The 71,917-nt window shown below is 45.3% G+C and overlaps 2 long non-coding RNA genes across 3 annotated transcripts; one reads left to right on the top strand and one right to left on the bottom strand.

The window, feature by feature from the left end:
- Window positions 1-25,440: 25,440 nt before the first annotated feature.
- On the bottom strand, window positions 25,441-32,707 carry LOC149123679 (uncharacterized). Its single transcript, XR_016213877.1, has 3 exons — window positions 31,918-32,707; window positions 30,639-31,198; window positions 25,441-25,724 (listed from the first exon to the last, which is right to left on the bottom strand). It is a non-coding gene; the product is annotated as an uncharacterized LOC149123679 (long non-coding RNA).
- Window positions 31,006-65,052, top strand: LOC149123678 (uncharacterized). Of its 2 annotated transcripts, none has more exons than XR_016213876.1 (3): window positions 31,006-31,103; window positions 47,192-47,317; window positions 63,923-65,052. It is a non-coding gene; the product is annotated as an uncharacterized LOC149123678 (long non-coding RNA). The 2 variants fall into 2 exon arrangements; XR_016213875.1 differs by lacking the exon at window positions 31,006-31,103 and adding an exon at window positions 31,195-31,417.
- The last annotated feature ends 6,865 nt before the right edge of the window (window positions 65,053-71,917 follow it).

Raw genomic sequence — 71,917 nt, 5'->3', positions numbered from 1 at the left:
AAAGATTATTTTATTTACTTGAAAGGCAGATTTACGGGGTGGGATGGGGAGAGCAAACTATCAATCTTCCATCTACTACTTTAATCCCCAATGGCTATAGTGGTTTGGCTTGGGCCAGGAACTCCATCAGGGTCTTCCATGTGGGTGGCAAAGACCCAGCCACTCAGTCTGTCTTCTGCTGCTTTCCTGGCACATTAGCAGGAAGCAGGATTGGAAGTGGAGCAGCTGGGACTTGAACCAGTGCCCATGTGGGATGCCAGTGTCACAGGCAGCCACTTAAACTGCTGTGCATGACACTGGCCCCAGAGGCTAAACTTCTGTAATTTATCTGTGTAAATGCTAAAGTCATTAATTCAGTTATATTCAAGTAGATGCTCAATAAATATGAGGACACTTTAGAAAGTTTGTAGAAAATGGGATTAAAACATATGCTTATTTTGCTGCAAAAATGTTTGAAATCCAGGCATTATTTAATTTTTTTTAAGATTTGATTATTTGAAAGGCAGAGTTACAGAGAGACAGAGGCAGAGAGAAAGAAATCTTCCATCTGCTGGTTCACTCCCCAGATGGCTGCAATAGGTGGGGCTGGGCCAATCCCAAGCCAGGAGGCCAGGAACTTCTTCCGGGTCTCCCACATGTGCAGGGGCCCAAGCACTTGGGCTGTCTTCTACTGCTTTCCCAGCCATAGCAGAGAGCTGGATTGGAAGTCAAGCATGGGCTGGCACTGTGGTGTAGTGGGTAAGGCCACCGCCTGCAGTGCCGGCATCCCATATGAGTTCTGGTTCGAGTCCTGGCTGCTCCACTTCCACTCCAGCTCTCTGCTATGGCCTGGGAAAGCAGTAGAAGATGGCCCAAGTCCTTGGGCTCTCCACCCGGGTGGGAGACCTGGAAGAAGCTCCTGGCTCCTGGCTTCGGATCGGCACAGCTCTGGCCGTTGCAGCCAACTGGGAGTGAACCAGCAGATGGAAGACCTCTCTCTCTCTCTCTCTACCTCTCCTCTTTCTGTGTAACTCTTTCAAATAAATAAATAAATCTTAAAAAAAAAAAGAAGTGGAGCAGCCTGGTCTCAAATTGGCACCCATATGGGATGCCAGCAGTGTAGGCTTTACCTACTACACCATAGCTCTGGCTCCCAAGGATAGTTTTTTTTATAATATACATTGCTGTATACTTTTTAAAAATTTTATTTAAGTTATACAAGTTTTATATATTTTATATATACAGATTTAGGAATATAAGTGGGACTTCTTCCCTACCCTCTCTCCCATCCACACTCCAACATTTCCTTCTCCTCCCACTTGGATTCCCATTCTTAATTGTTACAATGATCTATTTTCAGTATTAAAGCTCCCTTATACATAATGAATGAATGTATACAGTGTTTTTCTACAAGAGTATACAAATTACAATATTGTTGGGCTGATGCTGTGGCATATCGGGTAAAGCTGCCGCCTACAGTGCCGGCTTCCCATATGGCCTCTGGTTCTAGTCCCAGCTGCTCTGCTTCTGATCCAGCTCTCTGCTATGCCTGGGAAAGCAGTAGAAGATGGCCCAAGTGCTTGGGCCCCTGCACCCGTGTGGGAGACCTGGAAGAAGCTCCTGGCTCCTGGCTTTGGATCAGCCCAGCTCCTGCTGTTGCGGCCACTTGGGAAATGAACCAGAAGATGGAAGACTTCTCTCTCTCTTTCTGCCTCTGCCTCTCTGTAACTCTGTCTGTCTTTTTAAAACAAAAAAAAAATTTTTTTTTTGACAGACAGAGTGGACAGTGAGAGAGACAGAGAGAAAGGTCTTCCTTTTTCCGTTGGTTCACCCCCCAATGGCTACTGCGGCCAGCGTGCTGAGGCTGGCGCACCATGCTGATCCGAAGCCAGGAGCCAGGTGCTTCTCCTGGTCTCCCATGCAGGTGCAGGACCCGAGGACCTGGGCCATCCTCCACTGCACTCCTGGGCCACAGCAGAGAGCTGGCCTGGAAGAGGGACACCGGGACAGAATCTGGCGCCCTGACCGGGACTAGACCCGGTGTGCCAGTGCCGCCGGCGGAGGATTAGCCTAGTGAGTCATGGCGCTGGCCATCTTTTTCAAATAAATAAAAAAAAATAAAATTTATAATATTGTATGCAATAGTTGAATGATCCAACTCAGCACTTGGGTGTCTAAAAAATAGGAAGCACACAGTCCACATCTCTCAGAGTTTGCTACGTCATCTCAACCTGTTCTCCAACTGCTGAGTGCTGGAGCCGATCCTTTCTGCTTGCCTTCTGTCGAGTTGGTGTCCCTCCAGAAGGATCAACACACGGCCTTCTCTCACCCCCTCTTGGCTCCCATTTGTTTACCCGTCCAATCAATTTTATCATCGTTTCTTCATTTGGAGATAGAACTAGTAAGTCAAGTCCTATTGTTTATTTTCTTATTTTTTTTTTTTTCACTGTAGTTCTCATTCAGAGCTCTGCCAGGCACTCCCCTTGAGTCGGGGAGGGGCACAGTCTATGTCATCTTGACCTAAAAGAGCTCTGTTGGGGCAAGGCGTCATTAATTTCTAATGGCTTTTCCAACTACAGAGAGAGATCACCATTGATTACATGGTGGGGCAAGGTGTGAAGTCAAAGTTGGGTGCAGGAAAAAATGTATATTTTAATACTTATTTTAATTGGTTCACAATACATAGCAGGGGTACTTAAAACTCACCCAAGAGAAGTGTACTTTGGAGAACCAACATAGAATAGAAAAAAGGACCCAGATAAGGTACAATTTTGTGTCAGTCTGGTAATTGTGACTTGGGGTGATTTTTTAGGATTATAGCTGGAAGGCGTTTTGCCAAATTTCTGAATCAACCTCCTGACACTGCAGATAAGAAGAATGAGGCCACTGAGAGTTCTGAGACAGAAAGTTCCCCAATTCTTTTGAGGCACCTCCCTCTGGGAAGACTTAGGTGAATTACGAATCATGATGGCCACAGAAGTCTAGAATTACCCAGAAAGCGGTGGAGAAGCCACAGCCGACTGGCTGTTCTTTGCGTTGGCTCCCACTGCTGGGCTTGAGCCACACTTCCAAGGAGCTAAGGGGACAGCTTTCTTGAGATGTGTTCTCAAAGAATCGTCACGTTTTCAGGGTTCTCCCTACACAGGTGGTACCCAGATCTCTCTGCCTCTCAATTAATTTTTTTTAACTTTTATTTAATGAATATAAATTTCCAAAGTACAACTTATGGATTACAATGGCTTCCCCCCCATAACGTCCCTCCTGTGGGGAGCAACTGGGAGCAACTCGGACTAGACTAAGTTACTGGAATTAAGACTTATTCTATGCATCTGCTTTCCCACAATATGGCGCTGAGAAGGGAAACAGCTTCTACACAGCTGCCTCCAGTTCAACCAATAAACTGTGGGACCTGCTCCTGATTGGAGGAGAGCAGCGTACTCAGCGTGTGGGTAGCAGAGTTGGGATTGGCGGAGGAGGACTATAAAGGAGGAGAGAGACGGCATGCACCAGGAACATCTAAGGGGAACATCTACCTGAGGAACACCTGTGCAGCCCCCGAGAGAGCCGGCCGGCGGTGTGCCGCTCCCCTGCGGAAGTGGGGAATGTGGCAGGGGGAACTGCCCTTCCACGGAGGTGGAAGGGATAGCAGCCAACCCGGGAAGAACCAGCAGCAAACCCGGGGAGGGCCGAGCAGACGAGAGAACAGCGCAGGGTCTTGTGTCGTTCCTCCACGAAGAGGGGGAGCGACACCCTCCCACCCGCAACCCTCCCCTTTCCCATTCCCTCTCCCCTTCCATTCACATGAGGATTCATTTTCGATTCTCTTTATATACAGAAGATCAGTTTAGCATACATTAAGTAAAGATTTCAACAGTTTGCTCCCACACAGAAACATAAAGTGAAAAATAATAGATGATTTTTTAAATGATGATGAAATCAGATCAGACCTATTGTCATGTTTAATCCCAGTGAGAGTCAAGTTGGGAATTGCTAATTTCTTCTTTTTTTTTTTTTTAACAGAAGATCAGTTTAGTATACATTAAGTAAAGATTTCAACAGTTTGCACCCCCATAGAAACACAAAGCGAAATATACTGTTTGGGTACTCATTATAGCATTAAGCCTCAATGTACAGCACATTAAGGACAGAGATCCTACATGAGGAGTAAGTGCACAGTGACTCCTGTTGTTGACTTTACAAATTGACACTCCTGTTTATGGCATCAGTAATCTCCCTATGCACCAGTCATGAGTTTCCAAGGCATGTTGGTTTTGTGCTTCCCAGAGTTGTAGAGAGGCTCTGGGAAATCAGAATGTGGTGTGCTGATGTTTATGATGAACACGTCTGAAATGTCATGGTGACATTTTTACACAGAAATGCTATTCAAGGCTGGCGCCATGGCTAACTAGGCTAATCCTCCGCCTGCGGCGCCGGCACCCCGGGTTCTAGTCCTGGTCGGGGCGCCGGATTCTGTCCCTGTTGCCCCTCTTCCAGGCCAGCTCTCTGCTGTGGCCCAGGAGTGCAGTGGAGGATGGCCCAAGTACTTGGGCCCTGCACCCACATGGGAGACCAGGAGGAAGCACCTGGCTCCTGGCTTCGGATCAGTGTGGTGCGCCAACTGCAGCGGTCATTGGGGTGTGAACCAACGGAAAAGGAAGACCTTTCTTTCTGTGTCTCTCTCTGTCTCTCTCTCACTGTCCACTCTGCCTGTCAAAAAAAAAAAAAAAAAAGAAAAAAAAAAAAAGAAAAAGAAAAAAGAAAAGAAATGCTATTCAAAACTCTTCCTTGACAACACCAGTGTTTCTATAGCATGGATGTTAGTATTGCTGAGGCAAGGTGAGGCCAACAGACCAGGAGGTAATTGCTATTGAGCAGATAGTTTGCTGCTTACCGTTCCCAGGAGGAGGGCGTGTGCCACACCTGCAGGGCCACATTGGGAGGCCCCAGAGCTGGTCAGGTTGCAGGAGGGGTGACTGGAAGCAGGGCCAGGGGCCCTCTGTGGCTTCTGCAGGAGAGGCAAGGCAGGCCGAGGACTGGAAAGTCTGGATAATCCCCCTGGGCTCTGGGGTGGAGTGGCTGCATCTAGTTGTCTGGGAACTGATGCTGGGAAGATTAGCGCGGAGTACCGCTGCCTCAGGGGTATGCATGTCATGTAGGGGCTGTGGTGCGGCAGGGATCTGGAGCGGTTAGTTTTCATGTCAAAGATGGGCTCCTGCGTGAGCTGTTTCCCTCTCTCATCGCGGCCCTGGACGCTAGAGCGTCGAGGATATGGAGCAGTCTTGTGCTGCCCGGCTTCAACACTTGGGTCAGCGATGGACTGCACGTGCAAGGTGGGCCTCGGGATGGGGATGGAGCTGGAATGCCCTGTGGGCAGTGGCATCCCGCATTCTACATGCTGTGGTGATGCGGTTCAAGCAAGCCTACTGCACTGCCAGGGTGTGAAAGTACTGCACACGCCACGATGTACAGTACTTAGTACTGGATGATGACGACAAATGGGCTTATGTATTTGCTATGCTTTTAATCATTTTAGAGCATATACCTACTAATATATGAAAATAACTAACTGTAACTCAGCCCCAGACTGTTTCTACAGGAGGAATCCAGAAGCAGGCTTGTTTCATAGATGACTGCTCCCTGCATGTCACTGCTCATGTGAGAGGAGATGTCAGGTGTCTGACAGTGACACTGATGCTCCTGGGTCAGCCTGGGTAGGCCTAGGCTGATGTGTGTGGGTGTGTCCTCGTTCTTAACAAAAAAGTTAAACAAATTTTAATAGAGAAAAAGTATAGAATAAGAATATAAAGAGGAAAATGATTTTGCACAGTTGTACAATGTGTTTGTGTTTTAGATGTTATTACAAAAGTCAAAAAGTTAAAAAACTGAAAAGTGGAAAAAGTAGAAAAGTTACAGTAAGCTAAGGTTATTTTATTATTGAAAAAAGAAAGTATTTGTATAGACTTGGTATAACCCAAGTGCGCATGTGTATGAGGTCTGTCGCTGTGCAGTCGTGTCCCACTCACCACTCACTGGCTCACCCAGAGCAGCTTCCAGTCCTCCAAGCTCCGTACATGGCTGGTGCCTTCAACAGGTGCACCTTTTTATCTTTTGTACTGTATTTTTATGATAGTTTTCCTATATTTAGATATGCTTGCATGAATGCACTCAGTACTGTGTTATAATTGCCTATGTTGCCTATGTGTCCTGTGCAGTAACATGCTGTGCTGGTTTGTGGCCTGGGAACCACAGGCAGCACCAGATAGCCCAGGTGTGTATTAGCCTCAACCATCTAGGTTTGTGAACACTCCATGATGTTGACCCAGTGAGGAAGTCAGCCAACGACACGTTTCTGAGAACATAGCCCCACTGTTAGTGAGGTAGGGGGGTATAGTTAATATGAACAGCTTGGCAAAAGTGTGTACCTTGGGACAGTTTTTCTAGGAGATACTCTGTAGAGAGACAATTCTGTCTTCTCTCATGGGGGCTGCTGCCCATGGCACTCCTTTGGCAGTTGCCTATGGGAACCTTCAGCAGGGTGTTGGCAGATAATGGTTGCTGGGGGTGTGGGGAGAATTCTGCTTGTCTGCAATTAATGTTTATTGCAGCTCAATTCACAATAGCTAAGACCTGGAACCAACCCAAATGCCCATCAACAGTAGACTGGATAAAGAAATTATGGGACATGTACTCTATTGAATACTATACAGCAGTCAAAATCAATGAAACCCAGTCATTTGCAACAAGATGGAGGAATTTGGAAAACATCATGCTGAGTGAATTAAGCCAGTCCCAAAGGGACAAATATCCTATGTTCTCCCTGATTGGCGACAACTAACTGAGCACCAAAGGAGAAACTTGTTGAAGTGAAATGGACACTATGAGAAACAGTGACTTGATCAGCTTTTGTCCTGACGGTTGATTACAATGTAATACTTTATCCATTTTAGTATATTTTTTTTTGTTCTAGTACCATTGGTTGAACTCTGTAATTAACACACAATTGTTCTTAGGTGTTTAAATTTTAACTGAAAAGTGATCCCTGTTAGGAATTTGGAAAACATTATGTTGAGTGAAATAAGCCAATCCCAAAGGGACAAATACCACTTGTTCTCCTTGATAGGTGACAACTAACTGAGCACCAAAAAGGAAACCTGTTAAAGTGAAATGAACACTATGAGAAACGGTGACTTGATTAGCCCTCACCCTGACTGTTGATGAGCAGCTTAATATGTTATCCCTCTTAGTATTTTTGTTTGTTTGTTCTACTTAATACTTTTGGTTGAATACTGTAATCAATACACAATTCTTCTTAGGTGCTGAAACTTAACTGAAAAGTGATCGCTGTTAAATATAAGAGTGGGAATAAGAGAGGGAAGAGATGTGCAATTCGGGACATGCTCAAGCTGACTTGCCTCAAACGGTAGACTTAGAAACATACCAGGGGATTCCAATTCAATCCCATCAAGGTGGCATGTACCAATGCCATCTCACTAGTCCCAGTGATCAATTTCTGTTCACAATTGATCATAATGATAGGACTAAGAACCAAAGGGATCACATAAAGAAGAATAGTGTCTGCAAATACTAGCTGATAGAATAAAAAAGGGAGAGAATGATCCAACATGGGAAGTGAGATACACAGCAGACCCATAGAATGGCAAATGTCCTAAACAGCACTCTGGCCTTAGAATCAGCCCTTAAGGCATGCGGATCCGGCTGAAATGCCCATGAGAGTATTTCAGGCATGGAAAGCCAAGACACTCTGGGGGAAAAAAAAACCTAAATGAAAGATCTCCACGAGTGAGATCCCAGTGGAAAGAATTGGTCATCAAAGAAGGAGGTACCTTTCTCTGAAGGGAGGAGAGAACTTCCACTTTGACCATGGCCTTGTCTAAATATGATCAGAGTTAGTGAACTCAGGGGGCTTCCATAGCCTTGGCAGCTCATGACAAGAGCCTAGGGTGATTACTGATGCCATAAACAAGAGTGTCAATTTGTTAAGTCAACAACAGGAGTCACTGTGCACTTACTCCTCATGTAGGATCTTTGTCCTTAGTGTGCTGTACATTGAGATTTAATGCTATAACTAGTACTCAAACAGTATTTTTCACTTTATGTTTCTGTGTGGGAGCAAACTGTTGAAATCTTTACTTAATGTATGCTAAACTGATCTTCTGTATATAAAGAGAATTGAAAATGAATCTTGATGTGAATTTAAAAGGGAGAGGGAGTGGGAAAGTGGAGGGTTGCGGGTGGGAGGGACGTTATGGGGGGAAGCCATTGTAATCCATAAGCTGTACTTTGGAAATTTATATTCATTAAATAAAAGTTAAAAAAAGAGAAACCTGTTTTTATTCACTTATTTTAAAATTTATTTGAAAGGCAGAGAGAGAAAGACCTTTGATCCACTGATTCATTCCTCAAATGCCCACAGTCTGAGGCCAGGAACCTGGAACTCAGTTTGGGTCTCCTATGTGGGTGGCAGGGACCCAAGTACTTGAGCCATCACTTGCTGCTAGCAGGGTCCCCACTAGCAGGAAGCTGGAACTTGAACCCAGGCACCCCCATATGGGAGATGTGCATCCCAAGCAGTGTCTTAACTGCTGTGCCAAATGCCAACCTCTATTAGTCTTCATTTATTTATTTCCAAGCTTGTTTAATCACAAAATCCTTTTGAAAGACACATGGCATTTAAGGCATCTTGAAAATGATGTTTTAGAGGCAGAATCCAGACTTTGTTCAGAATTGGGCACTCATGTTCTCTCCTAGGGACTCCAGGGGAACCATGCAGAGCAGGCAGCCTGGCCAACGACGGTCAGTAGAACGGCGTTGCTCATTCCTACCTCCAACGTCTGCTCAAGCTGATCTCCTCCCTGTGCAGCTTGTACCTGTGCCCCTGACCTAATCCACAACTTTCTAGCACTGCTTCCTCTGTGAAGTCCTTGCCAGCTTCAGTGGCCTGCAGAGTACATGCTGGACACTGTTAACCAACCGAGTCATGACAGCCATCCCGTGGGGCCGGCACTGTTCGTACCCCTGGTTTACACATGAGAAAGCCTGGGACATGGAATGCTTGAGTGACATCCAAATCACAAGGCTGAAATGTGCTTAGGACATATCATTGACATTTGATTAATGATATGTGAATAAAGGAAAATATCCAGAAAGATTAGATGGGTACCTTCTAATACGTGTGTGTGTGCGCGCGCATGTGTGTGTTAATACTCATCTGTGCTTAATTCAGAGGGAAAATGTCTCTCTCTCTCTCAATTTTCTGCAACTTTATTAAGACTGTACTCATTCAAAATTTGTTTAAAGTATTTTGAATGCAATTTAAACTTAGAGTTTACTTTGCCATGACAAAATGATTTTCTGAGTTCTTGGTCTGAAGAATATGTTTTTAGGTATATAAGAATATAGGAAAGTATTTCAAACTTTATATGAGAAAGGGAGAGAGAGAGAAAGAGAGAGAGAGAGAAGGAGAGAGAGAGAGAGAGAGAGAAATATCTTCTATCTACTGGTTCACTGTGTACAACAGCTAGGTGTGGGCCAGCCTGAAGCCAAGAGCCTGAAACTGCATCCTGGTCTCTCATATGGGTGGCAGGGCCCCAAGTCCTTGAGCCATCGTCTGCTGCCTCCCAGGGTGCACATTGGCAGGAAGCTGGATAGAAAGCCAACGTGGGACTGATTCCAGTCATTTCTATGTGGGATGCAAGGGTCCCAAGCAGAGGTCTAACCCACTGCGCCACAAGACAACTCCTGCAGGGAAAATTTTAAAACCTCTTATACACTTCATAGTTCTTTTATACAGGAACAATATACTGCTAGTTTGTTCTTTTAAAGGACGTATTTATTTATTTGAAAGGCACAGTAAGAGAGAGAGAGACAGAAAAATGGAGACCTTCCATCTGTTGGTTCACCCCTCAAATAGCTGCAACAGCCAGGGCTGGGCTAGGAGACACGAGCTTCATCTGTGTCTCCCATGTGGGTGGCAGGGGCCCCAGCACTTGGTCTGCCTCCCTGGTGAAATTATTAGGGAGCTGGATCAGAAGTGGAACAACCAGGATATGAACTGCTGCCCATATGAGATGCAGGCGGTGGCTTAACTTGCTATGCCACAATGCCAGCCCCACTACTTTGTTTTTATACATGAATTACATAAAAAAATTTAAGAACTATATCCATCAGGGCTCAACCAGAGAAGCAGAAGCAGTAGGCGTTGGTGAAGGGATTGAGTGCAAGGATTGTGCCCTTCTGGCTCAGGCTGGGCGTCTCTGCAAGAGCAGAGCTGCTATCCACAGGCAGACTTTCTTCATGGTTCTGTGTCAAGGTCTTTCGAGTGATGGACTCAAGCTCAAACTGATGGTAGGATAATCTCCCTAACTGTGGACTTCAGTCAATTACGTAATACCTTCATGCAATACCTCCAGTGGCATTTGATTGAATAACTTTGAAATGACTTGTGGCCTCATTAAATCCACACAGCAAAAGGCCCCATAACAAGAACATGTGTTCTGGGCCAGCAATGTGGCAGAAAGGGTAAAGCCACTGCCTTTGACACTGGCATCCCATAAGGATGCCTGTTCGAGTCCCAGCTACTCTGCTTCCAATCCAGCTCCCTGCTAATGGCCTAGGAAAAGCAGTGGAAGCTGGTTCAAGTGTTTCGGCCCCTGCCACCCAAGTGGGAGACCTAGCTGAAGCTCCTGGCTCCTGGCTTTGGCCTGGCCCAGCCCTGACTGTTGAAGCCATTTGGGGAGTGAGCCAGTGGATGGAAACTTTCTCTCTCTCTCACTCTGTGCTTCTGCCTCTCCCTCTCTGTAACTCTTTCAGATAAATAAATAAATACTAAAAAAAAGAACCTTTACTTATTGTCATGGTATTAGTCTCTTTTATGTATAAGTTGGTATAAAAAGAGATTTATTGAGGAGCCTGCTATCGGGTCAATAAGATGTTTTAGTTGTTCAACTGATAAGGAGGTAATGAGATACTATTCATTGATCGTTTCTTGCTTTTCTGGTCCCTTCTGAGCCCTTTCTGTTCTGCCTCCTTCTCTCTCCCTTCGTGTTCAGGCATGAGTATCTCTCCAGTTTACATTTGCTTGGAGCCCCAGTCACCTTATCTGAGAAGGGGCAGGGCTGTAGCACTGGCTTCATGGCTGGCAGGAGGAGTGACTGGGTTAGTGGGAGCACTGCAGAGCATCCGGCACCTGTTGAGCAGCAGGCTCTTTGGAGCAGGAGGCGTTCCCTTTGGGACATGTCTGGCCTGTGGGTGCCAGGCCTTCCACAGTCATGCAGAGGCCGCACACCATGTGCTGATCCTTACCAGTTCCCTTCTCATGTCGAATGTGTCACCTTGCTAAGGAGCTAGAGACCCTTTGGGTGGCTTTTCTCAGGGAGGAGCCTTTCACAGCCTAAGGAGGTCACTGTACTCCTTTTTTTTTTTTTTAAAGACTTGCTTATTTATCTGAAAGGCAGAGTTAAAGAGGCAGAGGCAGAGATGGAGAGAGGTCTTCTATCCCCTGGTTCACTCCCCAAATGGCTGCAATGGCTGGTGCTGTGCCAGTCTGAAGTCAGGAGCCAGTAGTTTCTTCTGGGTCTCCCATGCAGGTGCAGAGGCCCAAGGACTTGTGCCATCTTCCAGTGCTTTCCCAGGCCACAGCAGAGAGCTGGATTGGAAGAGGAGCAGCCGGGACATGAACTGGTGCTCATATGGGATGCTGGCGCCACAGCTCTACTCCTTTGTTCAGAGACCTTCACTGGCGGGAAACTAGGTTTTCTGGACGGCTCCCTTTTGACACAGATGTGTTTCATTATCACGGTGGGATGGGGAAGACAAGAAAATGCAGAGGAAGCACGTCCCCGCCCCCCCCCCGCCCCCCCCGCCCTGGCCTCACCTGTGGAGTGAAAGACCAGGCTCTCCTGATGTCCAGATCCCTGCCTGCGCTGCTCTGGGCAGAACTGGCTGGTCCTGAGCGCCAAACTCTCTCTCCTTCTAGGTGGGCACCAACCCCTGGTCACAGACGACACAGCAGGGAAAGGCTCCGATTTTCTTCCTGACACTCCTGGCCATGGCAAGGAAGACGAATTTCACTTGCCAGCACTGATGTTTTCCTGGTTTGCTTCTAGAGGAGTAGGGCAGACTCTTCCTGGGCGGAGAGCAGCAGTTGCTGTGTGCAAGCTGAAGGCAAGCCCTTGCTGCCTTCCCAGAGAAGCAGCTTTGCCAGATGCTGCGAGCTGTGGGTGGCGAGAGGGTGTTTTCCTCACGTCGCCATCAACCTGCAAGGCTACCTGGTAGGGATTTTATGCTGCCCATACACAGGAAGAATGGGCTGTTCTGTTGCAAAATTGTGATGAGAGCTCCTGTCTCATAGCTCTTGTGTGTGTACATGAAGCCAACACAGCAGGCCCCCTTCCTTTATCTGTGTCCCCCATCCCCCCACTCACATTTCTGCCCCTCCTATGAGACTGCCCTCACGTGAGAGCTGTCCCGCTCCTGTGAGCCTCGCCATGCTGCCTAGAAGAATGCTCATAGCATGTAGGTGCTCAGCAAGTGAATTTCTAGATTCACTGACGGAGTGGATGATTTAAATAGGTTCTTAAGACCCAAAGCTATGAGGAACAATAATTCAGAAAGGGCTGTGCAGGTGGAGTGTGCAGTAACGCAAGAGGATGTCTCACTTCGAAGGGGACTCAGCTGTGGTCCGAGTACCTGTAAGCAACGTGCATGTTAGGAGAGGAAGACTTTCTTGTTTCATGAGTAGATAATTTATGAATCTTGGAGCCGTACAACTGAATGATTAATTCATGGAGATAATGAAAACATATTATCCTGCGTTCCATTGAAAGGCTGTGACTTGGGTTAGTGATAACCTCAGTCATGTAGGTTAGACTAAGAATGCAGATCAGTATTGAGCAGTGGTTAAAAAGACAGTTAATGGTATGTTCCATGAAGAATAATACCAAGATTACTTTATATATACTTATATATATTTAAAGATTTATTTATTTGAAAGCCAGAGTTATAGGGAGAAGGGTAGAGACAGAGGGAGGGAGAGAGAGAGTTTCCATATACAGGTTTACTCTCAAAATGGCTGCAGTGTCTGGGGTCGGGCTGGGAGGAGGTCAGAAGCCAGAAGGCCTCCCATATGCATGTCAGGAGCCCAAGCATTTGGGCCATCTGCTGCTGCTTTCCCAGGTGCATTAGCAGGGAGAACTGGGACTTGAACCTGCTCTTACACAGAATGCTGGCATTACTGGCAAAAGCTTAGCCTGCTGCACCACAATTCCTGCCCCCCAAGATTGATTTTTTAAGAAGTTAACCTGTTTAATTCTAATGTGAACAATCCATGTGTTAAGTCATCTCAATAATTTATTCAATTAACACTCACGTAAAGAGGGATGAGTCCACAGGTTGAAGCCATTTCCTGAATTCTATTCAGAGAGTCACAGATGTGCTAGTGGCCAGATGGATGTATGAGAGAGGAAACCCTTTCCCTTGACCGGTACTGACCGGTGCCAGCGGTGCCTTAACGTCCAAGTGAGACTGTCCTGGACTATCTAGTCCCTGAATTTTAAGATACTGCTGGTTTTCATTGCTGTCATTTTCCTCATTTTCACTAACAGGTCCAATATTCAGAAGGCTGTGTCAAGTGTGCCTGTGTGTGCTCACGTCATTACTCAAACTGATATTTACTGCTCACCATCTAAGCTCTGAACGTGTATTGACATTGCATTCTTGGAGGGAGTTGTCATCATTCTTTGATTTGAAGATAGGGAGACAGCAGTGCAGGGAAGGGATTCCCCAGGGGCCATGGTGGAGCCCGGCCTGTGACTCTCAGGCTTGTGATTCTGCATCCAGGCTCAGCCTCCGGGCTCTGCCACCTGGATGCACATGTGCTGCCAGCTGGAATTCACATCCCATCGTGCAGTGGCCTGTTAAGTGTGTTCTTCAGGGAGACTCTTGAGGTCAGAGTTGGTGATGCTCAGGTACTGGTAGCGTATCATCCACAAACACCAAAACAAAGCACGGTGTGCTTACTTCAGTGTTTGAAGTCTACTGGAAACGTGCTCAGAATGCTCAAAAGGGGTGGCTTACAAAGCAGAACCTCCAAAGCTGGAGGACGGGATTCATCCACACACCCGGGGTTCTTGTGCAGACGAATGAGCCTCTGTGACTTTGAGGGTGGGGGCCCAGGCTGTCCCTCAGCCCCGGCAGCAGCCCAGCTTCCTGCCTTTCCTGATTGTTCATGACCTGCTTGCCTGTAATGGCACTGTAACCATCTGGAGTCTTTTGAAAGTGGTCCAATTCAGCCAGTCATTACTGACGTCCTGGAAATCTGCACACCCTTCTTTCATTTCTCTCACTCTGGATTGCATTCCAAAGGAGAAGACTCACTGAGTGTAATTTCTGCACTCCCTTCCATCTTTAGATGAATAAATGTGGAAAGAAAAAGACGGAAGAATATAAACTCTAGAAAAATGCCTGGGACGTATTAGCCATGAACAGCCTGAAGGGTCTCTGTCTTGCTCGCACTCATCTGAGTCCTACCCATACAGTGCAGCTCAAAGGGTCTCTCAGATCTAGTAAGAACCACACACAGGTGCTGTGCTATGCTGAGTGAGAACTCTGACAACTCAGCCATCAGGCAACAGGAATTCTCTTTGTTTAGAAATACAGTCCCGGCTGGCGCCGTGCGCAATAGGCTAATCCTCCACCTTGTGGCACCGGCACCCTGGGATCTAGTCCCTGTCGGGGCCCGGATTCTGTCCCGGTTGCTCCTCTTCCAGTCCAGCTCTCTGCTGTGGCCCAGGAGTGCAGTGGAGGATGGCCCAAGTGCTTGGGCCCTGCACCCCATGGGAGACCAGGAAAAGCACCTGGCTCCTGGCTCCTGCCATCGGATCAGCGCGGTGCGCCGGCCACAGTGCGCCAGCCGCGGCGGCCATTGGAGGGTGAACCAACGGCAAAGGAAGACCTTTCTCTCTGTCTCTCTCACTGTCCACTCTGCCTGTCAAAAAATAAAAAAAGAAAGAAAGAAATACAGTCCCCCCTTTTCCTTCTGTCAAGGAGGTTTACTCAGTAACACAGCAGATTTAAGGGTGCAAGATACACGGCTAGACGAGAGGGTGGATTTCACAGGAGCCCAGGAGCTGGTGCAAAAGACCTCACCACCTGGTACCAAGAGATCCTCACTCTTGGGATGCAGAAATTGTGTCACACTGGAGGGTGCAGGTGGAGCTGTCTCAAGTCCAGGAGCAGGGTGGGGACTTACTAATATCGTGAGGACAAGACAGAGGAAGGTGCAAGTCCAGGGGCTTCAGTAAAGGTGAAGGTACCGCCCTCTCTCCCCCAAGTTTCCTGTGCTGACTGCTGGTATCACTGTGTACTTAACAAGAGCCCACTGACCACTGACTTTGTATTAACAAAGAACCCTGGATGATGCCCACATGAGCTTACTTCATTAGCAACCAAAGAAAGGCAAATAAAAATGTGAAGTAATTTTCCACTTGTCATTTTGGCAGAGAATAAAAAGGAAAGGTAGTGGTCAGTCTGTGTGGGGGAATCAGGAAATGGCACTTGCCCTGTGTGGTCAGAGTTAAACTGATAGGATCTGTCACTCACTGCCCTCTCAGAAAGTTTAATGTATAAACATGTGTGGCAGAACTTAAAATTTCACTCACATTTTTACTGCACAGGAATTGCAAGTGAAAGCAACTTAAATGTCTTCATGGTAGGAAAACGGTCCAGTGACTTACAGACTGCCTCTGCAGCAGAATGCATGGTTGTTATGAAAAAGAAGGGTGCACAAGGCCAGCACTGTGGCAGACCCGGTGAAGATGCTGCCGGTGACGCCAGCATCCCATATGGTGTCGTTTCGAGCCCTGACTGCTCCACTTCCCATCTAGCTCCCTGCTAATGCACCTGGGGAAGTGGCGGATCCAAGTCCTTGGTTCCTGCACCCGCCATAAGAAGCTCCAGGCTTCTGGCTTCAGCCTGGCCCAGTCCTGGCCATTTGGGGGCTGAGCCAGTGGATGGAAGATTCTTGCTCTCTCTCTTCTCTCTCTCTCTAACTCTGACGTTGACTTTCAAATAAATGAATAAATCTTTAAGAAAAAAAAAGAATGATGCAGGTCGAAGAATATTAAGGAGTAGAAGGGTAGTCAGAATGTGCTTGTAGTAACTAGGATAATGGCTACCAAAAGTGTCTTCATCTGCCCTGGAATCTGTAAGTCTGTTTTGTTACCTGTGAGAATTGAGACTGGAATTAAGGTTGCTAATTAGTCAGCCATGAGAGGAAGACTATCCTAGATTACGCGGGGAGGCCCAGTGTCAAAACAGGGTCTTCCCAAGTGAAGGAGGGGTTGAGGGCCGAGTCTCAGAGATGTGATGTGGGGAGGACCCCACTGGTCAGTGCTGGCCTTGCAGGTGGAAGGGGCCAAAGCAAAGGAAGGTGGGTGCTTCTAGAAGCCGGGAAGGCAGCAAAATGGATGTTCACCAGGAGCCTCCAGGAGGGAACACTGCCCTGCTGCCACCTTGTTTTAGCCAACTGAGATCCATTTTAGACTTCTGACTTCCAGAACTGTCAAGATGAGTGTGTGTTCTTTTAGTCATCAAACTTGTGGCAACCTATTACAGCAACACTAGGGAATCAGTACAGTATTATTCTATGAAAAAGTGCTGAGTGGTAAACTGTACACTGAAAGTTAAGAATAAAATCTATGCAAGTACCTACACACAAATACACTGAAATGTGTAACATGATTCAGTTAATCTGGGTGACAGTGTCACAGCTGATCTATATCAGTTCTGTGTATTTTATTATCTATAAATTTGTACTGTAATAAGAACATGCTATTATTAAGGAAAATATTATTTTTATTTATTAAAATATACAATATACTTTATTTATAATATATTATATATATATATATATAGACTCTTCCATCTGCTGGTTTGCTCCCCAAATGCCTGCAACATCTAGAGCTAGGCCAGGTCAAAGCCAGGAGCTGGGAATTCAATCCAAGTCTCCTATGTGGGTGGCAGGTACCCAAGTACTTGAATCATTACCTGCTGCCTCTCAGAGTGAGCATTAGAACAAAGGTGGAATTGGAAGTGGGACTGAAACTCAGGAACTCTGATATGGGATGTGGGCATCCCAAGTGGCATCTTAACCACGGCACCAAATGCCCACTCCCCAAAACCTTATTTTAAAGTGTTATAAGCCATCATTCTGTTCATGAAATGATTAAGTTCTATTGTAATTTGCAATATGGATCCTTTACAGAGAAACTTCAATTTGTTATTTGAAGTTGGAGGCATTGCTTTGGGAGTCTTTTTCTCATGAGATAATCTTGTTTTTAAAACTTAATTTAAATTTTTTTGGACAGGCAGAGTTAGACAGTGAGAGAGAGAGAGAGACAGAGAGAAAGGTCTTCCTTTTTCCGTTGGTTCACCCCCAAGTGGCTGCAACTGCCAGAGCTGAGCCAATCCAAAGCCAGGAGCTTCTTCTGGGTCTTCCCACGTGGATGCAGGGGCTCAAGGACTTGGGCCATCTTCCGCTGCTTTCTCAGGCACATTAGCAGGGAGCTGGATTGGAAGTGGAGCAGCTGAGACTTGAACTGGCGCCCATATGGGATGCCAGTGCTGCAGGCCAGGACTTTAACCCTCTGTGCCGCAGCGCTGGCCCTTCAACTTTTTTTCAGCTATTACAGGGACACTGTACTATTCCAAGCATAGTCCAACATTTTGATAATGTGCAAATTTATTATTTAAATGTTGATTGCATCCTTCTTAAATGCTGGGAGCAGTGTGCACTTGTTGAAATACTGAACAGCCATATGACAGTGCCAATCACAACTATTTTGTAGGAACAATGATTGGCTGTGCTTTGTTCCATGAAAAAGCAGAATGGAAAATCCCACATAACTTTTATTGCAACAGTATGAAAAAGAAAACATGAGAAGATTCTCTGCACTGTAAACCTATCAGGATGGTTTTCATGCAGTGTAAGTCACAGTGTAGGGAACACAGTTTTCTCTGAAGGTCAATGAAAATAATAAACATACATTTTAACAAGTACTGTAACTGCCTTAAGATATCTAATATTAATATTACCTAAGTGCTATGGACTTAACTTGTCCATTTCTTCTGGGTTATCAAATTTGTGGCTGTGTAATTGTTCATGGAAATCTTAAATGATTCTGTACATTTCTGTGACGTCAGTGCTAATATTTCCCTTTTCATCTCTGATTTTATGTGTGAGTCTTCCCTCCTTTTTTCCTAGTCTAGCTAACGTTTTGTCAAATTTGTCTTTTTAAAGAATCAGCACTTTGTTTCATTTTTTTAAAATAAAATATTTATTTATTTATTTTGAAAGTTATATTTATAGCGAGAGAGGGAGAGATAGAGAGAAGTCTTCCATCTGCTTGTTCACTCCCCAGAAGGCTGCAGTGGCTCGAGCTGGGCCAGGCCAGAGCTAGGAGCCTCACATAGGACTCCCACAGGTGTGGCAGGGGCCCACACACTTGGGCCATCTTCCACTGCTCTTTCCCAGGCCACTAGCAGGGAGCTGGCTGGGACATGAACTGGCATCCAAATGCAATGTCAGCATCACAGGCGGTGGCTTTACCATCTATACCACAATGCTGGCCCCTCACTGACTTTTTATGCACAGATTCATAGTCTCTCTGCTGCTAATTTGTACTCTGAGTTTTGCTATTTCTTTCCTACTACTTATTTTGGACTTGATTTTTCTTTGCTTTACCAGTTCCTTGAGATATAGTGATAAGCTATTTATTTGAGATCTTTATGCTTTTCTGGGGTGTGGACATTACTTGTTACAAACGTCCCTCAATACTGCTTTTGCTGTATCCCAAAGGTTTTCATATTTTGTGTTTCTATATTCATTCATTTAGATAATTTTTTACAATTTGCATCCTAATTTCTCCCCTGATCCATTGGTTGTGCAGGAATAAGTTGCTTAAGTTGTATAGGTTCAAAAGGTTTGTTGTTACTGATTACTAGCTTATGGCATTGTGGTCAGAAAAGATACTTGACATGATTTCTGTGTTTAAGAATTTGTTGAGATTTATTTTTTGACTTACTATTTGATCTACCCTGAACAGTGTTCCTATGCTCTTGAGAAAAATGTATTTTCTGTAGCTGTTGGGTCGAAAATTCAATAGCTGTCTATTAGGTCCAATTCATCTAAGGTGTTGTTTTTCTGTCTGGATGATCTGCTAACTTCTGACAGTAGAGTGTTGAAGTCTCCTACTATTATTGTATTGGACTCCATCTCTGTAAGTCTGTTAATATTTGCTTTATGCATTTGGGTGCTCTGATGTTGAGTACATTGATATTTACAAGGTTATTTCCTCTTGCTGGATTGAACCCTTTATCATTTTATAATGACCTCCTGTGTTTCTTTTCCTGCTTTTGATTTTAAATCTATTTCTTAAAAAAGTTATTTATTTATTTGAAAGGCAGAGTTACAGAGAGACAGAGAAGGAGAAACAGAGAGAGAGAGAGAGAGAGAGAGATCTTCCATCCACTGGCTCACTCCCCAAATGGCTGCAACAGCCAGGGCTGGAGCAGGCCAAAGCCAGGAGCCAGGAGCTTCAGACAGGTCTCCCACTTGGGTGGCAGGGGCCCAAACATTTGAATCACCTTCCACTGCTTTCCCAGGTACATTAGCAGGGAGCTGGATTGGAAGTGGAGCAGCCAGGACTTGAACCGGCGCCCGTATGGGATGCCAGCACTGCAGATGACAGCTTTACCTGCTGCGCCACAGTGGCAGCCCCTGATTTAAAATCTATTTTATCTGACATTAGTACAACCACTCCTGCTTTCTTTGGGTTCTACTTTTCATGGAATTATTTTATTATTCCATCCTTTCACTTTCAGTCTATGCATGTCCTCAGAGATTAATTGAGTTTCTTATAAGTTTCATATATAGTAGGGGCTTCTTTTCTTTTATTTATTTTTGTCACTCTATGTCTTTTATTTGGAGAATTTAATCCATTTACCCTCAACGTAAATTGATAGGTAATGTCTTATTACTGCCTTTTGATATTGTTTTCTAGTTTCTTTGCAGTTAACTTCTTTCTATCTTAGAATCTCCCTTTGTAGTTAATTGATTTTTTCTGGTGTGTTTTGATTCCTTGCCTACCATTTTTGGTAAGTCTATTATAGATTTTTTGCTTTGTGGCTACCAAGAGGTTTACAAAAACATATTTTGGTTATAACACAGTATTTTGAAATGATAGCAACTTGACATTGATTATAAAGATTAACAAAAAACAAAAACAGAGAAAAATAAAGAACTCTGTTGCACTTGCTCTCCATTCCTGCCCACATTTTCCTGCATTCCCTGTCTCTTAATGCATTACTGCAGTTTTTACTATCTTTTATTTATTTGTATTTAAAAGGCAGAGAGGAAGGTAGAGAGAGATCTCCCATCCACCGAGTCCTTACCCAAATGCCCACACAGCTGGGGCTGGCCCAGGCTGAATCCAGGAGCCAGGAACTTGATCCATGGGAGTGAACCAGTGAAGAGAAATCCCTCTTTCAGTCTACTTCTGTCTCTGTCTCTCTGCCCCTCAAGCAAGTAAATTAAAAGAAAAAGTTCATGGGAAATAGAATTAAAAGATAATTTTGTTGGGTGCAAAATATTTGAAATCCATGCATACAAAAAGGTCTGCAAAACGGCTTTGAAAAATACATATTCTGGAAAAATTATGAATGGATTTTTGAACTAACATAAGCTTATCTTTTAATTACGTTATTCCATTTTCTACATACTATTTGAAGTACCATACTCCATGATTTCTTTGTTTAAAAGATCTATTTGTTTGTTATTTTAAAGACAGAGTCACACACACACACACACAAACACACACACACACATACACACAGAAAGAGAGAGAGAGAGAACAAGCGGTCGAGCTTCTATCTGCTGGTTCACTCGCCAGTGGCTGCAAAGGCCCCAGCTGAGCCAGTCTGAAGCCAGGAGCCTAGAACTCCATTCAAATTTCCCAGGAGGGTAGCAAGGCCCCAGACACTGGATCCATCTTTTGAAGCTCTCCCGGGTGCATTAGCAGAAGCTGGATCAGAAGTGGAGCAGCTGGTACTCAAATGGGCACTTATATTGGATGCTGGCATTGCAGGTGGTGGCTTAACCTGCTGCGCCACAATGCCAGCCCCTGTTTCTGAGAATGTGAGAATCAAACCAATATTCTCTCTTTACATCAGAAATGGTGGATGGCATCAGAACCTGGGCACTTCCTGGGTAGATGTGCTATTTGTTGCTTTGCCAGTGGGCAGGAGACGGGTAATGCTGACTCTTGGCAGCAGTACACATGTAACAGGTTGCTGTTGTGAGCTTGGTCTTAGGAGGCAGGCCCTGGTTCAGATCTTGTCCCCATTTCACTGAGTGGAGGTGCTGGGCTCATCTCCTGATTTTTATAAACCCCTTCTATGAGATAGGGAAAATAATGCTGTCACTGTATTTATGTAAAATGTAAATGAGATGTATAGAATAATTTGAGATGCTGTTTGTCAATCAGTAAGCACTGGATCTTGCATTGACTCCCTCCTTACCACTAGTTTCTTTCCATTTAGTTACTGATTACACAGTAACACTGTGATTGACAGAGATGTTTCTCCTTTGTTTCATGTGACCCAGTATCCCAAAAACCAAAGCCAGAGCCTTGGGTGTGTCAGGCAGTCAGTAAACAGTTTTTTTTTTTTTTTTTTTTTTTTTTTGACAGGCAGAGTGGACAGTGAGAGAGAGAGACAGAGAGAAAGGTCTTCCTTTTTGCCGTTGGTTCACCCTCCAATGGCCGCCGCGGCCGGCGCGCTGCGGCCGGCGCACCGCGCTGATCCGATGGCAGGAGCCAGGAGCCAGGTGCTTTTCCTGGTCTCCCATGGGGTGCAGGACCCAAGCACCTGGGCCGTCCTCCACTGCACTCCCGGGCCACAGCAGAGGGCTGGCCTGGAAGAGGGGCAACCGGGACAGAATCCGGAGCCCCGACCGGGACTAGAACCCGGTGTGCCGGCGCCGCTAGGCAGAGGATTAGCCTAGTGAGCCGCGGCGCCGGCCAGTAAACAGTTTTTGAAGTAAATTAAGTGGCCAAACAAGACACAGAAGAAATAAAGTGGACATAACCAACACTGTGTGAATTCATTGCTGACTCTTCAAACTAGAAGCTATCAGCAGATTCCCATGGCCCAAATACCAGTGGTCTTTTGGATGAAGACCCTGGTTATTCCTGGGCTGCCCTAGTACAAGAAAGAATCTCAGGGGCTGGTGCTGTGGTGTAGAAGGGTAAACCTCTGCCTGTACTGCCAGCATCTCATTTAGGCACTGGTTCAAGTCCCGGCTGCTCCACTTCCGATCCAGCTCCCTGCTCATGTACCTGGGAAAGATGGCCCAAGTCCTTGTGGCCCTGCACCCACATGGGAGACCTGGAAGACTTTCGTGGCTCCTGGCTTTCGACTGGCCCAGCCCTGGCTGTTGTGGCCATCTGGGAAGTAAGCCAGCAGTTGGAAGATCTCTCTATGTCTCTCCTTCTCTCTCTGTATTTCTGCCATTCAAATTAATAAATTAATCTTTTTTTTTTTTTTTAACAGGCAGAGTGGACAGTGAGAGAGAGAGACAGAGAGAAAGGTCTTTCTTTGCCGTTGGTTTACCCTCCAATGGCTGCTGCGGCCGGCGTGCTGCGACCGGCGCACCGCGCTGATCCGATGGTAGGAGCCAGGTGCTTCTCCTGGTCTCCCATGGGGTGCAGGGCCCAAGCACTTGGGCCATCCTCCACTGCACTCCCGGGCCATAGCAGAGAGTTGGCCTGGAAGAGGGGCAACCGGGACAGAATCTGGCGCCGGCCTTAATAAATTAATCTTAAAAAAAAGAATCTCAGAGCCATGTGGTCCACTCGGGAGATGTAACCCCTATTTTGTTTTCTCTGGCTATTCAGGACATTAATGAGACAAGTGGCAAAACCCATACAAGATTACAGGACCTACCTATGGTGGTAGGTCAGGGCTGATGTGTGATCTTGATGTGCTATGGTTATTAAGGCTGAAGGCTTTGGAAGTAGGGAGCAGTATGTCTGTGTCTTCCTTTTCAATGGTCCAGATGAAGCATACAGATTCTGACAGAGAGAATGAATGATAGAGCAAACACAATCAAATATTAGGACTTGGGAATCTATTAGAAGACTATCTGGATATTCTTTGTACCATTTTTGAATTTTTTTCTGTCAGTATGAAAGGATCCCAAATAAAGATTCTTTTTTTTCCCTGAAAGCTGTTTGGGATCACATATTTGCATCTTTGGCTTCTAGAAGAAGGGGGGAGTCCACTAGACCAAAGTATAGTTCTCTGTCTCTTCTTGCTAATTTAAAATGCATGCTGATATAAATTCCCTGGCTGGTAAGTGATGCTAATGATGTAATGGGTTAAGTCTGATTCAGATCTGCCAGGTCAGAGCCATTTCTGATGCATTTCTGGTGTTGGAACTGGAAGTCCGGCCTCCCTACTCTGCATTCCCAGACTATTATCCTAGTTCGCTTCTGCACAGATTGGGAGTGAGTGCAGGGACCTTGCTGACCATGGAGGGAGCCAGGGAACAGGGTCACCTGCGGGAAGATCAGCCTTGACAAGAGGGTCTTGTGGGCATGCTTTCTTAAATGTACTGATAGAGGTCAGAATTTTTTTTTTTACTCTACAAGGAATCTTCAAAATTATGTGGAAAACACAGAAGTAAAAGGCAAGTTTATTTTGGTGCAAAAAATGTTTGAATTACTGTGAATTCAAACTGTCACAGAAAGTTACTATTATAAAAAAAGTCTTCAAAAGTCTATAGAAAATGAGTATTATAAAAAATGCATGGATTTCAAAATTTTTCATGAAAATAAGCTTATCTTTTAATTGCATTTCCCATGAACTTTTCAAAGTGTCCTCATATAACAAAGTTGTGTTTGGTGAAGGAGAGGTGGGAGGAATAGCCCTGTAGATTTTTCACACTTTTATGGAGAAGATTAAAGAAGGGGCTGAGCGCCGTGGCTCAGTGGGTTGAGTGGCTGCCTGCTACGCTGGCATCCCATGTGGGCTCCACTTCCCATCTAGCTCCCTGCTAATGCACCTGAGAAAGCAGCAGAAGATGGCCTGCGTGCTTGGGTCCACGTGGGAGACCCTGATGAAGCTTCTAGGTCCTGGCTTCACCCTGACCCAGCTGTTACACCCATTTGGAGAGTGAACCAGCAGCTGGAAGACTTCTCTCTGTAACTCCCACTTTCAAATAAATAAATAAATAAATAAATCTAAAAAAAAAAATCATGAAGTCTTTGAAACATCAAAAAAAAAAAAAAGATAAACATCGGAAGAGTACTTTGTAAATATGTAAACTTTGCAAAACAGTTGTTTGTGAATAATGTGTTTGATTGTAAATGAAACAAGGTTTTCTGTATTTTTTCTAGGGCTATTCCTGGGCTGTAAGGGCTTCCTCCTACAGCACTTGGAGGACTCTGGGGTTGAAATTGCTGGGATGGGGCACAGCCCCTCTCTGCATTGTGCTCAGGGTAGAATCTGGCAGTTCTGCCAGGCCCATGGAAGTGTCCTTTCCTAAGCTGAAACTCCAGTCAGCCCCACTCAGCCCCATCTTAGCCTTCCTCACCACCCTGACCTCATATCCTGTCTGCCGCTTCTAAGCACACTCACCGTGCACATGAGGTTCTCAAGTCTGGGGACCAGCTAACTTTACAAAAATCTAGAGAGGCACTGGGAGTACAAGGAAGCACTCTTGGGGAACCAGCATGGGAAGTGTGACCTAGAGGGGTGTGTGCATGTCTTTGTGTGTGTGCAGTGTATGTGTGTATATGCCTGTATGTGCGCATGTGTGAGTAGGGATTCTCTCCACACTGCTGGATACTCATACTCCAGCCTTATGCACACCATGGGGCCAACACAGAGCTCTGAGGTGTCAGCACCTTCACTTGGTGCCCTGTGGCATTGGTGCCGGAATTTGAATTGGCATCAATGGGTGATGGCGCCCATTGTGTTCCAGGAACACAGATGCTGTCGTGATCAGTGGTGGGAGAAGCAGAGAAAGACAGTCTATAGGCACAGGTGTTTTGTTTAAATACACAGAGAGGTATGGATTAACTTTGCAATTCTTTCCATGCTAATTTACAAGGATTGTTATCTTCTTAGAATCTCAATTTAAATATGTACATTAAATTATATTTATTTGACCACTACAATTGTACTCAGACCTAAGATTTGCCAAAATCACATGTAATTCTTGAGCTGCTATGCACATCAGAATCACCAGGAGGTTGTTGAATACATCGTCCTTGATCCCATCCCTAGAAAGGCAGATTTAGGGATTTGGAATGAAGCCAAAATCACTACAGCTTAAAAATATATCAAGAAAAATTTTATTTATTTAAAATAAGTAAATAAAGAGGCAGAGAGGCAGAGAAACAGACAGAGACCCTCATCCTCTGATACCTCCCTCTAATGCCTGTAACAGCTGGGACAAAGCCAGAAGCAGGGAACGCCATCTGGTCTCCTGCAGCAGTTGCAGGGAGGGACACAGTTACTTGAGCCTTCATTGCCGCTTTCCAGGGTGTACATTAGCAGGAAGCTGAAGTCAGGAGCCAAGCAGAGCCTGGACTCAGACCCCAGTTCTCCAATGTGGGATGGGGATGTCCAAGCTGTGTCTTAACCAGTAGGCCTAATGCCTGCCCCTAAAAAGATACAAAAGAGATCTAAATATTTATTTCTTTGTTGTGGACTAACAATAAACAATGCAATACTCTGTTACAAAACATAAATCTTATAATTATGATTGATATTTATACTGTACTTCGATGATAAGATCTATAGCCATAATATTTAATAGATGAATCATACAAGAAAAATGATGATTAACTATGATATTTCTTGTACTTTTTTTCTCATAGCACATTACAACTATTATCTGATTTATTAAAAATGAGAAGAGTGAAGAATTCTTGGATTATTGTTTGTCATAAAGATGGGGATGGGGACAAGGAATTGTACAAGGTGTGGATTTAGGGAGAGTGTTACAGGAACAGATCTAGGTACTTACTTAGGTTTGTTTTCCAAATCCTAACGTGCTGAGTTTCTAGACATGCCCTTGGCACATAGTAGAGGCTGCCTAGTGCCTGCTGTGTTTGCGCTAAGCCCTCTTCCAGGAAAGTCACTGCCTTATGAGCATTGTGTTCTGTAACTTAGAAACATTACCAGACCCTTCTCCTGTGTAGTCTCCACCTGACACCTGTCAGGAACACCTTTAGAGTTGGTAATCCGGTTCTTCCAGATGGAAAGCAGCTGGCCCAGGTAACCTCCATTTTTATTAGAATCAGTGTAGAAAAGCAGCTTTGCCTGTTTTGAGCCTTTGAGCTCTTGTGCTGTAAATAAGATCTAGAAGAATCCACAGTCCCATCATTTTTCCTGGTAGCTGCCTGGCTGAGGGCGATACCCTTATCACAGAGCCTGCATGTTGTTGAAAATGCTCCTTTAGAATGGACATGAAATTTGACTCTGTAGATTTGCCGGTGATTATTTCTAGATTCAATATATTCATTTCCTGTGGGGAGCAATCCAGACTAGACTAAGTTACTGGAATTAAGACTTATTCTATGCATCTGCTCTCCCACAATATGGCGCTGGGAGAGGAGAAAACAGCTTCTACGCAGCTGCCTCCAGTTCAGCCAATAAACTGTAGGACTTGCTCCTGATTGGAGGAGAGCAGCGTACTCGGCGTGTGGGCAGCCGAGTTGGGATTGGCGGAGGAGGACTATAAAGGAGGAGAGAGATGGCATGCACCAGGAACATCTAAGGGGAACATCTAAGGGGAACACCTGTGCAGCCCCCGAGAGAGCCGGCCGGCGGTGTGCCGCTCCCCCGCGGAAGTGGGGAATGTGGCCAGGGGGAACCGCCCTTCCACGGAGGTGGAAGGGACGGTAGCCAACCCGGGAAGAACCAGCAGCAAACCCGGGGAGGGCCGAGCAGACGAAAGAACAGCGCAGGGTCCTGTGTCGCTCCTCCACGAAGACGGGGAGCGACATAATGGTGCCGTGACTCGGATATGAAGCCTAGGCAGGGTTTAGTGTCGTTCCTCCATGAAGAGGGGGAGCGACAATTTCCTATGAATATTTCCAAGATAAAAAAATCAACAGCGACTTTGAGTAATGGATATAAAATCAGAATGTCAAGGGAATAATCATCTTTTAATCTTTTCTTTATTAAACATTAATTTTAAAGGCATTTGGCTGAAAATAGTTTTGCTTTCATAATCATTACAAAGTCATGACATTCAATTGGTATTATTTAATGTGCATAAATCAACACAAGCAATGATTTATTATGATTTGGCATTTCTTTGTGTAAACAGTAATCATTGAATAATTCTGCTTTTAAGAGGAAACTACTATTTCTTTGTGGAAATTAGGCTTTAGCAGTAGTGACACACAAACTCACATATATACACATACACACACACACACACACACTCAACAGCCACATACATTCAGACCCACACACAAACACACACTCACCCACATACACTCAGAGTGTACTCACACACACATACTCATCAACAGCCACATACAGTCAGACACACACACACACACCCAGAGTACACTCACACACACAAACTCACCAACAGCTACATAAACTCAGGCATATACACACACATATACTCTCATATACACACATACTTACCAACAGCCACATACACTCAGACACACACACACAAACATACACATGCATACACACATACCAACAGCCACATACACTCAGATACATACATATACACTCACCAACAGACACACACAAACACACACATACACACACATACTCACCAACAGCTACATTAACTCAGGCATACACACACATATTCACCAACAGCCACATATACTCAGACACACAAACTCACACACATACACACAAATACACACATACTGACACACACACATATATACTCACCAATAGCCACATACACAGACATGCACACTCACCAACACACACATTCACACACACATACTCACCAACAGACACACACAGACACAAACCCACATACAGAGTAAGCAGAAATACTGATTCTTCCCATCTAAGCACCAGTAAGAGTTGCTGATTCTGCCTCTATGTACCTTGAATCTGTGTATCCCTGTCTCTCCAGACATCTTCCTGGACCCAGTAAACTGACTCCCACTACATCTGGGGTCCCCTAATTCCACTCCTATTGAATCCCTACCCCGTTCCTGTCCATAGCAGTCAGAATAGTTCTTTTAACATGATTTATTTACTTGAGAGCAAGCGACAAGGAGAGAGCTCCCAGCCTCTGATTTATTCCCCAAACGCCCCCAATGACCGGGGCTGGGCCGAGGCTGATGCCAGGAGTTAGGAACTGAACCCAGGTCTCCCATGTGAGTGGCAGGAACCCATCTACTTGAGCCATCACCACAGCCTCCCGGATCCATATTAGTGGGAAAGCTGGAGTCAGAGACCCAGGTACTCTAGTGTGCGAGACAGGTGTCTTACCCACTAGGCCAAATGCTGGCCCCTGGGTTTTAAATGTTAGGTCATGTGATTCCTTCATTTGGTGGTTCCCCATTGCAATTACTTGGGATAATGTCCACCCTTCCTGAGACCTGGAATTCTTACTCTCTCCCTTGCCATGTCCTAGCCGCTGTGGCCTTGGGGTGGTCTCAGGACCTGATGTGCTGACCTGAAGCTCCTGGCCTGTTGGTCATCAAGTCTCAGCCTTGGAGATGCCTTCTCTGTCACTCTACTCTTTTCTTTCAGATCCTTTGTCACAACCACCATGGCATATTCAGGAGTTTGTTTGCTTGACACAGCTCCATGAGGCTGGGTGCTGTCTGTCCATTGCATTGTTTGGAGCAAAGGAGAGTGACTATCAGAGAGTTTCATACAAGACTGGAATGTGGACAGCATGGATAATTCTAAATTACTCAACATGTCCAACATTAGCTCCACTGACACCAGTAGGATTTTCTCAGAGGGTTAATTGGAATTTTTAACTCCTGTGTTCATGCTAACCCAATTCCTGTCTTTGCTCCTCAGTTTTCCTATGCTTAGATGCAGACATTGCACATGATTCAGTCACCCTAATCTTGACCATCACTATCCATAGTCAAGCATTTATTTCTTATTTTTGTGTTTTTGACAAAAGCTGCAATGTGTGTCTGACTTCTTCAGTTACAGAGTGAATAACCGAAGACATGGTTTCTACTGTTCCTTGACACTGACATCTAGTATGTATGTCCCCTTTTATGTGTGTCCATATAAAAGTTCTAGGTAGGAAATTACAGTTATATATCACATAGATAAATTTCTTTTTCTTCTCTTTTTTCTTTTTTGACAGGCAGAGTGGACAGTGAGAGAGAGAGAGACAGAGAGAAAGGTCTTCCTTCCATTGGTTCACTCCCCTAATGGCTACCACGGCTGGCGCACCGCGCTGATCTGATGGCAGGAGCCAGGTACTTATCCTGGTCTCCCATGGGGTGCAGGGCCCAAGCACGTGGGCCATCCTCCACTGCACTCCCTGACCACAGCAGAGAGCTGGCCTGGAAGAGGGGCAACCGGGACAGAATCCGGCGCCCCGACCGGGACTAGAACCCCGTGTGCCGGCGCTGCAGGCGGAGGATTAGCCTAGTGAGCCGCGGCGCTGGCCCCCTCTCTTAATTTTTAATGTTGCTTTTGAATGGGGGAGGTTCCCAGTTCATTTTTACATGAAATATATATTTTTTAACAAGTACATTTTTTAACAAGTTGATATTTTTTTCACATGCAGTAACCATCTGTCACTCAGCAGAGCCTAAAAATCAGATGTATCATAAACTTTTCTTTAGAAGAAAATGCAATCACTTTTAAGACCCTCCCCCCCCCCTCCCCCCACCAGGTATAGCTTTGCTCTGAAGCAATACTGACCTCCAGTGGCAGGCCAGTCTTTAACACAACTTGTTTTTTTGTTTGTTTTTGCTCTTTTCTTTCTAACAATATGTTTGTCATGGTAATATTTGTTTTCAGCTCACAAAATGTATAACTTCTTAAAATTTTTACTTATTTGAGAGGAAGGGAGGAGAAAGAGAGGTGAAGGGGAGGGGGAGTGAGAGGGAGATGGGGAAGGGCAGGGAGAAAGGGAGGGGAGGGGGAGGGGAGGGGAGAGGGAGGTGGAGAGGGTGAGGAAGAGGAAGAGGGAAAGGGAGAGGGAGAGGGAGATAGGGAAGGGGAGGGAGAAAGGGAGGGGAGGGTTGGGGGAAGTGGAGGGAGAGAGGGAAGGGGAGAGGGTGAGGGAGAGGGAGAGGAAGATGGGGAAGGGGAGAGAGAAAGGGAGGGGAGGGGGAGGGGAGTGGGAGGGGAGTGGGAGGGGGAGAGGTGAGGGAGAGGAAGAGGGAAAGGGAGAGGGAGAGGGAGATAGGGAAGGGGAGGGAGAAAGGGAGGGGAAAGTTAGGGGGAAGTGGAGAGAGGGTGAGGGAGAGGGAGAGGGAATCTCCCATCCACTGTTTATTCCCTAAATGCCCCAAATGGTTGAGGCTGGGGCCAGGCTGAAGACGGGAGTCAGGAACTCCATCTGGGTCTCCCAAATGGGTGGCAGGGACCCAACCACTTACCACCTGCTGCTTCCCAGGGTATGCTCTAGTAGGAAACTGGATCAGAAGTGGAGCTGGGTCTTGAACCCAGGCACTCTTGGGTACCCTGAGCAACTGCTCAACTGTTACACCAAACATCCATCCCCTCAAAATTTGTTTTAATTTCATAGTGTTTGTTGAACACTCAATTTTTGGCTCTAGGTCACCAAGACAATGTTGAGGAAAGGACCCTCCTGTTCTTTGTCACCTGTGGAAGACTGTCACCCAGTTCGGGACAGCCTCAGAGTGCAGCAGGTGCAGTGTTTGAGTGTGGCCACTGCAGGAGGAGGTATGTCTTCCAGTCTTTTCTTTAAGTGTCCCTATGTTATCTCCCTCATGGCGGCCGTAGAGTCAGCTGCTTCTCATTTAGCAACGGCTTGTCAGGGCACCCCCACTGCCGTGTGTGAGTCTGCGTGTTCACCACCTCAGTCTGCTCCTGGAAGGCAGGTGGGTCCTGGTGCCTCCTCTGCCTTTCCTCCTCCCCTGCTCGTGTCGTCCGAGGCTCAGCTGTGGCCCACAGGGCTGCGATGATAAGGCAGAGGCTGGAAGGGAGCTGAGACATGCTTATGACAACTCGACAGGGCAGTTTTCCCTGTGGTTTGTACTGGCTGTCCTGTCCAGTTTCCCCTTGGGATGCGTTTTGTCTGTCTCAGCCGCACATCCCGGGATGGACTGCAGGTGGCCTGGCCCTGGCTGTGAGGTTCGAGGATCCTGGCTGTACTAGATCCTGTGGGACGCATCCTTTCTCAGAGGTTTTTTGGGTGAGTTACTCCCTTACAGATTCCAGCATCTTGCTCCCACCTTCTCCGAGGGATTTCTGGTGAGTTCAGCCCAGTTGTCCAGCCTTCCTCTCAATGCGGTCCACCAGCGTCTAAGGAATCCCTGCCTTTGTTCCCTCAATCCCAGTCTTTGCTGGTATTCCTGGCCCAACCCCACCCAGATACCTTTTCTTCCCTGTGACCCATCCCAAAGGCCCACCGCTCCCAGATTCACTTCAAGTTTATGCCCTAGTAAGGGTTTTCTGGTTAGCCCAAACCCTAGCAATGGCCACACAGTTCCCGGGGCAGTCCTGTGACCACAGGTGGGCTAATACAGCTTCTGTTTGCACAGGGCTTTGTGGATGTCAGGTCCTACTCTCTGCACCTGCGTTCTCTGGGGCTCGTCTCCTGTAATCCTCACACGTCGCCCTATGAGGTCGTTACTCTTGTCATCCCCACTTGTGGGATGAGCAAACTGAGACACAAAATGCTACGTGTCTTGCCTGTGGTAGTTCAGGTTGTGGGAAGTGAGGCGAGAGTCATCAACTCCAGTTTGGAGAGGACATCAGAGCTCAGGGCCTGCGCCGCAGGGCCGGTGGACTTGATCTGGAGCTGGGTCAAGTGTGGGAGTTCACTTGGGCTGCTGTAACAAATGACCACACCTGGGTGGCTTCAAACTCCAGGTGTATTGGTTTCTTGGTGCTGGAGGCCAGACGTTCGAAATCAAGGTGCCTACAGATTCTGTTTACCAGGGAGCTCAGAGAATTAGTCCCTGACTCTCCCCGGCTTCTGAAGGCTGCCGTTGGTGATCCTTAGCAATCCTTGTCTGGGGCTGGATCACTCCAGTCTCTGTCTGCATCCATGTGGCTTTCCCTCCACGTCTGTCCATCAAACCTCCCTTTCCTTGTTCCTGTGAGAACGACGTCAGTGGTTTTAGGGACCACTCCAGACCTCATCCTGAGATGCGTAATAACATCTGCAGATCACGGCACATTCATCACATTCACATGTACTGGGGCTTTGCACTTGAGCGTATCTCTTTGGGGGACGCTGTTCCTTCTCCTACATCAGTCTGATTCCAACTCCACATCCTGTCTGTACCCTGCCGCCTCATTTCCCTCACAGGGTGCCCTGCAGTTTAGTACCGGGTCACACACTCTGTGTGTAAGCTTAGTTTGTTTCACGGGCTTCCTCCTGTTTAAGCTGCTTTAGTCAAGCGCCAGGGCCTTTCACAGTGCAACACACCAAGAAAATGCACAGAAGGCAATGCCAGGTGTTCTCACCGCAGAGAGAATCTTTGGATGGGAGAACTTTGCAAAATTCTCCCTCACAGCAGGTAGGTGGTTAGCTCTCACCACCTATGGGTAAGCCATTCTTGTGCGTGAGCCAAGGGAGAGCTATTCCCACAAGGAAAGAAGGAAGCTTAGTGGGAGTACTGGGAAGGAAGTAATCATTACTTATAAATGCTGGGCTCTGCCACTCATTTTATTTTATTGTTACCTAATTAACGCATCGCTCCTTAAAGTTCAGAGCATCAGGGGAAAAAATGAAGTACCCAAAATAGCTAAATAGCTGTTCATTTCTGGATACAAAGTGAGGCTAGCAAGATGAAAGAAAACCACTTCAGTAATTCATTTTGAAAACGGTTGTCTCAAGACAGGCAAGCTCTTATCAATCCAATGCATGCTTTTATTGAACAGACGAGAACGCCATCCTGTGAGAGAAGCTCCGATTTTGTCTCGTCACTCATCTGGCAAGCTCTTCAGTCAAATAATAAAACTGCCTATAAGTTTTTGTCCGAAAATTTCAATGATTCTCCGTGGCGCCTTCACTTGAGGGAAGTGAAATAGCGTGGAATTAATTCTGAGCACCACAATGTCTGACTCAGAATTTCAAAACTCGATTTGCATTTTAAAACCTTCGGGAGTAAGGGATTGTGTTGTTTGCTCTTTACTTGTTTTTACTCAGCCCCGAGAACGCCCCGTTGAAAGGCAGCGCCCTACAGGAAAGGACGCGTGGGCCCGGGCGGACGGGCAGGAGGTGGGGTCCGCGGGGAGGACGCCCCCAGGGCGCTCAGCCTCTGAGCTGCGTCTGGGCGCGCTGCCCCCCGAAGAGGACGGAGAGCAGGTGCATCTCCGGCTCAGCGCCCTCCTGCAAAGACGCGAAGCCCACGCTGTGGCCGGCACCGGGAGGAGAAAACCCGAGGAGGCGGGGAAGCCGAGGCCCGGCGCGGCCCCTCGAGGGCTTGCTTTCACGCTGGACGCGTAGTTCCCGGGTGTGTGTCGTGGAGAATACTGTGAGGCCGGCTCCCGGCTCCCGCGGAGAGCGCTCCGGCGGGCGGGAAATCGGGACCCGCCGGGGGAGCCTTCGCGGGGCCTCCCTGGTTTACCACCAGCACCCCCTTGTGGCGCTTCTGAGCATTGCGGAACTCCGCGTTGGACAATTTCAAGGACAGGCTGAAACTGATGTATAAAAAATACGAGTATTGTATAGCATCCCTCCGGTGTTAATGTAATTACTCTTCTCGCTTGTTATGTGTGTTAGTTCAGCCCCGAATCCTTTCTTCATGCTTTAAATTCAGTTAGGAGGCCCGTGGCTCGGAAGAGCCAGAACCCAAAGGTCACGTGAGGATGGAAGCGTTTTAATAAGACTCAACAGGAAGTCGCCGCCGGAAATCGGTGCCAAATCCATGCAAACAACTGACTTTTAAACACTCGAATATTTGATTCTGAATTACGTTCTCCTCTAGAACAAAATATTTCCCATCACCGATATTGTTATTTTATGATTCACCGTTCCTTTTATCTTTATTTGAACTCAGGATGTAAATTCTCAAGGTTTTCTCAGTAACCACTAAAGTTCATATCTTGTGCAACACCTTGTAAGCTCACACCCAGCTTGAATTCCACATAAAACTGCCCAGAAATTAAACTGTTGAGATGAAAATTTCAGATGTGAGAGGTGAGATGCCTTAGAGCAAAGCAGAGCTACCACAGGCTTCAAACTCATAAAAGACACGAAACCTTTCACACATCAAATGCGAGAATTCAAGCCCAGAGGTAGCACACTTCACATGCGCCAAGGATCTGGTTTTGACTTTGCTGTGACTCTAGGAACTTCACTATGCTTATGAAGCCGTTGTTTTTAAAAGTACTTCTTGACTACTTGCGTTTTAGTCATTGTGGCTCTACTACAGCCACTTTCCCATCTGTCCTTCAAGTGTTTTCCTTGCTTGCATAATGTAGATGAGGATAATGTATATTCAATGATCAATGAAAATGCAGTTCTGCCCAGGCGACATTATATATCACTTGTGGAGGGCACTAAACAAATGCTTAGTTGTAAAAACAATCGGATCTAGGGAAACTGGTTTAGAGGCCAGGACCTTATTCTGTGGGGACCTCAAACACTGGGGGGGGGGGCATGGTTGGAGGAGCAGGGCTGAGGCTCAGTCTGGCAGCTGCTGGGAGGAAGGAAGGGAGTCAGGTGGGCTAAAAAAAAACCAGTTTGCATCGCATACGATGTGTTGCACTCCCCTGTTCTGCACCTCCCACCACTTGTTAGTATATCGTAACCATTTTCATACGCTCTTCTCTTATAGCCCCTAAGGGCCAATTTTGTTGCTTTATTTAAAAAAAAAATCCATACACTGGGAGGTCCATGGTACAATTTATGCTGGGTAGCTTTGATTTTCCTTTTTTAGAAAACTACTTAAAGGCAGAGGCAGAGGCAGAGAGAGAGAGAGAGAGAGAGAGGAAATATATCTTCAATCCGCTGGTTCACTCCCCAAATGGCTCTAACAGCCAGGACTGGGCCAGACTGAAGACAGGAGCCAGGAGCTTCATCTGGATCTCCGAAGTGATCAGGGACCCAAGGACTTAGGCCGTCTTCTGCTGCTTCCCCAGGTGGATTAGCAGGGCACTGGGTCGGAAGTAGGGCAGTCAGGACTCGAACCAGTGCCCATATGGGATGCTGACACTGCATGTGGTGGCTTTAGCAGCTGCACCACAGTGCTGCCCCTTTTAGGGAACTTTCTAAGAAATATTTTTAAAAGAGTCTATGCATGTGTTAAATCATGGGGCTGGATGCAATGGATTTAGTTTTTTTTTTTTTTTTTTTTTAACTTCTTAGAAGGGAGAGGCATCAAGGTAGTGCCTCTGCTGGTCCACTGGCACCAGCCCTCCACAAGAGGTATATAACGTCGCCCGGGCAGAACTGCATTGTCATTGATCACTGAATATACATTATCCTCATCTACATTATGCAAACAAGGAGAACACTTGAGGGACAGATGGGAAAGTGGCTACAGCAATAAAGAACCACAATGACTAAAGAGCAAGAAGTACTTTTAACAGCGGTTTCATAAGCACAGTGAAATACCTGGTGTTTGCAGGCAGCTGCTTTCCTAGACGACAGCCAGGAGATCAGACTTGTGGCGGTCGTGACTGAGTCGCTTCACTCCCCAGCTTCCTTCTTGGCTTGAATTTGGAGCTTTGAGAAGGCAACAGAGAGAATGATGGAGCTCAGCAGACAGAGGAGGTCCTAAAGGTCCCCTTTACTCTGCCCTTCTAACTTGGTCAACAGGCTCTGGCATCAAAATATCTGTTTTAATCGCCTCTACCACTGACGGCCTGTGTCACTTACATAGCATCATAATAGATTGCAGCTAAAACAACGCATATTTGTTATAGTTTTGGTGAGTCAAGAATCCAGGCGTGGTTTAAAAGAATGCTTCCACAAGCATGATAGAAGTTAGTAAGACACTTAGAACTGTCCTGAAGTATAGTTAGGGGCCGAGAAACATGAAGAACTGATAACATTTTCAGTTGATAAAGGATGGAACTGAAGCACATTGAATTTAAGGGACGTATCCAAAGTTCTACAACTCAGCAGAGGATCAGGTTGCTGCCTGACTCCTAACCCTGTTTGCTCTTTTTTTTTTTTTTTTTTTTTCAATTAATGGAGTGGGCATTGTGATGCAGTGGGTTAAACTGCCAGGATCCCATATCAGCGCACCAGTTCAAGTCCTGGCTGTTCCATTTCCCATCTAGCTTCTTACTAATGTGCCTGGGAAAGCAGTGGGTTGATGACCCACGTACTTGGGTCCCTGCCACTTGAGTGGGAGACCAGCATGGGGTTCCTGGTTCCTGGCTTCAGACTGACTCAGCCCTGGGAATTGCCGGCATTTGGGGAGTGAATCAGCAGATGGCAAATCTCTCTCTCTCTCTTTCTCCCTCTCTCCCTCTCTCCCCTCTGCCATTCACTTAAATAAATAAATCTTTTTAACAATTAAAACAATTTAAAAATATTTATGAGAAGGAGCTGGAGGGAGAGATACAGATAGAGAGATGGAGTTAGAAAGAGAGAGAGTGGGGTGGGGGGAGAAGGGAGCACACCCATTTGCTGTTTCTGTCCCCAAATGCCCACAGCTGCTGAAGCTGGCCAGGGCCAAGGGTGGGAGATGGGATCTCAGTGTGGGTCTCCCGCCTGGGAGGCAGGAAGCCAGTTACCGTATCTACCACCCACGGCCTTCCAGCATCTGCATGAGCAGGAAGCTAGAGTAGGATTCAGAGTAGAGATTAAACCCAGAGTAACACAATGTGGCACATTGGCTTCTTAGCTGTTGGGCCGGACGCTTGCTCCCTAAACCCCATTCTCTTAACCGCTGGATCCTAAAGCAGGCTTTGATGTGGCTCCTCCTCAGATGTGAAACAGGAAGGCAGACTTACTCCTACTTCATGGATAAGGTCACCAACCAACTCATTGTTCTTGTAGTCTGACTTATCAGTGTCATTTGATGCAGGGAGCAGTTCCTGCCTTGGCGAACTGTTGTGGTTTTCCTAGTATGGGTTTCTGTCAACTCTCTGGCCTTTAACTATTGAAGCGCTTTTGGCTCAGTCCTTGGGCTTCTTTGCTTTGGTGCCCGTACTCCCCGTCAGTGTCATCTATCCTCCCGACTCTGGTGGCTTCTTCATGGAAACAGCGCGCACACTCATCCAACTGCCTGCTCAGTCTCTGGGGATCTGCTGGTCTGATACCATCTCGGGTTGTGCAGAATGAACTCCTGATTTTCCTTCCAAACTCTCTCAGTGAATTCCAAGTCCAGAATGAACTCTTTTTTTTTTTCTTTTTTCTTTTTCTTTTTTTTTTCTTTTTTTGACAGGCAGAGTGGACAGTGAGAGAGAGAGAGACAGAGAGGAAGGTCTTCCTTTACCTTTGGTTCACCCCCAATGGCCGCCACGGCTGGCGCACTGCGATCGGCACAAGCGCTGATCTGAAGCCAGGAGCCAGGTGCTTCTCCTGGTCTCCCATGCGGGTGCAGGGCGCAAGCACTTGGGCCATCCTCCATTGCACTCCCTGGCCACAGCAGAGAGCTGGCCTGGAAGAGGGGCAACCGGGACAGAATCCAGCGCCCCAACCGGGACTAGAACCTGGTGTGCCAGCGCCGACCGGGACTAGAACCCGGTGTGCCAGTGCTGCAGGCAGAGGATTAGCCTAGTGAGCCGCGGCGCCGGCCCAGAATGAACCCTTGATTTTCCTTCCAAACACTCTCAGTGAATTCCAAGTCCATGGTTTTCATTTTTTCCTTCATTGCTCTTTTATTTTTTTTTTTTTAAGATTTTATTTATTTATGTGAGAGGTAGAGTTACAGACAGAGGGAGAGAAAGAGAGAAAGGTCTTCCGTTCGCTGGTTCACTTCCCAAATGGCGGCAACGGCCAGAGCTGTGCCAATCCGAAGCCAGGAGCCAGGAGCATCTTCCTGGTCTCCCATGCGGGTGCAGGGGCCCAAGTACTTGGGCCATCTTCACTGCTTTCCCAGGCCATAGCAGAGTTGGATTGGGAGAGGGGCAGCTGGGACTAGAAGCAGCGCCCGTATGGGATGCCGGCGCCGCAGGCAGAAGATTAACCTACTGCACCATGGCACCAGCTGCTTCATCACTCTTAACACCTACACACATATTACATATCTCACTTATTTTTTCTTCTTCATGTATTTTACTTTTTTTTCCTATTGTTTAGTTCCAGCCCTCATGAACTTATATTCCAGAAGGCAGGTTTTCTTTTACCTGTTTTGAGGAAAATTGTGACTTATTAACCTGAATATGGCTGAACGCAGAGCAGCCATGAATAGATGTTTATTAAATAATTAAATAAAGGGAAAGGATGAATTACAGAGCATCAGTGCTTTTGAGAAAGAAATTGTATCTGCTTGCTTTTTGGAACAAAATTGGAACCAGGCCTGCCATGTGTCCCCTCATACCCCAGTATACAACAGCCCTAACAGTATATGCTCACATATCATGGAAGAAATGTCCCTAGGTGCGGTAGCTGTAAGAATGGAGGCCTCTCCGTGGCGGGGGAGGTGAGCAGGGACAACAGCAGCAGGAGGAAAGGTCAGTGAGACCCACCTCACTTTGGCTGTTTCTAGTGACCTCTGTGGACAATGGTCATGGGGAGCCAGAGGTGTTGGGAAGTTGGGTAGAGAAGAAGAGGCGTTGGGAAAGTGAGGGGCGGATTGGGTTCTAATGATTCAAGAACTAGAATTGTTGAATCATGAACAGGGTGATGTGAAAAGCAGGCTGTCTTGTAATGCTAATTTAGGAAAAATGAGTAAATTACTTCATTCAGAAAAAGTGCTTTAAATATAGAAAAAAATCCCAGCAAATTGAATAGAGCTTTTTCCTTCTTATTGTGAAAGGTCATAGCAGTTCTAATTCCAATGTCCAATTACCAGGCACAATCAGCACAGCAAAGTAGAATCAACTCAATTTCAGTCTCAGCCACGTGCCTCACCTTTAACTAGCTTTGGTAGCACTCACTGCAATTTTCTCATCAAAAAGCTAATTTTAGGAGCAAAATGTCAAGACAAGATGAAAAGAAGAGCCTGGTTTTGTAGAGGCTGGAATTGAAAAAAAAAATTGTACTGGTAAGCTACCTGTCAAATCAGTCACTCCCATGCCTCTATGATATTTTTGCTGTGATCCCAGGGAATATAAAACAAGATAGAAAGGCACACAGATTTGTCTCATTCCCTAATCTCAAATGTAGGATGACATTCAGTTCCAGATGGTGCCTACATTTTGACCTGACTTGATGATGATTTTACTTTTTTAAAAATTCAATTGCATAAGCAGGTGTGACGCAATGAGCATGGGACACCGTGACTCCAAAGTGACTGTGGTGGTTCTGTAGGGCAAGAAATGCCCTTTGTGAGGGAAACCTGTGGGAGGAGGGGAGGGTGCAGAGGGAAACGCAGTTCTGGGAAATGTTCTTCTAATGGTGCCACAACACATTTACTCTTTGTATTCTTCAAACACCAGACTTTGAAATATGAGGGGATCTTTAACACGTTCTTAGAAAATGTGTATTATGAATAAACCAATGCATCTATTTCAAAGATTTTGAAAAAATTTTTTGCACTAAGACTCTTTTTTTTTTTTTTTTGACAGGCAGAGTGGACAGTGAGAGAGAGAGAGAGAGAGAAAGGTCTTCCTTTGCCGTTGGTTCACCCTCCAATGGCCGCCGCGGCCGGCGCGCTGCGGCCGGCGCACCGCGCTGATCCGATGGCAGGAGCCAGGAGCCAGGTGCTTTTCCTGGTCTCCCATGGGGTGCAGGGCCCAAGCACCTGGGCCATCCTCCACTGCACTCCCTGGCCACAGCAGAGAGCTGGCCTGGAAGAGGGGCAACCGGGACAGAATCCGGCGCCCCAACCGGGACTAGAACCCGGTGTGCCGGCGCCGCTAGGCGGAGGATTAGCCTAGTGAGCCGCGGCGCCGGCTAAGACTCATCTTTTAATTCCATTTTCTACAAACATTTTGAAGGACCTCATGTAATGACTCTCTCCCTAAAATGTTCCTCTGAACCCATCTTGCTGACACATGATTTATGGCACTGTTGAGAGATGCCTATCACCCAGCCTGGGCCAGCAAGTTTAAATACTTCCAGGAACAGGGTCAAGGTCAGAGCTCCTCCTGCTGGAAGAAAACATATGAATGAATATGAAGGAATATGAAATGATTTTGCCAACTCTTTTTCTTGTATTTGATTTTCATGAATTCAGAGAGAGATATTAGGAACTAAATTAAAACTTTCAAAATACCCAAGGAGTTAATATATAGCAAAATACACCAAATAAATGAAAAAGCAAAAAAAAATTGAGAAATTTTGAGACCAATTTAGTAGATCAATGTGGATTTTTCCAATGTGAAAGAAATCATATAAATTGAAATTTTGTCCTAGTCTTTTTTGCCCTTTATAAAATAATAAATCATATAATTGGATCCAATAGTCACTTTTCTGCCTTCATTATTAGACTGTTTTTAGACATGGAGGGCTTTGCTCACCATCCCTGGTTTGTTTGTGGACACCCAGCAAGACTGCAGACCCGGGGTGGCATGGTGTGCTGTCGTCACAGCCTCTGGCTCTCTCCCTCTGCTCAGGGTGGAAATGTGCTGGCCTCATCCTTTAAGCTGCTCAGGACCTGCCACCAGCACCTCTTGTAGAATGCAACTGTTGGGATGCCAGGCAGTGTTTTGTTTTAAAGATTCATTGTTTTGGAATGCAGAATGACAGGGAAGGGTTGGGGAGGGGACAGAGATACACAGTGAGAGAGCGAAAGCGAGAGACAGAGACAGAGAAAGAGAGAAAGAGAGAGAGAGAGAGAGAGAGAGAGAGAGATCTTACATATGCTCATTCACTCCCTGGATGGCCGCAATAGCCCACACTGGGCCAGCCTGAAGCCAGGAATCAGGAGCTCCATCCAGATCTCCCACGTGGGTGCAGGGGCCCCAGCACTTGGGCCATCTTCTGCTGCCTTCCTATGTATATTAGCAGGGAGCTGGATCAGAGGTGGAGCAGCCGGGGCTCAAACCAGCATCCCAAGCAGCCGCTTACAGCCAGCAGTATTTGAAGAGGGTTTGAGTGAATGAATTTATGACACTGAGGAGGCCAGAATGCACTAGAATGCTGAATGTGGCTGTGGCTGTGTAGGAAAAACATTAAAAAAATTGAAGCTATACACAAGAATTGCTCATTCATAGCTTTGCCTACCTATGGGCCTTGCATGGTGGAAGGAAATGGCAAGTTGTGTTTCATATGCCAGATTTTCTCACAAAGGAAAAAGCTGGAGATAATTTGGTTTTGTTCTTAGAAAAGTAAAAATGTGACCAGTCAAGGCTGATTAATTTAATCTTTTCCTATCCATTCTTTTAAAGTGAAAATTCCTTCTCATGTTAGTGGGAGAAAACCCACTTCATAAATCGGAGGGTTAGAGCAGCTTGCTTTGAAATCTGATTCCCAGTTCACACATGGGGAGATTCTGAACAACTGAACCCTCAAACTTTATCCCAACGAACTTTCAGAGCGTTCTTGGATGGTAATAAGAACATACCCATGGCCGGCGCTGTGGCTCACTAGGCTAATCCTCCGCCTTGCGGCGCCGGCACACCGGGTTCTAGTCCCGGTCGGGGCGCCAGATTCTGTCCCGGTTGCCCCTCTTTCAGGCCAGCTCTCTGCTGTGGCCAGGGAGTGCAGTGGAGGATGGCCCAAGTGCTTGGGCCCTGCACCCCATGGGAGACCAGGAGAAGCACCTGGCTCCTACCTTCAGATAGGCGCGGTGCACCAGCCGCGGCGGCCATTGGAGGGTGAACAAACGGCAAAGGAAGACCTTTCTGTCTCTCTCTCTCTCACTGTCCACTCTGCCTGTAAAAAAAAACCAAAAAAAAAAAAAAAAACCCCAAAAAACCCCATGAATTAAGATTTCTTAGCTTGTCTTGGAAAATTTCATTTTTAATGAACAGACACAATTCAGCATATCTGTTATTAGCATAGAAACACTGCCAGTCTCTCTTTTTTTAAAGACTTATTTACTTGAAATGCAGAGTTACATATGCACACACACACACAGAGCGAGCGAGCGAGTGCAAGAGAGAAATCTACGTGTTGATTCATTCCTCAAATGGCTGCTACAGCAAGTGCTAGACCAGGCCGAAGTCAGGAGCCAGGACCTGGAGTTGGGAGCCAGGGGCTCCCATGTGGGTGCAGGGACCCAAGCACTTGTGCTACCTGATGCTGCTTTCTCAGGTGCATTAGCAGGAAGCTGGATTGGCAGTGGAGCAGCCAGAACTCAAACCAGCACCCATGGGGATGCCACATTGCAGGTGGCAGCTTAAACCATTGGGCCACAATGCCAGCCCCACCAGGCTCTTTTTTTTTTTTTTTTTTTTTTTTTTTAGAGAAGAAAGGCTATCATTTACTAAAGTTCAATGTTTTATCTGAAGACTGCACACTGACTCTTCACCAGCATTGGTGAATTGCCAGATCAGTCAACACCAGGCAGAACCATGAAGGGGATGCAGCAGCAGCGAGCTGCGAGGCCTTCTTCCTTCAGCAGGGCTGGAAACTCCTGTGGAAATGGCCCCAGGATGAAGTGCCACACACTCACGCTCTCTGGTAATGCTTGCTTTGTGCCAGCTCCTGTGTTCTAAGGGAGCAAAGCTGCACCATTGCACAGGTGAGGCACATAGCAGTGTGCAAAAATCTGGAGTTTACGTGAAGGCTTCATAGATCTTGGTTTCTTCTTTTCTTCATAGCATTGTGGTGAGGCTTTTTATACTTTTGTGTTTTAAGATTTATTTTAATTGAAAGGCAGAGTAACTGAGAGAAAGAGAGACAGAGTCACATCCACTAGTTTGCTCTCCAAATGTCTGTAACTGCTGAGGCTGGGCCAGGCTGAAGCCAGGAGCGAGGAATTTCATCTGGGTCTCCCACATGGGTGTCAGGGGCCCCTACACTTGAGCTGTCATATGCTACCCTTCAGCTGCACCAAAAGGAATCTGGTTTTGAAATGGTAGCTGAGACTCAAACCCGCACCGCAGTATGGGACGTGGGTGTTGCAGGTGGTGGCTTACCTCGTGTGCTGCAACACCGGCCGTGCTGTCACACTCCACAGCTCTGTGTCTGCAGGGTGTGCATGATGTGCAGTGCTCATCACTGCTGGGAACAGGGCAGCGTCAGGCTCTGTGAGTGCCAGCATCACCCTGGGCGTCCATCACGTCCCCCTCTCTGTGTCTGGGCTGTGGTAAATCACCGTGAATTGGTGGTGATGCTATCTCACCTGGAGTGTTTTTACAGCACTACACACCCATGAAGAAGGTCATGATCTGGCGAGGTTTGATTTTATCTACACGACTGTGATAAAACGTGTGCTTTAGTTTCTGGTGTTCCCCTTCCCTAGGAATGTGTGATTAGAGTGCATCCACTTCTTGTGGAGGTGATGGTCTCCGTCTGAGAACAGCCACGGCTGTTTCTGTTGGCACTTGGTCCTGGGGCTGCCATTGTGTCATCTGTTGGCAGCGCACCAAGACTGAGGGCCCACAGAGGCTGCCCAGGCCGAGAGCTGTGCAAGCAGCCTGCTTCTTGTGGACTTGGCCAAGCCTCCTGCTCGTCAAGGCCAAGGGTACCTTCTGATCAAGTAAAATAAGATCAGCAAAAGGTTCGATGTGCTCCCGAAGTGTTGTAGTCTTTACTGGCTTTGACATGTGGCCTGGACTTTGATATTCTGCTCTGCTGATAATTTGCTCGAGCTAATGAGGTGAGAGCTGTTAGCAGCAGGCCCACGGGGGCACCTGGGCTGCGAGGGACGGAGCTGTCCGTGGTGAAAGGCTGAGCACCGCCACAGCAGCAGCAGCGGGCTCGCTCTCTGTCCGCTCCTGGCGGCTTTCACGGGGCAGAGTCACTCACACGCTTTGCATCAGTTTGGCCTCTCCCCACACCGGGGGAAAGTCGCAGGTCTTTGCATTGGCGATTGAGATGGCAGGCGCTGCTGTGGGGAGGAGTGGGGGCGGAGCTTGACGAAGAGGTGGAGCATCCTCAGAGTGCTTTCTGTGTGTCGATAACCAAATACTCCAGGCTGAGTGACTTAGCAGCACAGTTTCGGTCCAAGACCTAACCTGCTGTCTCAAGAAAAATGTTAACCCATTCCGGAGGGTGGAGCCCCCATGGCTCCGTGACCTCCTACAGGTTCTGCCTGGGGGTGACAAACCATAAGCAAACCACAGCCAGCAGCTGCATTGTGGGCAGCCACCCAGAGGTGCCGTGCAGGTGCAGTTGGATCTCATCATCTCACTTCCCCTCTGTCAGGCCCATGCATGTCAGCGTCTTCCCCAGTCCTCTTCTCTAAATAGGGGTGTGTTAATAGGGGTGGTTAAATAGAGGCTGCCTACCGCCCCGGCTTCTGCCCCCAGTTCTTCCTGAAGCACTGGCTGGGGGAGATGAGCAGAGTTTCTGATTGGCTCACTTTCTCTTGGCTTCCATTGTGGAGCCCAGAGGGCCCTGTGTGGTCCCCGGAGCAAGGCACGTGGGGCTGGGCTCAAGGGCAAGAACAGAGTCCTGAGATTGAGCAGGGGTTCAGACTGGGATTAGTGGCGGGCAGGGTTTAGAGGCATAGGTTTTTATTTTGCAGGTGGGTAAGTGACAAGAATGGTGAGTTAATTCTTAAAATATTTTTGGGGACTGACACAGCTATGCATAGGACTAATTACTGGTGTTAGAAGATACCATGCATACTCAACATGGAATTGCCATATTCCTATTTTCTGATATTACTGGGGCCAAATCTTCCATAAAGAAAACCTTTTTCTAATTACAAAAGGAATATTTGATTGTTAATGAGTACTTGAAAATACAAGTAAATATAGCAAAGAAAACAAAAATCACCCACCCTCCCATAAAAGAGAGGTAACCATGGTTGATATTAGGCAATATTGTCTTCTAATATTTTTGAAATGTGTGCACATGTAATAGTGTTATCCCACATTTGGAAATGCGAGGCCTTGATTTTCATTAAGCAGTTTCACCGAGACAGGATACGTACACCACGGTGTGGTGCAATCACTTTAGTAAAAGTATGAACTCGTGCAGCTGTCACACATCCAGCGTGGGAACCTCTTGCCCATTTTCACACCTGCTGAGTCCCAGGCAGCCACTGCTGAGCTTTCAGTTCTCTGTGAGTTTGCCATTTCGGGGGACATTTCCGATGATCTCTGGATGGCTTTCTGTGCCTGGCTCCAGGCACTTGGCACATGTCCTGAAGCTCTGCTGTGCTACAGCCAGGATCACTGGTCTATTCATCTTCACTGCAGAATAGTATTCCACTGTACAGATAGGTCATGTTTTGTTTTTGCTTTTACCTGTTTTTTATTATGAATGTTTTTGCTGTCAAAATTTGCACACATGTTTATTTGGATAAAAGCTTTTATTTTCTATTGGGTAGAGCACTACAAGTTTAATTGTCAGGTTGTATAGTAAATTTATGTTTTATGTTTAGACTTTTAAGAAATTTCCGTACTGCCTTCTGAAGTAGCTGCCCCATTTTCATTCCCTCCAGCATTTTGTGAGGATTCACATTTCTCCACACCCTTGCCAACACTTGCTATCGTCTGTCTCTGTGACATGAGTCACTCCAGGGCTGCAGTGGCTCTTTTCATGTACTTGTCAACCATCTCCAGGTCTTTAGTGAAATCTCTGTTCAAATCTTTTCCCCACTTAACAAGTTGAATGTCTTATTGAATTGCATGGGTTCACTATCTATTGTAGACGCAATTCTTTCATTAGGAACGTGATTTTAAATTGTCCTTTTACCACTTTGTGGCTTGTATTTTCATTTTCTCAATGCTATACTTTGAAGTATAAAAGTGTTTAATTTTGATGAAGTACGATTAATTTTTTTTTATCTGTTATGGATCATACTTTTGGAGTTGCATCTAAGGACTTTTTGGCTGTTCCAGGATTACTATAATTTCTTCTTGTTTTCTTGTAGAAATTTCATGGTTTTAGCTCCGATAGTAAGCTGCATAATTCATTTTGAATTATTGTGTATGGTTGTGGAAAGGGTGTGTGTTCCTTTGTATTGCTTGTGGTTGCCCAATTACCCCAGTGCCATTTGTTGAAAGACTTTGGCACCTTCATCAAAAATCAATGTCCATTAATATAAAGGATTATTTCTGGACTCTCCATTTTAGTCCATTGATTGAGGTTCCTATATTGATGCTGGGAACAACCTCTTTTATTTTCTGTGACTTTATAGTCATCATAGAATTGGGTAGTGTGTGTCCTCTAACTTTAGTCTTCCTTCTTTTACAAAATTGTTTTGGATATTTTAGGTTATTTGCTAATAAAAATATTTTTATTTGAAAATAAAAGTTATCAAGTTCTACAACAAAGCTTGCTTTAACTTTGATAAAGGATTTCATTGAATTTAGTTATTTATTGAGCATTTTCTATGATTTTGTACTGCTTATACTCTTACATAGATTAAAAAGTTTTTTGTCATGTACTTGAAAGAGAGAGTGAAAGAGAAATGAAGATAAGAAATAAAGAGAGAGAAAGAGAAGGGGGACGAGAGAGGGAGAGAGTGAGAGTAAGTGAGCGAGAGAGTTATCTTGCATCTGCTGGTTTACTTCCCAGAGGCCCCCAGCAGCCAGGGTTAGGCCAGGACAAAACCTGAGTCTCCCAAGTGGGTGGCGGGGCCCAAGTACTTTTGCCACTATCTGTTGCCACCCAGGAACATTAGCTGGGAACTGGTTCAGAAGCAGAGTAGCCTGGACTTGAACTGGTGCTCTGACATGGGACGTCAATGCTGCAAGCAGCGGCTGAACCCACTGTGCCACAATATATGCTGCTAATTCCGATGTTTTTGACTGGGATGGTTTTGGAGCATTTCTGGTGTGAAGGAGGGAATTGGGATAGATTACTTTTCAGTTTCCCTTTTTGTTTCAGAATCCTCTCAATATTGGCATCACGACACAAAAACATTTGAAGAAGAGGTCTTTGCAGTTGGAAAATCTCGACGACTGAGTTTGTCAGTGGTTAAAACCCTCTTGAACCTCTCTAGCAGATGCACAGGTAACCTGGATGGGGCTGGGCTGCTGAGGAAGCCTGTGGGCTGTGATTGCATTGATGCATCGGGTGGTACCGGGGCAGTGACTTCCTAGACCATCGGGAGTGTGGGTTGCCAACAGGACTCTCAGAATGATGCAGGCGGATGCTGCTTCACTTGGCGGGCTGGGTGGACTCCGGTTGCCATCAGGAACAATGCAGCCGCCAGACTCAGGGAGGAAGAACATTCCTGCCATTCTTGACAGCCAGCTCTGTCGGAGGCAGTGCACAGCTAGGTGCTGATGGGATGCCGCACACAGAGCACAAGAATTGACTCAGGGCTTCTTCCGGATCAAATGGTACATGGTGGGGTTTATGGCCCTCATTTCTGATGTTGTAAGGTTAGAGGCAGTGACCTTGGGAGAGTTTACACTCAATTTAATTTTTATTGTTTCATGAAATGGGAATTGTTTTCTGCCAGTCAATAAAGCAGCGGGCAGCCTGCTGTATAATGGATGTGAGCAGACTATTACTGTTTGTTATAGCCATTTAACTGCAGGGCAGTCTTATTAGTGGGGATTTTGGAGCTACAGGACTTTTACCAGCCTGAGGGCTGATTCTTTATCCATGTCAGCATTAATATTGTTAACATTTAACAGGGTATGGCCACTTCAGAAGGAAGGGAAAGTTCAAAGTCTCTAAAGTTTAAAATACACCAAAAAGACAAGATACCAAGAGAGTTAGGGGTCTGAGCCATGAAAAGCATCCATAGGAACTGGTCTGAAATGACAACCGACCAATCAGATCTTTCAGGAAATCATGGCAGCCCCTACCTAGTGGGCAATGGAAACATTATTGAAGAGCTCAGCGAGATCAGAGAGCAGAAATGCAATGCTGACAGCAAAAGTCAGGATTAGTTTGGGGATGGAAGAATGATCAATCGTTTTCCCTGTATGCTTTGATAAAAATACAAAACATCCTAAATATTCCCAGTTACCTGTCCACACTGAGCAGAAGCCCTATTGATGTTCACACAAAAGAGCAGCTCTTCTATGGGACTAACTTGGCACTGGAGGGCCATACAAACTCATTGCACTCACTCTTGTGATGTAACCGAGAACTTCACATTCTTGATCAAGGGCCAACCAAATGCAGAGGCCATGGCCTCAGAAGGGATGAGAAGAAGGTGACAGTACCAACTCACGTTGAGTAGAGACTTCAGAAAGTTCAGAAGCATAGCTTCCTTGAAGATAGTGCGTAGCAGAAGTCTGCTGATGGTTATAGACCAGTGTGTGTGTATGAGAGACAGGAAGAGCCTGTACTTGTTCTTTAGGACTATTTTCAAGTTGGGTTTGTGTCGAGGTTGATTCGTTTGTGAGAGGATTCGTTCTGAGAGGAGGAGCGTGGTGGGGGCAAGAGGCGCGGAGTCACCACAAGGACCCCGGGAGTCGGGTGAAAGCGCGCCTGAGGCAAGCAGCCCGCAGACTCGTTTATTTCAGTTGGTAAAACAGCTTATATAGCCAAGACCAGCCAATCCAGTCAAGGGGCAGTCTATGCCCCAACCAATCACAGCCTGTTGCCAGGCAGTTTCCAAAGCCATCCAATCACAGCCTGTTGCCAGTCAGGCTCTTGTTGCCAGGCAGTTTCTGAAACCATCCAATCACAGCCTGCCGTCAGTCAGGTTCTGTTGTCATGTGGTTTCCTCTGTTGTCATGTGGTTTTCGAAGCCCCAGAAATTAATCCACAATTCTACAACAACTAAACTTTGACAAATGAGCTAAAATCAACCCCTGGAGAAAGGACAGTCTCTTTAACAAATCATGTTGGAAAAATTGGATCTCTGCACACAGAAGCATGAAACAAGACCCCTGCCTTACACCTCATAAAAAAATCAACTCCCAGTGAACCAAGAGACCTGAAACCTGAGACCTTAAACCATCTAATTACTAGAGAAAAACACAGGTGACCTGCTTTAATACACTTGCATAGGCAAACACTTCTTAGAAAAGATCCCAACACAACAGGCAATAAAAACAGAAATAGATAAATGGCATTACAACAAGCTAAGAAGCTCCTGTGCAGCAAAGGAAACTCAAGAAAGTGAAGAGGCAACCAACAGAATAGGAGAAAATACTTGCAAATTATCCATCTGCTGGTTCACTCCCGAAATGGCCACAATCATTGGAGCTGTGCTGATCCAAAGCCGGGATCCAGGAGCTTCTTCTGGGTCTCCCACATGGTTGCAGGGGCCCAAGGATTTGGGCCATTTTCCACTGATTTATCAGGCCACAGAAGAGAGCTGAATCAAAAGTGGAGCCTCTAGGAGTCAAATGGTGCCCATATGTGATGCCAGCACTGCAGACGGCAGCTTTACCTGGTGTGCCACAGCGCCAGCCCTGGAACTGACCTATTTCACTAAGTATGATGTTCTCCAGATTCATCAGTTTTGTTGTAAATGAACAGATTTCCTTTTTTTGACCACTATGTGTTCTATGATGTACTTATCCCATAATTTCTTTATCCAGTCTTCAGCTGATGAGCATTTGGGTTAATTCCATGTTTTAGCTATTGTAATTGAGCTGCTATAAATATGAGGGTGCAGATAATTCTTTCATATGCTGATTTCATTTCCTTGGGTAAATTCCCAGGAGTGGGATGGCTGGGTCATATGGTAAGTCTATATTCAGATTTCTGAGGTATCTCCAAACTGATTTCCATAGTGGTTTTATGAGTTTACGTTCCCAACAACCATAGATTAGGGTACCTTTTCCCCAAATCCTCGCCTTTATTTGTTATTTGTTGATTTCTGTATGAAAGCCATTCTAGCTGGGGTGAGGTGGAACCTCATTGTGGTTTTGATTTGCTTTTCCCCAACAGCTAGTGATCCTGAGCAATTTTTTATGTGTCTGTTGGCCATTTGGACTTCCTCTTGAAAAATGTCTGTTTGGTTCATTTTTCCCATTTCTTCACTGGATTGTCTGTTTGTTGATATTGAGTTTCTTGATCTCTTTATATATTCTGGTTATTAAGCCTTTGGCAGTTGAATAGTTTGCAAATAATTTCTCCCATTCTGTTGGTTGCTTCTTTACTTTCCTGATTCTTTTGCAGTACAGAAGATTCTCAATTTGATGTAATCCCATTTGTGAATTTTGGCTTTGATTGATTGTGCATCTGGGGTCATTTCCAAGAACTCTTTGACTGTGTGAATGTCTTAAAGGGTTTCCCCAATGTTCTCTAATAATTTGATGGCATTGGGTCATAGATTTAGGTCTTTAATCCAATTGATGGAGTTTTGTGTAAGATGTAAGGTAAGGGTCCTGCTTCATACTTCTGCACGTGGAAATCCAGTTTTCCCAGCACCATTTGTTGAAGAGACTGTCCTTGCTTGAGGGATTTATTTTAGCTTCTTGGTCAAATATAAGTTGGTTGTAGATGCTTGGATTGATTTCTGGTGTTTCTATCTGTTCTATTGGTCTATCCATCTGTTTTTGTACCAGTACCAGGCTGTTTTGATTGTAACTGCCTTGTAGTATGTCTTGAGATCTGGTATTGTGATGCTTCTGGCTTTGTTTTTGTTGTATAAGATTGCTTTAGCTATTTGTGTTCTCCTGTGTCTCCATATGAATTTCAACATTATTTTTTTCTATATCTGAGAAGAATATCCTTGGTATTTTGATTGGGATCACATGGAAACTGTAAATTGCTTGTGGTAGTATGGACATTTTGATGATATTGATTCTTCCAATCTATGAACATGGAAGATTTTTCCATTTTTTTGTATCTTCTTTTATTTCTTTCTTTAATGGTTTGTAATTCTCATTGTAGAGATCTTTGACATCCTTGGTTAAATTTATTCAAAGATTTTTTAATAGCTATTGTGAATGGGATTGATCTTAGAAGTTCTCTCTCAGCCGGCGCTGTGGCTCAATAGGCTAATCCTCTGCCTTGCGGCGCCGGCACACTGGGTTCTAGTCATGGTCGGGGCGCTGGATTCTGTCCCGGTTGCCCATCTTCCAGGCCAGCTCTCTGCTGTAGCCCGGGAGTGCAGTGGGGGATGGCCCAAGTCCTTGGGCCCTGCACCCCATGGGAGACCAGGAAAAGCACCTGGCTCCTGTCTTCGGATCAGTGCAGTGTGCCAGCCACAGTGTGCCAGCTGCGGCGGCCATTGGAGGGTGAACCAACGGCAAAGGATGACCTTTCTCTCTGTCTCTCTCTCTCACTGTCCACTCTGCCTGTCAAAAAAAAAAAAAGTTCTCTCTCAGCCATGGCATTGTTTTGTATACAAAGACTGTTGATTTTTGTGTATTCATTTTATTTTTTTAACTTTTATTTAATAAATATAAATTTCCAAAGTACAGTTTATGGATTACAATGGCTTTTTACACATAACTCTCCTCCCACCCGCAACCCTCCCATCTCCTGCTCCCTCTCCCATTCCATTCACATCAAGATTCATTTTCAATTATCTTTATATACAGAAGATCCATTTAGTATATATTAAGTAAAGATTTCAACAGTTTGCACCCACACAGAAACACAAAGTGTAAAGAACTGTTTGAGTACTAGTTATAGCATTACTTCACATTGTACAACACATTAAGGACAGAGATTCTACATGAGGAGTAAGTGCACAGTGACTCCTGTTGTTTATTTAACAATTGACGCTTTTGTTTATGGCGTCAGTAATCACCCTAGGCTCTTGTCATGAGTTGCCAAGGCTATGGAAGCCTTTTGAGTTCTCCGACTCCGATCTTATTTAGACAAGGTCATAATCAAAGTGGAAGTTCTCTCCTCCCTTCAGAAAAAGGTACCTCCTTCTTTGATGGCCCATTCTTTTCACTGGGATCTCACTCACAGAGATCTTGCATTTAGGTTTTGTTTTTTGTTGTTGTTGTTGTTGTTTTTTTTTTTTTTTTTTTTTTTTTTGCCAGAGTGTCTTGGCTTTCCATGCCTGAAATACTCTCATGGGCTTTTCAGCCAGATCTGAATGCCTTTAGGGCTGGTTCTGAGGCCAGAGTGCTATTTAGGACATCTGCCATTCTATGAGTCTGCTGTGTATCCCGCTTCCCATGTTGGCTCGTTCTCTCCCTTTTTAATTCTTTTTTTTTGCCAGGCAGAGTGGACAGTGAGAGAGAGAGACAGAGAGAAAGGTCTTCCTTTGCTGTTGGTTCACCCTCCAATGGCCGCCATGGCTGGCGTGCTGCAGCCAGTGCACTGCGCAGATCCGATGGCAGGAGCCAGGTACTTATCCTTGTCTCCCATGGGTGCAGGGCCCAAGCACTTGGGTCATCCTCCATTGCACTCCCTGGCCACAGCAGAGAGCTGGCCTGGAAGAGGGGAAACCGGGACAGAATCCGGCGCCCCGACCGGGACTAGAACCTGGTGTGCCGGCGCTGCAAGGCGGAGGATTAGCCTAGTGAGCTGCGGCGCCGGCTTCTCCCTTTTTTATTCTATCAGTTAGTATTAGCAAACACTAGTTTTGTTTATGTGATCTCTTTGACTCTTAGACCTATCATTATGATCAATTGTGAACTGAAATTGATCACTTTGAATAGTGAGATGGCATTGGTACATGCCACCTTGATGGGCTTGAATTGGACTCCCCTGGCACGTTTCTAAGTCTATCATTTGGGGCAAGTCAGCTTGAGCATGTCCTAAACTGTGCATCTCCTCCCTCTCTTATTCCCACTCTTATATTTAACAGAGATCACTTTTCAGTTAAATTTAAACACCTAAGAATAATTGTGTGTTAATTACAGAGTTCAACCAATAGTATTAAGTAGAACAAACAGAAAAAAAATACTAAAAGGGATAAAGTATTAAGTTGTTCATCAACAGTCAGGACAAGGGCTGATCAAGTCATTGTTTCTCATAGTGTCCATTTCACTTCAACAGGTTTCCTTTTTGGTGCTCCCGGTACTTTACCAAACTCTTCTATGAGTTCCAGTAGTCTCCTGGTGGAGTCTTTTGGTTCCCATATATAGAGTCATGTCATCTGCAAATAGGGATAGTTTGACTTCTTCCTTTCCAATTCGTATCGCTTTGATTTCTTTTTGTTGCCTAATGGCTCTGGCTAAAACTTGCAGGACTATTGAATAGTGATGGTGAGTGTGGGCATCCTTTTCTGGTTCCAGATCTTAGTGGAAATGCTTCCAAATTTTTTCCATTAAATAGGATGCTGGCCACGTGTTGTCATAAATTTGTTTGATTGTGTTGAGGAATGTTCCTTTTATATCCACTTTGCTTACAGTTTTCATCATGAAAGGATGTTATATTTTATCAATTGCTTTCTGTGCATATATTGAGATAATCATATGGTTTTTGTTATTCAGTTTGTTAATGTGTGTTTCACATTGATTATTTTCAAATGTTGAACCATCCCAGCATACCAGGGATAAATCCCACTTGATCCTGGTGAATGATTTTTCTGATTGTTGTTGGATTTGACTGACTAGTATTTTGCATCTATATTCATCAGGGAAATTGGTCTGTAGTTCTCTTTCTCTGTTTCATCTTTCTCAGGTTTAGAAATTAAGGTGATGTTGGCTTCATAGAAGGAGTTTTGGAGGATTCCTTCCCTTTCAATTTTTTTGAATAGCTTGAGAAGAATTGGAATTAGTTCTTTAAATGTCTGGTAGAATTCAGCAATGAAGCTGTCTGGTCCTGGGCTTTTCTTTGTTGGGTGGGTCTTTATTACTAATTCAATTTCCATCTTGGTTATTGGTCTATTTATGTTCTCTGTGTCTTCATGGCTTAATTTAGGTAGGCTGTATATGTCCAGGAATTGATCCATTTCTTCCAAGTATCCGGGTTTGTTGGCAAACAGCCATTTGTCATAATTTCTGGTGATTCTTTTTATTTCTGTGGTGTTTGTTGTTACATTTCCTTGTTCATCTCTAATTTTATTGATTTGGGTCTTCCCTCTTCTTTTTTTAGTTAGTGAGCCAATGGTATATCAATTTCGTTTATTTGTTCACAGTACCAGCTCCTTGATTTGCTGATTTTTTTTGTATTTTTTGTTTCAATTTTGTTGATTTTCTCTAATTTTAATTATTTCTTTTCTCTTACTAGTTTTGGGTTTGTTTTGCTCTTGATTTTCTAGATCATTGAGCTGCATTGCTAGCTCATTTATTTGTTGCCTTTCTAATTTCTTGGCATTAAACAATTTCTTGGCACTAATAGCTATAAACTTTCCCCTTAACATGCTTTTACTCTATCCCATAAATTTTAATATGTTGTATTGTCGTCTTCATTTGTTTCTAGAAATTTTTTGATTTCTCTTTTGATTTCTTCTATGACCCACTGTTCATTCAGGAGCATGCTGTTCAGTTTCCATATGTTGTATTTATTCTGAATGTTCCTGAGTTGCTGATTTCTGGCTTCATTGCATTGTGGTCTGAGAAGATGCATGGTATGACTTTGATTTTTTTTTGAATTTTCTGAGACTTGCTTTATGGCCTAGCATGTGGTCAATCCTAGAGAAAGTTCAATGCACTGGTGAGAAGAATGTATGTTCTGTAGCTGTAGGATGAAAAATTCTGTAGATATCTGTTAGGTCCATTTGGTTATAGTGTCAATTAAATCTGATCTCTTCCTGCTGATTTTCTGTCTGGTTGATCTGTCCATTGCTGAAAGTGGTGTATTGAATTCCCCATTACTATTGTATTTGAGTCTCCTGTTAGTTCCCTTAACATTTCTTTTTTTTTTTTTTTTCTTTTTTTTGACAGGCAGAGTTAGACAGTGAGAGAGAGAGAGAGACAGACAGACAGAGAGAAAGGTCTTCCTTTCATTGGTTCACCCCCAAAATGACCACTACGGCTGGCACTGTGCTGATCTGAAGCCAGGAGCCAGGCGCTTCCTCCTGGTCTCCCATGCAGGTGCAGGGGCCCAAGCACTTGGGCCATCCTCCACTGCCCTCCTGGGCCACAGCAAAGAGCTGGCCTGGAAGAAGAGCAATCGGGACTAGAACCTGGTGCCCATATGGGATGCCAGCACCGCAGGTGGAGGGTTAGCCAAGTGAGCCATGGTGCCGGGCCCTTCCAATAAGTTTTGGTATGTTATACTGTCATATTCATTTGTTTCTAGGGATTTTTGATTTCTCATCTGATTTCTTCCATGACCCACTGTTCATTCAGGATCATGTTGTACAGTGTCCAAGTCTTTGCATGTTTTGTAAAGTTTCTTATATTGTATATTTCCAGCTTTATTCTATCATAGTCAGAAAAGATATATTATATGATTTCAATGTTTTTGAATTTGTTGAGACTTGTTTTATGGCCTAATATATGGTCTGTCCTAGAGAATGTTCCGTGCACTGATGAAAAGATCCATTTGGTTAATATTGTTTTCTTTGTTGATTTTTTTTTGTATAGTTGATCTGTCCATTGGTGAAAGTGGGGTGTTGGCGCCTATGTCTACTTTTAAGTGTCCAATACAAAGTCTATTGTATTGGAGCCTATGTCCTCCTTTAAATCTATTAAGATTTGTTTTAAAACAGCCAGGTATCCATGCATATTCATTTATTATAGTCACATCTTTCTGTTAAGTTGATCCGTTAAACATTATATAATGTGTTTGCTTGACTCTTTTAACCCTTTTTGTCCTAAAGTCTGCTTTGTCTTATTTGAGGTTGGGTACTCCTCTTGTTTTCGATTGCCATTTGCATGGAATATCTTTTTCTACCTTTCACTTTCAGTCTGTATATAGCTTTGTTGATGATCTGTATTTATTGCAGGCAACATGTAGATGGGCTTTGTTTTTCAGTTCATTAAGCCAATCTGTATCTTCATTGGATAATTTAAATCATTTACATTCAAGGTTATTATTGGTTATGTAATGACTTGATCCTGCCATTTTCCCACAAATATGCTTTGTCCCCTGGGAATGTGGTTTTTCCTTTGTTTTTGTGATACCTTCCCATGGCTAAAATTAGTGTCTTCTCCCTATTTGGCCATCTTGGATCTCCCAATTATTTGATTTATTTATGTGTATTTCCTGTCTCTCCCATCAGGATGTAAGACCTGTGAGGGCAGGGTCTTCCTTTCTTTTATTCACTGACATATCTCAGACATGGGGAACAATGCCTGGGACCTGACACTCAATACATACTTGATTGAATCAACAAATGCCCAGCAGTAAAGAGAAAGAGAATGCTTAGCTACTTGGAGAAGTAAAAGTTTAAAACTTCTTACTATGGAAATTAGGCACAAAGGGGTGGTAGTTGCTTTCACTACAGATCTCTTGCAAATGGCTTTTTTCCTGAATTGTTCAAGAGAGAAGCATCTATGCAAACAGTTGTCTTATTAACTCAATCACAATAGTATGGACTGGGAACAAAACGTGGGCAACTCCATAATTTGTTGAACAGACCTGAGGTTTCATTTTTAAAAGAGAATACAGCCATTGAGGGACTATAGGGAACATCCAGGAAGAAATAACCCACCTGCCCTTTTGAAATATCTTGGTAAAGCTCAAGCATTGTGCTAATTTTAAACATAGCCCTAATTCTTATTTCCAAAACACTATGTCATAATGAAATTCATTTTTCCAGGTGTATGCTTAAAATTTATAGACTTTAACTAACGAAAAGTAAAAAATGTGGCAAATGTAAAGTAGGTGTAAAAGGGGATGACGGTGTCAAGCGCTAGCAATGCAAGGATTTGCTCTGCTAGGAAACTGTGGCTCAGACAGGGCTGGTAGTTCCTTCAGAGTCACACAGTTTCTGGCTGCTTGTGCTAAGACACTGAACATCTCTCCTCATTCAATGGTTTTTCCAAAGAAGTTATTTTAATTACAGGCTCACCCAATATTCAGATCTCGTTGAACATACAAATTAAAGGGATCCTGAAGATCAACTGAAATGATTTCCTCATTTCACAAGTTAAGACATACCTGAATGTATTCGTCTGGGCTCTCCAGAGGACCAGCATCAATGGGATATGTTCTCTACACACCGAGAAACACATACATACATGTGCACACGAATGAGCTCACTGTGCTGTGCACCACAGGCCAAGTAGACTCGGGCAGCTCCAGCCCAGCCCCAATCTGATGGCCTGAGAGCCAGGAGAACTGAGGCTGGGAGATTCCTGTCTGAGCGTGAACAAAGGCAGGAGGAGACCATTGCTGTAGCTCAGAAACGGGCAGGGAGAGTGAATTTCCTGTTACCCTGCTTTCTGTTTGGTTTAGTCATCGAACAGATTGCATGTGGCCGACCCATATTAAGGAAGGCAGCCTGCTGTACCACGTCTACTGACTCAAACATTGATTTCCTCCAGAAGCTCCCAGTACACCCACGTATCTGAGGCCTGATGGCCCAGGCAAGTTGACGTAAGATTAACCAGGAAGGGGGCTGGCGCTGTGGCACAGTACTTCAATCGTCTGCCTGAGGCACCAGCTTCCCATATGCGTGCTGGTTCTGGTCCTAGCTGCTCCTCTTCTGATCCAGCTCTCTGCTGTAGCCTGGGAGAGCAGTGGAAGATGGCCCAAGTCCTTGGGTCCCTGCACCCACGTGGGAGACCTGGAGGAGGCTCCTGGCTCCTGGCTTCGGATCGGCCCAGCTCTGGCTGTTGTGGCCATTTGGGGAGTTCTGTCTCTCCCTCTCACTGTCTGTAACTCTGCCTCACAAACAAATAAATACCATCTTTAACTGCGAAGGAGATTTGTGCAGAGTCACAAGTGAGCCAGGTCAGAGCTGCCTGAGACCCTGCCCCTGATTTCTCATCCTTGTTCTTCCCTTGTCCAAATGCTGAACTTCAGACCCCGGCACAGCAGAGTGCGGTTTCACCCACATCTCTGTTGCTAACTTTTAATTCTCATGCATCTGACTTAGTTCTAGCTGAAGCATATTTGGATAAGTAATTTCCAAAAGGTTTCTGTAAAATCTTTTATGCAATTTTCCTCAAATGCTTAGAAAGAAGCTATTTAATTTATGTACTTACAACAATACTCTAAATAAAAATTAGATTTTTTTCCCTATAGAAGTAGATGTACGTTACTGAAATTAGGATTTCTTACCATTGCCCTAGTAGTCTGGGGATAGCAGTTGGAAGATAAAACAGACAATACTGAGGATGTTTGATTGAGAACCATTTAGAAAGAAACAATGAGACATTGCTTTGATTGAGACTAGGCAGTAACCAAAGTGTTTTCTGGTACCTTAATCTTGCTCCTATTCTCTCCTCCTTGGAAAAATGTGTCGGATCTTTACACTTACATGAACTTACAAGCTATTTCCATAAACACACATGGAATGTTGTAGGAGTCAGGGGAATCAGATCGTATTCAAACCAGAGGGGAAAACTGGGCTCCCTGCATGAGTGAAAGGAGGGTCTTGGGCTGTTCAGGTTTCTATAACAAGAATAGCCTGAACTGCGTGCTTTTATGTAAGAGAAATCTCTCAGTCCCAGGGTTGGGAAGTCCACATTCACGCACTGGCAGATTTGGTGTTTGGTGGGGGCCCTGTCTTGTTTCATGGGTGTCTTTTCTCCGCATCTCACATGGAGGAAGGGGTGAGGGTGCTCTCTGGGGTCCCCTTACATGCCTCTAATCCCACGCAGGTGGCTCTTTTTAAAAAATATTTTATTTGAAAGAGGTACAGACAGGGAGACGGACAGACACACACAGACACACAGACACACACATACACACATACAGAGAGAGAGAGAGAGAGAGAGAGAGAAAGGGAGATTTCTCATCAGCTGGTTCACTCCCCAAATGGCTACGTCAGCCAGAGCTGGGCCATGCCGAAGTCAGAAACTTCAGCCAGTTCTCTAACGTGGGTGGCAGGGTCCAAGGGCTTGGGCCATCTTCCACTTCTTTCCCAGGCACATTAGCAAGGAGCTGGATCAGAAGTGGAGCAGCCAGGAAGTGAATTGGTGCCCATATGGGATGCCGATATTGCAGGTGGTGGCTTAACCTGCTATGCCACAATCACAGCCCCTAGGTAGCTTTTTTTAAAAATAAGATTGATTTATTTATTTGAAAGGCTGAGCTACAGAGAGGCAGATGCAGAGAGAGAGAGAGAGAGAGAGAGAGAGAGAGGTGTCTTCCATCTGCTGGTTCACTCCCCAGATAGCCTCAACACCTGTAACTGAGCCAATCTGAAGCCAGGAGCCAGGAGCTTCTTCTGGGTCTCCCATGTGGATGCAGAGGCCCATGGACTTGGACCATCCTCTGCTGCTTTCCCAGGCCATAGCAGGGAGTTGGATCAGAAGTGGAGCTGCCAGGACACAAACCAGCGCCCATATGGGATGCCGGCACTGTAAGTGTCGGCTTTACCGGCTATGCCACAGCGCGAGCCCCCCTAGGTGGCTCTTTACTTGATCACCTCTCAGCAGCCCCAGAAAGAGGAGGCTGGGCCAGCACCTTCTTCTCCTGCTCACCCTAACAAAGGGAGCAGCCAGGGTTTGCGGGCTGCTCTGTGGCCCTGACTGTACTGAAGATCATCAAGGCCTTGACTTGACTTGGAAACATCAAGGGAGTCCTATGCATCAGGGACTCCGGGTTCCCCTGGCAGCAGCTTAGTCCAGTGTTACTTGAATGGTGGTTAAACGTTCATGTCCCTGGCCCTGCCCCTGGGCATCCTGGGCCTGCAGGACTGGACAGAAGCCCTGGAATTGGTCACTGGAACAAGCAAGCCAGGTCCAGTGGAGGCGGCAGGGAACATCCCCAAGAGAGCCAGCACCCTGTGTCTGCCACACGGCTGACTGTCGCGGGTCTCTCACCCCGTGCCTCTGAGAGCTGAGTCCACTAATGCCCTACACCCCTTCCTAGGCTTTCCACTGTACTGAGCTGCACGACTTGCTCCCTGGCTTTTGGTGAGGCGAGGAAACATGGTTTAAAGATCTGGCCCCTCCTGAAGCTGCTTGATTTTTTCTTTCTGGCCGCTAGGCCTGGGCCTCTCCGTCCTCCTCACCGCAGCTCTCCACAGAGCCTTACAGAGACGCCCCAAGCCGTGCCAGGCTGCACCGTTTATACCCCAGGCCCTCGAGCGGTGCTGCAAGCCCACTCCAGAAGAAGTGAACTTGAATCTCTTCACCTCGCATTGGGCCTCCAGGCTTGGTGTGTAGCAGGGGTCCTGCTGTCTGGAGCCAGGTTTCCCACATGAGCAGCCCAGCTGCCTGACCCCTGACTGCTGACGGGAGCGAGCAGCTGGGCCCTTCCCTGCCTCTCCTGTCTGGAAGATGCTGACTGTAAGGGCTGATCTGTGTCCCTGTCTCCCCAAGTTCCCCGAATTGTGACGGGACTTGCAGCTAGCTCCGCAGCCGTGGCTGAGTCCTGCCTGCCTGTGCTGCCCGGGTTCTAATCCAGGCCCAGTGACATCCTTTCTCTCCTGTCTCCTTTCTGTCTGAGCCAATCTGTTTTCAGCCTGCCTGTGCTGCCCGGGTTGTGATCCAGGCCCAGTGACCTCCTTTCTCTCCTGTCTCCTTTCTGTCTGGGCCAATCTGTTTACAGCCTCAGTATTTAATTTCTGGAGTTCTCTTGTGTACACACTCTTGCTTATTCTCTGTGGATACATTTGGTTACCTTTGAAGAGTGATTTTGCTGTTGTACATATTTATTAATCTGTTAGGATCTTGCTCTTCCAAGTAATTAGTAGTTATTCCTTATATTATTTTAATTGCCCATGTTTTGTGGATGAGTAAACTTTAGTTCGCAAAACTCCAAGTCCTGACTTCTTTTAAAAAAATTTCTTCATGGCGCCGGCACCCCGGGTTCTAGTCCCAGTTGGGGCGCCGGATTCTGTTGTGGTTGCTCCTCTTCCAGGCCAGCTCTCTGCTGTGGCCCAGAGTGCAGTGGAGGATGGCCCAAGTGCTTGGGCCCTGCACCGGAATAGTAGACCAGGAGGAAAATCTGGCTCCTGGCTTTGGATCAGCGCAGTGCGCCAGCTGTAGCGGCCATTTGGGGGGGTGAACCAACAGAAAAGGAAGACCTTTCTCTCTGTCTCTCTCTCACTGTCTAACTCTGCCTGTCAAAAAAAAAATTTCTTCAGTCTATTTTCATTTTATTTGAAAGACAGCCAGAAACAGGGAAAGGGAGAGGGGGGAGAGAGAGAGGGAGAGAGGGAGGGAAGAAGGGAGGAAGAGAGAGAGAGAGAAATTGACGCTTCTGTCTGTGGGTTTACTCCCCAAATGCCTGCAATGGCCAGGGCCGGTCCAGGCTGATGTCATGGGCCAGAAACAATCCAGGCCTCCCATGTGGATGGCAGAAATTCACGTTCTTACTCTCCAGAACCTGCTGCCTCTCAGGTGTGCATTAGCAGGAAGCTAGATCAGAAGCAGAGGAACTAGGTTCTCAAATCTAATATTTCCCATATGCGATGTGGTTGTACAAGGGGCAGCTTAATTGCCACATCAGCTGCTTGTTCCTCAAGTCCTGACTTGTAGCTCACAGTCCCAAATTAGAAAGAAATTCTCCTTAAAAAGTTATAGTTTTAGATTTTAAAATGCAAGTATAATAAATTAAAGCTGAAGGATATCAAGAAAGAAAGAAACACACAAAAGGCCATCCCTTCTCATTCCATTCCACACTCCAGATGGAATCTTTAGAAATTTATTTATCTTCCCAGCATCTTCTGTATATTATCAGATACACCAGTTTGTGGATATTTGCAAACAGGACATCGTCTCAGTTTCTCCAGTGCATGTATTTGACCTTATTTTTTTTTAAAGATTTATTTTATTTATTTGAAAGAGTTACAGAGAGAGGTAGAGACAGAGAGGTCTTCTCCCTGCTGGTTCACTCCCCAGATGGCTGCAACGGCCGGAGCTGCACCGATCCAAAACCAGGAGCCAGGAGCTTCTTCCTGCTCTCCCACATGAGTGCAGGGGCCCAAGGACTTGGGTCATTTTTTTCTTTTTTCTTTTTTTTTAAAATTTATTTGACAGAGTTATAGGCAGTGAGAGAGAGAGAGAGAGAAAGGTCTTCCTTCTGTTGATTCACTCCCCAGATGGCCACTACAGCTGGCGCTGTGCCGATCTGAAGCCAGGAGCCAGGTGCTTCTTCCTGGTCTCCCATGCAGGTGCAGGGGCCCAAGCACTTGGGCCATCCTCCACTGCCCTCCTGGGCTACAGCATAGAGCTGGACTGGAAGAAGAGCAACCGGGACTAGAACCCAGCGCCTATATGGGATGCCGGTGCCACAGACTTGGGCCATTTTCTACTGCTATCCCAGCCCATAGCAGAGAGCTGGATCAGAAGAGGAGCTGCGGGATCTAGAACCGACACCCATATGGGATGCTAGCGCTTCAGGCCAGGGCTTTAACCCGCTGTGTCACAGCGCTAGCCTGACTTTATTTTAATGGAAACTGTCATCTTTCACTTGGTAGCTTTAATGCTTCTGGCAGAATAAACTCTTGATAAAGGGTAATTGTTATTATAATTTTTAACCAAAGAAAATACACTGAGGCATATAGAAAACTGCTGCAATCAAAGCAGTTACAACCCAGTTAAGGGAGGGTCTTCCAACCCTGTGATCTTACCCTTGGCTGCACGTTGGCATCACCTGGGAGCTGTGAAACCCACAATGCCTGGGTCTCACCTTCGCAGATCCTGACTGCATTGGTCTGGCATGTGGCCAGAGCAGGGAGAGTGTTAAACACTCTCTGAGCATCTCTAATGTACAGCCAAGACTAGAAATCATTGTTCTAAACAGAAGGACCACAGCACAGTTTCATGATCATCGACGTTAAGACACAAAATCTAATTAGGAGCAGTTCCTTAGAGAATGACTACTTTTCTTAATTAAAGACTTTTCAGTATTCACATAACCTCCATTCATATGAGGTTTTCTTAGAAGTCAACCATCCAAGCAAGGTTGTCTTTCCACGCCAGTTCATGATGCAGCAAGAATGCACCTGTAGAGCTGGGATTACACCTGCTCCTTTCTGTTTCTCCAGGCTGCATTGGGAGACATGAAAGACTTGTGGCTCTATTTCTTCCAGAGTACACATGCTAATGGGGGGAAGAGGGCACTGAGCCTGGGTGGAGAAGGAGTAGAAGGCAGCGGGCTTCTGGGATAAGTTCAACCTCAACTGGGTGTAGACAAGGAAAAAGAATTAGGATTAAGATGGGAAGGGGTTGGTGTGGCTTCAGGGCACCTAACATAAATGATGCAAATCTCAGTGTGCAAGCAAAGGTCTGGCAAGGTCTGTGTTGAATGGGGCTCCTCCCCTGAACTGGGAGGGGCCTGCAGTAATCACCAGGCAGCAGGCAGGCTGTAAGCCGACTGCCTCTTGGCCATGGCTTCCGTTCAATTCCAACAAGTGGGGTGGATGTGGCAGAGGAAGGCTTCCAGGTCCTTAGATGGGGAAAGAGGAGCCCAGGTGCCGCTGGTAATGACAGCACACACGGTGGAGGGCACTGCCTCCCGCGGGGCTCATAACTGGCCGTGCGTTTAATCATCAACCACTCCTGCTGACCAGAAGACAGGATTTGTTCTTTAATGGAGTCAGAGTGAAGTGAAAAGAGGGAGCTTCAAAATCAGGGTTTTTGGATGCAAGTGTTGTTGGGCATCTTATGTGCCTGGATAATTTATTTAAGATCCACTGTTACAGGCTGAGATATTTTCCTTAATAACTTTTATTTGGATTTGTCTGATGGAGGTGAAAAAGCCATTTCCTCTCCTCTCCAGCAGAGTCTCCTGGACGTACAACAAGCTACCCGTGTGTTCACTGCTGATGGGAACTGATCAGCCCCTGAGTACTGCAGATGGTGTGCTCACCTTCGGGAATCCTGCGTCCCATCTTTGGTAACATGGGTTCCCTGAAATAGCTCGTGACTGATGATCAGGATCCGATCATAAGTGTTGTTGGCAGTGAGGGACTGGTCAGTCTGTCAGAGGGTCCTACCGATAAACAGGAGCCTGCTTCCCCTTTTAGGTCCCAACTGTAAGATACAGATGGAGTTTGGCATGGCTGCCGGTAAAATTGGAAGACTTGATTCAGTTACAGACCTGTGTGAAGGAGAGGGTCAAGCTTGCCTGCATCCCAGAGTCAAAGTCGTGAATTCCCAGATTCGATTATGTTGGCAAGGCCTCGCTGGCTGCAGTTCTGTTATTGTGCTTTTGAGACGCCTACCCTGCTGTGGGATGCCCGCTGACAGCTACAGTTGATAAAAGCAGGGAGGATCTCCTGTTCTGGAGGGAGCAAAGGCCACTGCTGAGACCCGTCCCTGGCAGCAGTCGGGGCTCCCTGGCCACGGCACAGTGCTGGGGAGTTGTCAGCGTGGTCACTTAGGGTGATTAGGGTTAGGAGCTCCTCTCACATCCAATTCTCTCTCTCTCTGGACTGATTTAGTGGACTCCGGGCACCAGGAAGGAGGGGTCTTAGGACAGTAAGAGTCCCCAGGGAAACCTCTTTGGCATGTAAAATGTGGGCAAATAGGGAAGGGAATGCTGTTTAAACGCTGCTCCTGCTGCACTGATGTGGATTTGGGACTAAAAAGAGGATTACAGCTCTGAGGATTACTATAGGATTAATGTAGTTCTTTCTTCAACAGTAAAGACACAAACGTCCTGGCAGGAAAATTGATGCTGTCTTAAAAAATACAACTAATCATCCTATAGAATTATAGCTCTCATGAGGAGACCATCTTTTGCGAGCCAGATGATTTAGAAGAAATTCACTCCTTGATAAGGTTATGTTCATGATAAACGTCAAAGTTGTTTTATAAATGGCAATGAGACAGCACTAATTTAAGGAGCGCTGCCTTCTGGTTGAGGATGGTACCAGAGTCTGGGCGGCAAGTTTCAAGTTTACAACTTAGAGGTACCAGTGAAATGCAGGCTTGGAAGTGTTCTTGGTTATTAACCTTTGAAGACTGGGAGCTCATCAAGATTTTATTAAACCTATTTTCTTTAATGTGGTCTTGTTATTTACTAATCATTACTCTGCTTATGCATTCACTTCAAGCAGAGTTTAGGAGTATTTTGTTTCTAGTTTCTTCTCCATCTTAACATGTAATCATCATTGATATTTAGGATGTTAATATCTATGTGGAGAAAAAGTGTTATTGTCCCAAATTATATTTGGAACTAGCCTCTAGATGCAAAAGAGAATAATATCAACTTAATGACCATTCTTTTTTTAATTTTAAGATTAATTAATTTATTTGAAAGGCAGGGTTACAGAGAGAGAGGGGAGACAGAGATCTTCCAGCTGCTGGTTCACTCCCCAGATGGCCCCAATGGCTGGAGCTGGGTGGGTCAAGCCAAAGAGAGGAGTCTGGAACTTCATCTGGATCTGTACACAATAGCAGGAACTAGATTGGAAATGGAGCAGCTGGGAGTTGAACCAACACCGCACAGGATACCAGCATTGCAGGCATTGGCTTAACCTTCAATACCATAGCACCAGTCGCAGGGTATCATTTTTGACTAAGAATTTAAAGTTAGAAGATAGGGGCCGGCGCCGTGGCTCACTTGGCTAATCCTCCGCCTGTGGCGCTGGCATCTCATGTGGGCACTGGGTTCTAGTCCCAGTTGTTCCTCTTCCAGGCCAGCTCTCTGCTGTGGCCTGGGAGGGCCGTGGAGGATGGCCCAAGTGCTTGGGCTCCTGCACCCGCATGGGGGACCAGGAGGAAGCACCTGGCTCCTGGCTACAGTTCGGCGCAGTGCTGGCGGTGGCGGCCATTTGGGGGATGAACCAACGGAAGGAAGACCTTTCTCTCTGTCTCTCTGTCTCTCTCTCACTGTCTATAACTCTGTCAAATAAAAAAAATAATAAAAAATAAAAACTTAGAAGATCAAAACCTTGGATCTTGAAATATGAGGACAATAATTATGGTGGCATTAAGACAGAGATAATGTACCTGTGGGGCAAACCAAAGAGATTATCTTGAGTGGCATTTTAGGGGGCCACTGGCATCATAAACTAAGATTTTGATCTTTGGAACCAAACAGATGTGGGTACAAATTCTGCTGCTCCTGTGTGGGTTCTGGCTGTGAGACCATGGATAGACTACTCAACCACACCCAGCCTCAGTTTGTTCACCCCTAAAATGGGAAAAATGATAGCACCAATATCATAGCATCACTGTGAACATTAAATGATAACATTGCTGGCAAATAATACATTCTTTTTTTAAACTTTTATTTAGTAGATATAAATTTCCAAAGTACAGTTTGTGGATTACATTGGCTTTTTCCCCCCATAATTCCCTCCCACCTGCAACCCTCCCATCTCCCACTCCCTCTCCCCTTCCATTCACATCAAGATTCATTTTCAATTATCTTTATATACAGAAGATCAATTTAGCATATATTAAGTAAAGATTTCATCAGTTTGCCCCCACACAGAACACAAAGTGCCAGAAACTGTTTGAGCACTAGTCATATCATTAATTCACATTGAACTACATATTAAGGATAGAGATCCTACATGGGGAGTAAGTGCACAGTGACTCCTGTTACTGACTTAACAAATAAACACTCTTGTTTAAGGTGTCAGCAATCTTCCCAGGCTCTAGTCACGAGTTTCCAAGGCCATGAAAGCCCCCTGAGCTCGCCGTCTTTGATCTTATTTTGATGAGGCCATAGTCGAAGTGTAAGTTTTCTCATCCCTTCACAGAAAGGTACCCCTTCTTTGATGGCCCGTCCTTTCCACTGGGATCTCACTTGCAAGATCTTTCATTTAGGTGTTTTTTTTTTTTTTTTTTTTTTTTTTTTTCCAGAGTGTCTTGGCTTTCCATGCCTAAAATACTCTCATGGGCTCTTCAGCCAGATCTGAATGCCTTTAGGGCTGATTCTGAGGCCAGAGTGCTGTTTAGGACATCTGCCATTCTATGAGTCTGCTGTGTATCCCGCTTCCCATGTTGGATCGTTCTCTCCCTTTTTGATTCTATCAGTTAGTATTAGCAGACACTAGTCTTGTTTATATGATCTCTTTGACTCTTAGACCTATCATTATGATCTATTGTGACCTGAAATTGATCCCTTGGACTAGTGAGATGGCATTGCTACATGCCACCTTGATGGGATTGTATTGGAATCCCCTGGCACATTTCTAACTCCACCACTTGGGGCAAGTCCGATTGAGCATGTCCCAAACTGTATATCCCCTCCCTCTCTTATTCCCACTCTTATATTTAATAGAGATCACTTTTCAGTTAACTTTGAACACCTAAGAATAATTGTGTGTTAATTACATAGCTCAAACAATGGTATTAAGTAGAACAAACAAAAATACTAAAAGGGAAAAAGTATTAAATTGTACATCAACATTGATGACAAAGGCTGATCAAATCATTGTTTCTCATAGTGTCCATTTCACTTCACCAGGTTTTCTATTTGTTGCTCAGTAAGTTGTCACCAATCAGGGAGAACATATGATATTTGTCCCTCTGGGACTGGCTTATTTTACTCAGCATGATGTGTTCCAGATTCCTCCATTTTGTTGTAAATGACCGGATTTCATTGTTTTTGACTGCTGTATAGTATTCTATAGAGTACATGTCCCATAATTTCTTTATCCAGTCTACTGTTGATGGGCATTTGGGTTGGTTCCAGGTCTTAGCTATTGTGAATTGAGCTGCAATAAACATTAATGTGCAGACTGCTTTTTTGTTTGCCAATTTAATTTCCTTTGGGTAAATTCCAAGGAGTGGGATGGCTGGGTTGAATGGTAGGGTTATATTCAGGTTTCTGAGGGATCTCCAGACTGACTTCCACAGTGGCTTGACCAGTTTGCATTCCCACCAACAGTGGGGTAGTGTCCTTTTTCCCCCACATCCTCGCCAGTATCTGTTGTTGTTATATTTCTGAATGTGAGCCATTCTAACCGGGGTGAGGTGAAACCTCATTGTGGTTTTGATTTTGCATTTCCCTGATTGCTAGAGATCTTGAACATTTTTTCATGTGTCTGTTGGCCATTGGGATTTCCTCTTTTGAAAAATGTCTATTGAGGTCCTTGGGTTGTTTGTTTTGATGTTGTGGAGTTTCTTGATCTCTTTGTGGATTTTGGTTATTAACCCTTTATCTGTTGCATAGTTTGCAAATATTTTTTCCCATTCTGTTGGTTGCCTCTTCACTTTCCTGACTGTTTCTTTTGCAGTACAGAAACTTCTCAATTTGATGCAATTCCAATTGTTAATTTTGGCTTTGACTGTCTGTGCTTCTGGGGTCTTTTCCAAGAAGTCTTTGCCTTTGCCTATATCTTGCAGGGTTTTTCCAATGTTCTCTAATAATTTGATGGTGTCGGGTCATAGATTTAAGTCTTTCATCCATGTTGAGTGGATTTTTGTGTAAGGTGAAAGATAGGGGCCTTGCTTCATGCTTCTGCACGTGGAAATCCAGTTTTCCCAGCACCATTTATTGAATAGACTGTCCTTACTCCAGGGATTGGTTTTGGATCCTTGATCAAATATGAGTTGGCTGTAGATGTTTGGATTGATTTCTGGTGTTTCAATTCTGTTCCATTGGTCTATCCATCTGTTTCTGTACCAGTACCATGCTGTTTTGATTACAACTGCCCTGTAGTATGCCCTGAAATCTGGTATTGTGATGCCTCCGGCTTTGTTTTTGTTGTACAAGATTGCTTTAGCTATTCGAGGTCTCCTGTGTCTCCATATGAATTTCAGCATCATTTTTTCCAGATCTGAGAAGAAGGTCTTTGGTATTTTGATTGGTATCACATTGAATCTATAAATTGCTTTTGGGAGAATGGACATTTTGATGATGCTGATTCTTCCAATCCATGAGCATGCAAGATTTTTCCATTTCTTGGTATCCTCTTCTATTTCTTTCTTTAAGATTTTGTAATTCTCATTGTAGAGATCTTTAACATCCTTGGTTAAGTTTATTCCAAGGTATTTGATTGTTTTGTGGCTATTGTGAAAGGGATTGATCTTAGAAATTCTTCCTCAGCCGTGGCATTGCCTGTGTATACAAAGGCTGTTGATTTTTGTGCATTGAGTTTATATCCTGCTACTTTGCCAAACTCTTCTATGAGTTCCAATAGTCTCTTAGTAGAGTTGTTTGGATCCCCTAAATAAAGAATCATATCATCTGCAAAGAGGGATAGTTTGAGTTCTTCCTTCCCAATTTGTATCCCTTTAATTTCTTTTTCTTGCCTAATAGCTCTGGCTAAAACTTGCAGAACTATATTGAATAGCAGTGGTGAGAGTGGGCATCCCTGTCTGGTACCAGATCTCAGTGGAAATGCTTCCAACTTTTCCCCATTCAATAGGATGCTGGCCATGGGTTTTTCATAGATTGCTTTGATTGTATTGAGGAATGTTCCTTCCATACCCAGTTTGCTTAGAGTTTTCATCATGAAAGAGTGTTGTATTTTATCAAATGCTTTCTCGGCGTCTATTGAGATAATCATATGGTTTTTCTTCTGCAGTCTGTTAATGTGGTGAATCACATTGATTGATTTGCGAATGTTGAACCATCCCTGCATACCAGGGATAAATCCCACTTGGTCTGGGTGGATGATCTTTCTGATGTGTTGTTGCATTCTATTGGCCAGTATTTTATTGAGGATTTTTGCATCTATGTTCATCAGGGATATTGGTCTGTAATTTTCTTTCAATGCTGCATCTTTCTCCAGCTTAGGAATTAAGGTGATGGTGGCTTCATAGAAAGAATTTGGGAGGACTCCCTCTTTTTCAATTGTTCTAAATAGTTTGAGAAGAATTGGAGCTAGTTCTTCTTTAAACCTCTGGTAGAATTCAGCAGTGAATCCATCTGGTCCTGGGCTTTTCTTTGTTGGGAGGGCCTTTATTACTGTTTCAATTTCTGTCTCAGTTATGGGTCTGTTTAGGTTTTCTGTGTCTTTCTGGTTCAGTGTAGGTAGGTTGTGTGTGTCCAGGAATCTATCCATTTCTGATAGATTTCCCTGTTTGCTGGAATACAAGTCCTTGTAGTAATTTCTGATGATTCTTTTTATTTCTGTGGTGTCTGTTGTTATGTTTCCTTTTTAATCTCTGATTTTATTGATTTGGGTCTTTTCTTTTTTTTTTTTAGTTAGTTGGGCCAGTGGGGTGTCAATTTTGTTTATTTTTTCAAAAAACCAGCTCCTCGTTTGGCTGATTTTTTGTATTTTTTTTTTTTTTGATTCAATCCTGTTGATTTCTTCTCTGATTTTAATTATTTCTCTTCTCCTACTTGATTTGGGTCTGGTTTGCTACAGGTTTTCTAGATCCTTGAGATGTGTTGAAAGCTCATTTATTTGGTGCCTTTCCAATTTCTTGATGTAGGCACCTATTGCTATAAATTTTCATCTTAACACTGCTTTTGCTGTATCCCATAAGTTTTGATATCTTGTGCTGTTGTCTTCATTTACTTCCAGAAATTTTTTGATTTCTCTTTTGATTTCTTCTAGGACCCAGTGTTCATTCAGGAGCTTTTTCCCACAGACCACACAAAGAATGTGTTCTGCCCTCAGTGTGGGCTCAATTTCTCCTGCAGTCTCCCACCGGGTTGCCAAGGTTACCGATTTGTAGCGTCTCTGGAGAGTACTCACGTGACCTCCGTGAGTTCTTCACCCACCATCTCTTTTATCACCACCTCAGTTCATTAGCTCCACCATTTCACTAAGTCCTAACCTCCTGTTATTTCACCTCCCCCAGAGTCAGGTTTTTCTGTTTGACTGAGGGCGGGCTTAGCTCTGAGGTTACATACAGCCCTGAGGTCACGCACCTTATACGCATGTCCAGAATAGCGCCTGCTCTTTGTCTCTTGCTTGCCTTTGTGAGGTGGGCAGAGAGAGAAGCTTTTCCGTACTGGTCCCTTTTTTTCCCCTCTTTCCTGTAGTTAGTCTGGTGAACTTTCCCCAGAGGGGCTTCAAACCTAGTTCCCTCTAGGCTCTGTCTGCCATTTCCCCCGCCAATGTCTCGGGTTACTGAGCTCACCTCCCTTTCCAGCGCAGATATGTAGACTCTGCTGTTGGGCTTCAGAGCCGTGGGCATCCTTGCTCTCCCCGCAGGTTGTCCGTGTCACATCCACTAGATCCGGAAGAGTTTCCTCTGCAATTTTTCCCCGAGCCTTTCCTGCAGGAGATGGCCACGGGTCCTTCTTTCCTTGAAGAAGTCCTTTGAGGACCCAGACATCACTGCAGATGACTTTGTGAAGAGCCCTTTTAGACAGGTGAAAGCGATCCTTGTCCTCAGCAGGGGAGACTCCACTTTGATGTCAGAAGCTGATAACTGGGCGCCATGACTTCTCCACAACCCAAATAATACATTCTTAACAAGCACATGCAACTATCTGGGCTGTTCCTGGGGAGTTGAAATGATGGGTCATACAAACAGACACCAAGTAAGAGTCAGATGGATTGACTCTTACTGTGCTTGATACTTCCAAGATACTTGAAATGAAGAGATGAGGGGATCTTGCCCCAGAGATCTGTGTGGGGCTAAGGAGAAATGGGTTTTATTACCCCAAATACATTAGGATGTAATTTATGGAATGGTGAAATTCATCTGCTGATAAAGACAATAGATAGCAAGAGAGACTTCTTTCACACTGGAGTAACCTCTTGTTAGTGCCTAGTTTTCGGGTTTCCCAATATCAAAACTTTCTTTGTGATGCACAGTTAATTTGAAATTGAAGCCAGTCAGTTCATTGATTCAATTAATATTTATTGAGACTTTGCTAGAAATATTGTGATCAATGATTTTGTATTGC

This window comes from Oryctolagus cuniculus, chromosome 10 (assembly GCF_051225735.1).
Source record: "Oryctolagus cuniculus isolate XC-2025 breed Fujian yellow rabbit chromosome 10, ASM5122573v1, whole genome shotgun sequence".
In the NCBI taxonomy this organism is placed as follows: Eukaryota; Metazoa; Chordata; class Mammalia; order Lagomorpha; family Leporidae; genus Oryctolagus; species Oryctolagus cuniculus.
Note: the sequence above shows the minus strand (reverse complement) of the source record. Positions and strands in the feature narration are given on the sequence as shown.